The 72,089-nt window shown below is 42.7% G+C and overlaps 3 protein-coding genes across 6 annotated transcripts; 1 reads left to right on the top strand and 2 right to left on the bottom strand.

The window, feature by feature from the left end:
- The first annotated feature begins 1,909 nt into the window (after nucleotides 1–1,909).
- On the top strand, nucleotides 1,910–16,812 carry ILKAP (ILK associated serine/threonine phosphatase). 4 transcript variants are annotated; one of them, XM_073674508.1, is made up of 10 exons: nucleotides 1,910–2,058; nucleotides 7,261–7,383; nucleotides 11,572–11,686; nucleotides 12,082–12,188; nucleotides 12,260–12,353; nucleotides 12,437–12,524; nucleotides 13,206–13,327; nucleotides 15,054–15,173; nucleotides 15,838–15,919; nucleotides 16,089–16,812. In XM_073674508.1, the coding sequence occupies exons 1-10, from the start codon at nucleotides 2,016–2,018 to the stop codon at nucleotides 16,215–16,217; spliced, it is 1,023 nt and encodes a 340-aa protein (XP_073530609.1). In that variant the 5' UTR covers nucleotides 1,910–2,015; the 3' UTR covers nucleotides 16,218–16,812. The 4 variants fall into 4 exon arrangements, with proteins under 4 accessions (XP_073530609.1, XP_073530608.1, XP_073530610.1 ...); XM_073674507.1 differs by having other exon boundaries at nucleotides 1,910–2,073; XM_073674509.1 differs by lacking the exon at nucleotides 15,838–15,919 and having other exon boundaries at nucleotides 1,910–2,073.
- A 406-nt stretch (nucleotides 16,813–17,218) lies between these two features.
- ERFE (erythroferrone) lies at nucleotides 17,219–27,653 on the bottom strand. The gene is made up of 8 exons (XM_073673036.1): nucleotides 27,131–27,653; nucleotides 25,309–25,515; nucleotides 24,459–24,570; nucleotides 21,700–21,842; nucleotides 20,893–21,001; nucleotides 18,741–18,825; nucleotides 18,580–18,658; nucleotides 17,219–17,944 (listed from the first exon to the last, which is right to left on the bottom strand). Exons 1-8 carry the CDS (start codon nucleotides 27,257–27,259, stop codon nucleotides 17,846–17,848), a joined length of 963 nt encoding a protein of 320 aa, XP_073529137.1. The 5' UTR covers nucleotides 27,260–27,653; the 3' UTR covers nucleotides 17,219–17,845.
- Nucleotides 27,654–31,212: 3,559 nt separating this feature from the next.
- On the bottom strand, nucleotides 31,213–70,541 carry KLHL30 (kelch like family member 30). Its single transcript, XM_073674506.1, has 8 exons — nucleotides 70,424–70,541; nucleotides 51,061–51,878; nucleotides 46,645–46,804; nucleotides 43,289–43,375; nucleotides 40,715–40,870; nucleotides 40,430–40,618; nucleotides 37,732–37,877; nucleotides 31,213–33,638 (listed from the first exon to the last, which is right to left on the bottom strand). The coding sequence occupies exons 2-8, from the start codon at nucleotides 51,832–51,834 to the stop codon at nucleotides 33,381–33,383; spliced, it is 1,770 nt and encodes a 589-aa protein (XP_073530607.1). The 5' UTR covers nucleotides 51,835–51,878; nucleotides 70,424–70,541; the 3' UTR covers nucleotides 31,213–33,380.
- Between the last annotated feature and the right edge of the window lie 1,548 nt (nucleotides 70,542–72,089).

Raw genomic sequence — 72,089 nt, 5'->3', positions numbered from 1 at the left:
CTAGAAGTGGGTTGGCGAGAGGCCCAAATCTATAAATAGAAAAGTGAACAGCTCTTCGGAGTGTCCAAGTGAGGCATCAGTTGTCTCAGGGCACTCGGCATGCCTGCCTAACTCCTGCTATCACCGGTAATATATGCAGCTGGATTAGTCCTTAGAAGGACTGTTAGTTCAGTTGGATATACTGTATATACAGGTGCATCTCACAAAATTAGAATATCATCAAAAAGTTAATTTATTTCAGTTCTTCAATACAAAAAGTGAAACTCATATATCGAGTCATTACAAACAGAGTGATCTATTTCAATTGTTTATTTCTGTTAATGTTGATGATTATGGCTCACAGCCAATGAAAACACAAAAGTCATTATCTCAGTAAATTAAAATTATTAACAAAAAACACCTGTAAAGGCTTCCTAAGCATTTAAAAAGGTCCCTTAGTCTGTTTCAGTAGTTTCCTCAATCATTGGAAAGACTGCTGACTTGACAGATGTCCAGAAGGCAGTCATTGACACACACCACAAGGTTCCAGAGTTCCAATTTTCATTTGGAAATCAAGGTCCCAGAGTCTGGAGGAAGAGTGGAGAGGCACACAATCCAAGCTGCTTGAGGTCTGGTGTGAAGTTTCCACAATCAGTGATGGTTTGGGGAGCCATGTCATCTGCTGGTGTAGGTCCACTGTGTTTTATCAAGACCAAAGTCAGCGCAGCCGTCTACCAGGACATTTTAGAGCACTCCATGCTTCCCTCTGCCAACAAGCTTTTTGGAGATGGAAATTTCATTCTCCAGCAGGACTTGGCACCTGTCCACACTGCCAAAAGTACCAATACCTGGTTTAAAAACAACAGTATCACTGTGCTTAATTGGCCAGCAAACTCGCCTGACCTTAACCCCATAGAGAATCTATGGGGTATTGTCAAGAGGAAGATGCAAGACACCAGACCCAAGAATGCAGACGAACTGAAGGCTGCTATCAAAGCAACCTGGGCTTCCATAACACCTCAGCAGTGCCACAGGCTGATCGTCTCCATGCCACGCCGCATTGATGCAGTAATTGATGCAAAAGGAGCCCCGACCAAGTATTGAGTGCATTAACGGAACATACATTTCGGATTTTAAAAGTATTTTTCAAGCTGTTTTTATAAAGTATTCTAATTTACTGAGATAATGACTTTTGTGTTTTCATTGGCTGTAAGTCATAATCATCAACATTAACAGAAATAAACACTTGAAATACATCACTCTGTTTGTAATGACTCTATATAATATGAGTTTCACTTTTTGTATTGAAGATCTGAAATAAATTAACTTTTTGATGATATTCTAATTTAGTGAGATGCACCTGTACATGTTGTGGAATACCTATACCCAACTAATAAACCGCCAAATCTCTCCCTAGCTCAGCAGCTCTCCCTACTCTGCCTGATTGCGGAGTAGACTGACGAGCACGGTGGCACTGTGCGGCCAGCCAATCACTGTAATGCCCACAAACAACATGGCTGCGGCATTACAGTGAGTGGCAGGCAATCCCTGCATGTTCATTGGCTCTCTAAAGAGCGCCAAACATGCAGGGAGGGGACCCGAGCTTCCGCCAAGCAACCCCGGAAATACTCAAGGAGAAGCGAGCATCTTGGGCGAGTACCGAGCACAGTTGCTCATCACTACTCATAAAGTGACAGTGGTCAGATTTAAAAAATGAGGCCCGGTAATTAACCTACAAAGTTGCTCGGTCCTTAAGGGGTTAAAAAGAGAGAGAGAAAAATCTTGTGAATTAAAAAAAAATAATAAAAATCCTCTGTTCTATCTACCAGCTGTTAATAAAGTTTCATTACAAAGCGGAAGTAGTCATCTCCAGCAGTCGCACGCTGATTGGCTGGAGCTGCACTGGACTCCACGCTGATTTGCTAGTGACTCCCGTGGCTCCGCCTACCTCATTGGGTGACAAAATTGTTCCGGGATTTTTTACTCTAATCTCGCTGGAGTAATTGGCGTCAGTCCTGTGGGCCGGTAGACCCTGGATGGAGCTGTATGACGAGCTGCCCGAGCCGCCGCGGGCTCCTGGTGAGCGCACAGCCGGTACATTACTACTCACTCAGCGCAGGGACTGCAGGGCGGGGGTAATACTCCCCATAGTCACTGGTGACAGGGAGGGTCAGCAGCAACATCAGCAGTCAAGTGCAAGACCTTCCTTGTGTTGTGCGTTTAATCCCAGCAGTGTGACCGCAGTCCGGCGCTGTGTGTGCGGTTGGTCTTATGGGTTGCTGGTTCCTACACATGTTCCGTGTGTACAATATCGCAGCCCACCTTAACCCCTTTAAAAATGAAATATTAAAAATGGATCTTATATTTGGTGTGTGTGTGTGTAGACGACCCATGGTGTGTGTGTGTGTGTGGTGACGACCCATGGTGTGTGTGTGTGTGTGGTGACGACCCATGGTGTGTGTGTGTGGTGACGACCCATGGTGTGTGTGTGTGTGTGTGTGTGGTGACGACCCATGGTGTTTGGGTGTGTGTGGTGACGACCCATGGTGTGTGTGTGTGTGTGTGTGGGTGGGGTGACGACGACCCATTGTGTGTGTGTGTGTGTGTGAGGTGACGACGACCCATTGTGTGTGTGTGTGTGTGTGAGGTGACGACGACCCATGGTGTGTGTGTGTGTGTGGTGACGACCCATGGTGTGTGTGTGTGTGTGGTGACGACCCATTGTGTGTGTGTGTGTGTGTGTGGTGACGACCCATTGTGTGTGTGTGTGTGGTGACGACCCATTGTGTGTGTGTGTGTGTGTGGTGACGACCCATTGTGTGTGTGTGTGTGTGTGTGGTGACGACCCATTGTGTGTGTGTGTGTGTGTGGTGACGACGACCCATTGTGTGTGTGTGGTGACGACCCATGGTGTGTGTGTGTGTGTGCGTGGTGACGACGACGACCCATGGTGTGCACGTGTGTGTGGTGACGACGACCCATGGTGTGTGTGTGTGGTGACGACCCATGGTGTGTGTGTGTGGGTGTGGTGACGACCCATGGTGTGTGTGTGTGTGTGTGTGTGTGTGTGTGGTGATGATCCATGGTGTGTGTGTGTGTGTGTGTGTGTGGGTGTGGTGATGATCCATGTTGTGTGTGTGGGTGTGGTGATGATCCATGGTGTGGGTGTGGTGACGACCCATGGTGTGTGTGTGTGTGTTGACGACCCATGGTGTGTGTGTGTGTGTGTGGGTGTGGTGACGACCCATGGTGTGTGTGTGTGTGTGTGTGTGTGTGTGTGTGTGTGTGTGTGTGTGTGTGTGTGGTGACGACCCATGGTGTGTGTGTGTGGTGACGACTCATGGTGTGTGTGTGTGTGTGTGCGTGTGTGTGTGCGTGGTGACGACGACGACCCATGGTGTGCACGTGTGGTGACGACCCATGGTGTGTGTGTGTGTGTGGTGATGATCCATGGTGTGGGTGTGTGTGTGTGGTGATGATCCATGGTGTGGGTGTGGTGACGACCCATGGTGTGTGTGTGTGTGTGTGTGTGTGGTGATGATCCATGGTGTGGGTGTGGTGACGACCCATTGTGTGTGTGTGTGTTGACGACCCATGGTGTGTGTGTGTGGGTGGGTGTGGTGACGACCCATGGTGTGTGTGGTGACGACCCATTGTGTGTGTGTGTTGACGACCCATGGTGGGTGTGTTGACGACCCATGGTGTGTGTGTGTGTGTGTTGACGACCCATGGTGTGTGTGTGTGTGGTGACGACCCATGGTGTGTGTGTGTGTGTGGTGACGACCCATGGTGTGTGTGTGTGGTGACGACTCATGGTGTGTGTGTGTGTGTGTGTGTGTGTGTGTGTGTGTGTGTGGTGACGACTCATGGTGTGTGTGTGTGTGTGTGGTGACGACTCATGGTGTGTGTGTGTGTGTGTGGTGACGACCCATGGTGTGTGTGTGTGTGCGTGGTGACGACGACGACCCATGGTGTGCACGTGTGTGTGGTGACGACGACCCATGGTGTGTGTGTGGGTGTGGTGATGATCCATGGTGTGGGTGTGGTGACGACCCATGGTGTGTGTGTGTGGTGATGATCCATGGTGTGGGTGTGTGTGTGGTGATGATCCATGGTGTGTGTGTGTGGGTGTGGTGATGATCCATGGTGTGGGTGTGGTGACGACCCATGGTGTGTGTGTGTGTGTGTTGACGACCCATGGTGGGTGTGGTGACGACCCATGGTGTGTGTGTGTGTGTGTGTTGACGACCCATGGTGTGTGTGTGTGGTGACGACCCATGGTGTGTGTGTGTGTGTGTGTGTGTGGTGACGACCACCCATGGCGGGTGTGTGTGGCGACGACCCATGGTGTGTGTGTGTGGTGACGACTCATGGTGTGTGTGTGTGCGTGTGTGTGTGGTGACGACGACCCATGGTGTGTGCGTGTGGTGACGACGACCCATGGTGTGTGCGTGGTGACGACGACCCATGGTGTGTGCGTGGTGACGACGACCCATGGTGTGTGCGTGGTGACGACGACCCATGGTGTGTGCGTGGTGACGACGACCCATGGTGTGTGCGCGCATGTGTGACGACGACGACCCATGGTGTGTGTGTGTGTGTGGTGACGACGACCCATGGTGTGTGCGTGCGTGTGGTGACGACGACCCATGGTGTGTGCGTGTTTGTGGTGACGACGACCCATGGTGTGTGCGTGTGTGTGGTGACGACGACCCATGGTGTGTGCGCGCATGTGTGACGACGACGACGACCCATGGTGTGCGCGTGTGTGTGGTGACGACGACCCATGGTGTGCGCGTGTGTGTGGTGACGACGACCCATGGTGTGTGCGTGTGTGTGGTGACGACGACCCATGGGGGGGGGGTGTGTGTGTGTGTGTGTGTGTGTGTGTGTGTGTGTGTGTGTGTGGTGACGACGACCCATGGGGGTGTGTGTGTGTGTGGTGACGACGACGACGACCCATGGTGTGTGTGTGTGTGGTGTGACGACGACCCATGGTGTGTGTGTGTGTGTGTGTGTGGGGGGGGGCGACCCATGGGGGGTGTGTGTGTGTGGTGATGACCCATGGGGTATGTGTGTGTGGGGACGACCCATGGTGTGTGTGTGTGTGTGGTGACGACCCATGGGGGGTGTGTGTGTGTGTGGGGGGGGGGGGCGACCCATGGGGTGTGTGTGTATGTGTGTTATGTGTGTGTGTGTGTGGGGACGACCCATGGGGGGTGTGTGTGTGTGTGTGTGTGGGGACGACCCATGGTGTGTGTGTGGGGGGGGGGGGGGCGAACCATGGGGGGTGTGTGTGTGTGTGTGGGGACGACCCATGGTATGTATGTGTGTGTGTGTGTGTGTGGTGACGACCCATGGTGTGTGTGTGTGTGGTGACGACCCATGGGGGGTGTGTGTGTGTGGGGGGGGCGACCCATGAGGTGTGTGTGTGTGTGTGTGTGTGGGGACGACCCATGGTATGTATGTGTGTGTGTGTGTGTGTGTGTGTGGTGACGACCCATGGGGTGTGTGTGGGGGGGGGGCGACCCATGGTATGTATGTATGTGTGTGTGTGTGTGTGTGTGGTGACGACCCATGGTGTGTGTGTGTGGTGACGACGACCCATGGTGTGCGCGTGTGTGTGGTGACGACGACCCATGGTGTGTGCGTGTGTGTGGTGACGACGACCCATGGGGGGTGTGTGTGTGTGTGTGTGTGTGTGTGTGTGGGTGGTGACGACGACGACCCATGGTGTGTGTGTGTGTATGTGTGTGTGGTGTGACGACGACCCATGGTGTGCGCACGTGTGTGGTGACGACGACCCATGGTGTGTGTGTGTGTGTGGGGGCGACCCATGGGGGGTGTGTGTGTGTGTGTGGTGACGACCCATGGGGGGTGTGTGTGGGGGGGGGGGCGACCCATGGGGTGTGTGTGTGTGTGTGTGGGGACGACCCATGGTATGTATGTGTGTGTGTGTGGGGGCGACCCATGGGGGGGGGGGTGTGGGGACGACCCATGGTATGTATGTATGTGTGTGTGTGGTGACGACCCATGGTGTGTGTGTGTGTGTGGTGACGACCCATGGGGGGTGTGTGTGTGTGTGTGGTGACGACCCATGGGGGGTGTGTGTGTGTGTGTGGGGGGACGACCCATGGTATGTATGTGTGTGTGTGTGTGTGTGTGTGGTGATGACCCATGGGGTGTGTGTGTGTGTGGGGGGGGGGGCGACCCATGGGGTGCGTGTGTGTGGGGACGACCCATGGTGTGTGTGTGTGGTGACGACCCATGGGGTGTGTGTGTGGTGACGACCCATGGGGTGTGTGTGTGTGTGTGTGTGGTGATGACCCATGGGGTGTGTGTGTGTGTGGTGACCCATGGGGTGTGTGTGTGTGTGTGTGTGGTGACCCATTGTGTGGTGTGTGTGTGGTGACCCGTGTTATGTGTGGATGCTGAGACACAAAGTATCAGATACAATTTATAAGCCTGACTTACGGATGACCTACTGTATGGGAAGATGATGTGCCCCTCCGCTGGCCAGATCTAAGCAATGTAGGGAGATAAACTGCAGCACTCGGCAGCAGACACTACACAGTGTATAGATCTACAGTGTACACCGCTCTGCACATTGCTTACATCTAGCTAATCGGTCACTGGTTTCGGACCCCCACCCATCTGACATCGGTTACCTATCCTCGGGATAGCTCCTGTACATGTAGATCCCAGATAACCCCTTTACAAATAAACAATCATTTTCGCTGACCAGTCACAGATGACGACGGCCAGTTTACAAATCATCGTCCCGCTGTAGATCTTTCATCCTTCTATAATGAACCGGACAATACATCGGCCATGTGAAATGTGTATGGCTGTGTCTGTGTAATGAGAGTTCACCAGACAGATGTCAACCGTTGCATCACCACCTATAGGGACCTGTATGTGATTTATTGGGGCACAGGGAAAGGAACAAACACTTCAGATTAGAATCTGCAGGACAGTGGTATAAATATATAAATGTAGTAAACCTATACTGGTCAGGTCTCAAGATTGCCTCATTCTTGCATATCCTGTCTGTATGCATGCCTCATATCTATAAATCTCAAAACGTGGGCCCCAATGAGATATGTAGCTGTCACTTGCACCATCCAATCCATATTTAAAAAAATAAATTATATGGCATGAATTCTACACCTCCAGATCTCTGCTCCAGGTTTGCTTTTCTTCCCTGTTTACTTCTGTGTCACCCTTGTGTGTTCTTCTTTCTATGATGGTCCATAAGTAATCCAAGATACGCTCTTCCAGCCCCAACAGGATCCCCCCCTGACCCCGGACCTCTGAACGGTAACTCTAGGGGAAAGCGAAGATTGCAAGCGAGTGACTTGGACGGCAATGAGGGCACGCACCAGGAAAAGAAAGTTTGTAAAGGTTTTCACACAACTTAACACTGCACATGGAGTTTGTCTCTGTAAACTGTGTATCTTTCGATCACATATTGGGGGTGGTCCTGTATATGGGGGAGGGGGGTTCGTACTGTAAATGGGGGGTGGTCCTGTTGTCCTATTTTAACTTTTCCTACTTCATATGCTCAGAGACTAATAAAATAAACTGAGCTTTCACTCCCCATCCCTGGATCAAGCACTGCCTCTCCGCTGCTGCTCTGGAGATTTTGATTTTCGTTTGCAGAGGTAAAGTCATGTCTACAACACTGCAGCCAATCACTGAGCACAGCATCTCATGCCATTTACAGAACCTCTGATCCCAGTCATTAGCTGCAGTGCGGTAGACTTGACATTACTGCTGCAGCCGATGAACAAAGGCCGAAGCAGCGGTGAAGAGGCAGCGCTGGACCTGGTGGATGAAGGGAAGTAAAAGCTCAGTTTTTTTCTTTTAGCAGTCTATGAGCCAATGGAGTAAGACATCCAGACATGAGATTTATGCTACTTCAGTGTTTCAGATAAAAATGCAAATTGCCTCTTCAGAGAAAAAGAGAACTTGAACTCTATAGCGCCACCTATTGGAAGCAGCGATCCTACAAGTCACAATCAACCCTTTAAGGAGTTGTGCAATATGACTTAGGATAAAAGCCAAATCAGAATCTCAATTTGCAGACACTGTGTTAAAACACACTTTGAAAACCCGGCCGGAGCCTGTTTCTCAGTGATTAGACTGAGGCAGATCCCCAGAGATTCTTCCCCGCTCTCCAAACTATTATTATTATTATTTATTTATATAGCCCCATTGATTCCATGGTGCTGTACATGAGGAGCGGTTACATACAACATACAGATATCACTTACAGTAAACAAACTAACAATGATAGACTGGTACAGGGGGAAGAGGACCCTGCCCTCGAGGGCTTACATTCTACAGGAACGGGGAAGGAGACAGTAGGTTGGGGGGTTGCAGTAACTCCAGTGTTGTTGGGGTGGCAGCAAGCAAGGTCATGGCAGGCTGTAAGAGATGGGTTTTCAGGTTCCGTCTGAAGCATCCAAGTGTGGCGTATAATCGGACGTGTTGAGGCACAGAACTCCATAGGATGGGGGATATTTGGGAGAAATCTTGGAGGCGATTGCGTGAGGAACAAATAAGTGTGGAGGAGAGAAGGAGGTCTTGGGAGGACCGGAGGTTACGTAAGGGAATGTATCGGGAGATTAGTTCAGAGATGTACGGACGAGAGAGGTTATGGATGGCTTTGTAGGTCAGTGTTAGTAGTAGGGGGGAAGCAGAGGAATTGAAGTCGAGAGATGCACCAGTCGCACAGCAGAGTTAAGGATGGACTGGAGGGGTGCGAGAGTGTTAGCAGGCAGGCCACAGAGGAGGATGTTGCAGTAGTCGAGGCGGGAGATGATGAGGGCATGCACAAACCATTTAGTAGATTAAGGGTTGAGGAAAGGACGGATACCGGAAGTATTTTTGAGCTGCAGGTGACAGGAGATGGTGAAAGCTTGGATGTGGGGTTTGAAGGACAGGGCAGAGTCAAGGGTTACTCCGAGGCAGCGGAGGTGCCATCCTTATGTGTGTGTATAGGGAGAGGCCTCTGTCTGGTGGATCGGGGCAGGAAGAAGTCATCCGAGACACACAATTCCACCCCTGGCTGGGTTTTCATAGGCTCCTTTTAATTTATATTTTTCACAAATACACCATTTAACATATCAATTTTTCTTCATCAGATATTAGTTAACAAGTTATGGGATCCTCTACACCATCATATAAAAAGGATTATATTCTGGGGATATTATTCACAATCACATATTATTGGGGTTTTCCTGTTTGGACTGCACTGTATTTCCCTTTATATAACTTTGATACTGTACATCCCTATAAGCGTCTCTATCACTATTTCTTTGTTTGCTCATTGGGACTCACAATCTCGTTTTCTTATCAGCTGATCTGAGTTTGATTATAGTGTGATCCAATGAGGAGAAAATGGGGAAAAAAAATTCTCCATCTTCTCCATTCTGTCATTCTGGGTAAATTGGGACTGCACTCAGATCTCATCCGAGTGCAGTCCGATGTTTTCAACGGCTCATTGACTTGTATGGTCGTTATCAGATCAAACTCAGGCATGCTGCGCTTTTTATCTTTTAATTTTTTCCCGGACAGACTCTGTCCAAGGAAAAATCTGACATGCGCACGGCCCTATAGACTAACATTGGTCCAAATACGTTTAAAAAGGTTTATCCCGTACAGACTTGGTACAACCCTCCACTCAGTTGTAAAAACTGTGAATAATCCAGGGATCCAAGGCACCGGGTAGTATCCTTCAAAAAAGTTTTATTGGCACCAGTGTACACATAAACGGACGTTTCGGCCACACAAGGCCTTTTTCAAGCCAAAAACAAGGTGTACATTGGTCCAAGTACAATCTGATGTTTTGTCAGATCACACACGGATCAAAAATACAGTCCTCTGCCTCAGCCCTAAGGAATTGCTTTCAGTGTTTAATTTCTGAAAACCCCCTTAAAGGGAATGACTGTTCAAATCAAGTACAGGCGCTCAGCGCATTCTTGGCGTGACCATACTTTTAAGTCCACCTTCACACTTGCTTGTTGCTTTCTATCTCTACCCCGCTTCTTCTTTGACAGCTCTGGCTTCATAAAGCCAGAGAACTGTGGAGATAGAGTGAAAACAAGCAGATGGGAAGGTGTATATAAATGATTGGCCACACCATGAAGCTCCTGTGCTTGGTTTGCACAGTCATTCTGTGCTGACTCCCTTTATTGCTATGTTGGCTACTGAAAATGGGGATCTCATTGGCGTCAACTAGGAAACTTTGTCTGTGGGATCTAGTTGGGTAACTTAGCCCACCTAAAATGGTCAGACCACCATCAGCATCTGATAGAGAAGCAGGTGACTTTTTATTAACAAATGTTCGTTAATGGACAGTGTTGAAATCCCATTCACATTGTGCAGCAATACTGAATCTTGTTTTCAGATGAGTCTGTATCTGTGCTGTAATCATCACTTTAACGAGACAACAGAAAATGTATAGTTTTCTATATGACCGGTCAGTCTCATTCACCAGATCTTTTTCTTTGAAAAATCAATATGTGAACCATTGTTCTAGAAGTACTGAAGACACAAGGGTGAAATGAGCCTCGCTGGCAGCCGAGGCTGCAGCGCTTGTGAGCAGGAGGATACGGGTCTGTAGTAAAATAAGTGTTTGCTAATTGGTTTGTGATGCAGGAACAGCTGCAGCCACACGGGGGCAGAAGACAATACACAAATCCATAATAAGCATCAATACTAGGAGTTATGTGACGCATTGATAATAATATACAGTCTTCCCAAGATCTAGATTCAGTTCTATGGTAAGATGGCTCTTTATGAATAAAGCCCAAGAAAAGTCACCCAGGATCAGAAATGCAATGTGACCTCTGCATCTTACCTGGATTTGTTGGGTAGACCTGGCTACACCAGGAAATTCCTAATAATGATGAAATAGTTGTTCCCCTCTTCTACTGTGATGGCATTCTGCTAGGATATATCATCGCTGTGTGACAGGTGGTGGTTCCTTCCCCGAACCGTGGGGGCATAGAGGGCGGACCATCATCACTCACAAAATGATGGCAGATGAGATGGAAATAACCCTTTATCTCTGGGGTTCTGTTTTGTCTTTTGTATCATCTCAATTACACTTATATGTATGTTAGTTGTATTGTTGGTCAAAGGGTTAGATGGGCATCAGCGATCCAATATTTTATGGCATAAAATGTGTCTCAGTCATAAAGACCTGTGATCCCATGTGAAAGCTGCCAGCCCAAATAGTGATCATGGCTCCTGACTAGTTCTTCCTACGTTCTGCCCTGGCAATGTGAGGCTGCCATGTGAGACACTGACCGTAGATCATGCCAGGCCTGTGTCATCAGTACGGTCTAGTGAGTAGTGAGCGGACAATCAGTCTTCATAGATCATGTTGTACCCTGCCTCGCCACGCCTAAGCCGGTTGGCACGCTGCTGGCGAAGCCAACCTACCACACTACATGATTTGGTAGTTTCAGCCACAAGACAACCGCAACGTGTGAACACTGCCATATGTAGGAAGTACAAAGTATATGAGCACTTGCTTACCTGGAATTTTGTTCTTTGATTTTTTTGTGTTCCACAATCTAGGAATTCTGTCTTTAAAAGCTCATGTAGCAGAAAGGAGAGGAGAAAGGGAAGAATTACAGGATGCCCACACGGTGTGTGATCTCAGCGAGGAGTGTCAGCCTGTGCTGGCCAACATGTAAGTATTAGAGAAGTCATGGAAATGTAACTATAGACTGTGGCTTCAAGATCAATGATCTATATACAGTATCAGTTTGGTGATCCTCCTCCGCACATCCCCACAGTCAACTGATTTAAGGGGCTGTGGCGCTCCAGGGCCAGGTCCCACGTGCAAAAATGCTGAATTTGCTGGACCTGCAGCGGATTTTCTGCACAAAAAAAGCAGCAGAAATGCACAGTGTTTACACTAAGTGGGAACATGGCCCAAAAGTGGCTCCGCTCTGTAATGTGTGTAGTGACTGCGAATGGTACTGCAGTGCTCTCCTACTCACTTATCTGAGGGATATATGTCAAAGCTGTTAATGACAGTTGTAAAAAAAACTTGTTTGTTGCGTTTCTTTTTGTTTCTTGCAGATCACGCCTTTCATACTATGGAGTATTTGATGGCCATGGCGGGAGTCGGGCGGCCCGATATGCAGCGCACAACCTGCATCTGAATTTTGTGAAGAAGTTGCCTCGCGGTAAGTCGCGGTTGTGGCGTCATGTGCCTCAGTAATAACTGAGAACGGAGTCATGAGTCCTCTCTTTACAGGAGATGGAGGCAGCGTGGACAAGACAATAAAGAAGAGTCTGCTTGATGCTTTCAAGCATACTGATGAAGAGTTTCTGAAGCAGGCAGCCAGCCAGTTGGTGTTTTACTGATTTCTGCAGCAATAGGGTTTAACTCCTTTTTGCATTGTTGCCTTGTCATTTCTGTTTTATTCTGTAGGAAGCCAGCATGGAAAGATGGCACGACGGCCATTTGTGTACTGGTTGCAGATAATGTCCTCTATATTGCCAATCTTGGGGACAGCAAGGTGATTACTAAACTCCCTTTTTTCACCCAATCTAAAAATGACACCTGGTGCTGTGGAAATAGCCATATACCTGACTTTTCATTTATTAGTCATTACTTAGTCTTATATAGACAGCTACTGTTTAAACATGACGGTCCAGCAATGAGGTTACAGGTCAGACTTCTCCAATACCCAGTGATTAGTTGTTATTGTAATGGGCCAAGTCTGGCCAGATATTTCCTCTGTGGCAGAAAAATAACATTACATGGCAGCCATTCAAATGAATGTGCATCTAGGAAATCCAGAGTGGAATTGTAGTTGCCATTGCACTCAGACTGGTGTCCAAATTGCATGATCCGGTCTGTGGCATGAATTGTGATTATGCTGTTTATTAGATGAGTAGGAACATGGGAGATTTGATGCGCTGGAGAAGGTAAAATCCACAATTAAATCCGAATCCTAAATTGAGATGTTTGTTTCAGATCTGCAACACTGGTCCATTTGCTCTACATATATACTTTTTTTTGCAGTGTGTAGATGAAATATTGTAAAGTCTCATCCGCAATAGTGGTACTGTAAAAAAGCATCCGATATTCTTCCTATTTGTTTGCATACCCTTCTGCTTTGGCATAAATATTAGATTTTTGTTGCGCTTCTGCCTTTTTTATTCCAATCATCCTATGTATTGCTTTCCTTATTTAGGCTTTGCTCTGCAGAATGAATGAAGAAACCCAGAAACCCACCGTTTTGAGTTTGAGTAAAGAACATAATCCCACCCAGTATGAAGAGAGGATGAGAATCCAAAGAGCAGGAGGAAATGTGAGGTGGGCACCTCCACAATGCATCACATAAATGTACACCTGGCTGTTTGCAGAGCTCTGTGGCGTCCCTAATTCAGACAAAAACTTTTATTCTCAGGAAATCCTAAAACTGTCATGTACCTGTATCATCCCCATAATCATATAACCCACCTGGGAGAAACTGGCATATGCTACCTGAGATGTTCTTAAGTTTTCGTGTCTACAATTATTTCTTGACGTTGTGTCTTCAGGGTGGAGGAGCCCCTAGCTCTCGGGTGTGTACAGTATTCTGCGGAATCAGCAAATTCTGTGAAATGCCAGGCAGTTATCTGTATAAGCCACACTGCAGACGCCGCTCTGCCCGAGGGTTCAATTTGCTAAAAAAGTTTCACCAAGATATGGACTGAGCGATGCCTCCCTGCTGAAAATCTCTTACATAAGACTCCAGCTAAAGATATGCAGACTACTGTCTTAGGGAGAGGTTTTTTTTCTCTTCTTGCTGCTTCTTTCCCTGCACAAGAACATGGCTTTATAAACTGTAAAGGAAAACCACACAAATCACTACGACTTTCCACATAATTTTCCAGTGTTTTGGAAGAAATTTGTACACATTTAGACAAAAGGCACTTGTTAGCTCAGGCAATAATATTGGATGAGAAGGTTAGGCTCATAAGCGTAGATGCTTCCTAAAGGCGATGGATGGTGTTGAGGTCAGGTCTCTGCAGCCACTAGAGTTCCACCCAAACTCTTCTAACCATATTTTTCTGGACAGCTCTTTATGCACAGGTGTACTATTGTTCCCACAGGTGTACTATTGTTCCCACAGGTGTACTATTGTTCCCACAGGTGTACTATTGTTCCCACAGGTGTACTATTGTTCCCAAACTGTTTCCATAAAGTTTGAAGCTTTCAATTGTATAACATGTCCTTGTGTGCGGTGGCATTCAATATTACCCTTTATAGCCCCATATACTATCCCTCCTATCAAGTGTTCCAGTAGGCTCCAGGGTTCTGGTAGGTAGTGTGCTCACAGCAATTGCTAAACCTAGATTTGTCCAGTGTGACTTGGTATTCATGACTCCGAACAGCTTGCCGTCACTGCTCCAGAGACTTCTTGGGCTGATGTCTCTTTAGGACACAGTTTGGACCTAAATAGTCAATTTTTATGAGCTACTCGCTTAGCCCCTGTGTTCACCCTCTGTGGGTGTTCACAATGTACAGTTTCTTTGGTGAGTTTTTATTATTAGGCGCATCACAATAATACTATTACTAATACATTAGTTATAAAAGCTTTGCATGACCTTGGTCCATCAGCCCCTCGGTAATCCTTGAGACTCACCTCTTATTTATTGGGCTAGGATCCAGCATCCATGCACTACCAACAATGTGGCTGGACCAACGTCCTATAAATCTATTTCTTCACCTCAAATTACTAAATATGTACATATATCGGCTGTATTCTGATGATGAGAAGCAGTAGTAAATGTAACATCTTGTCTCCATTATCTGGTCATCCCTGCTTTTAGTTGCACATTTAAGTCTGTTAGGCGTTCTCATGACCGTAGTGTGGGGAAACAAATATAACTGTAAAGTGCCCAGAATATGATGGTGTTATAGAAGCAATAGCAATAAATAAAATAAAGGACCCTCGGATTTGGGACAAGGCAACTTTTTCCATTTTGGGTAAAACTTTGCTGTTGGTATTCTGGTAAGTTTCTTTAAGAAGTACATATGCTCTTCTGTTAAACAGAGATGGTCGAGTCCTTGGGGTGTTGGAGGTGTCACGTTCTTTAGGAGATGGGCAGTACAAGCGTTGTGGTGTTATCAGCATCCCTGATGTCAAAAGGTGTCCACTGACTGACAGTGACAGGTAAGTAAGGCCATCATTCACCGGCACTGTGGCTGCTCGTCCATTTATCTTACTGCCTTTAATATCTCCTAAGTGGCTATAATCAGTCATTGATCTCTATATACCTTCCCACTAGACAAATGGTTTTCAATTGGATATAATGGAAACCACAAGTGTGCAGCCAGCAGTGTTGGCCACAGAAAGTGGTTGTCCTACTGGAAGCTTGGAGGCCTGGAATGTTCTCCCTGGGTAGCGAACAGGTAGTAATACACCATGAGAATCCTGCTCCAGCTGTTATTGGTCTGTTTAGTAATTACTTACATTCCCCATCAAATTAAAATTCTTGAGTTTCTTTTTCTTCTAACTTTGTGCCGAGTTATAGGAGCATATCTCAAGGACAATGGTGGCTATAGCCCTCAGTTGTCAGATTATTGTACACTTCCAGGAGGAATGAGAGAGGAGCAGCACAACGCAGATGCCTCAGAATTGATATTTTAGACCACGACTAATATCACTTACTAGCATTGCTTGGGTATTTTGGTTCCTCTTATTATATCATAGATCATTGATTATAAGCCTGAATTTACTATGTGACCTGCTTACTTCTTCCTTGCTCTTGAATCCCTTGTTGATGCATCTTCTTCAAGGATCGTCTCGCATCAATGACACTTGTATTTGTTTCAAGGTTTGTTTTATTAGCCTGTGATGGACTTTTTAAAGCCTTCACAGCAGATGAAGCAGTGAACTTCATCCTAAGCCATGTACAGGTAGGTTTCTATAGCAGGAAATCTGTGTTGCTTAAGACGTTAAAGGGTCATTCCAGGAAAACTGATATTGTGACGGCTGGTGCATGGCCGGGACAGTGTCTGTTCCTCCTGGAGTGATTCTTTAAATGAGTTCAATCTAACGTGTCTGTAAAATTCTTGTCATCTACAGGATGAAGGCTCTCAATCAGAAGACATGGATGCTCGATATGAATCTGCCTGCCACCGCCTCGCAAATGAAGCCGTACGCCGGGGTGCCGCCGACAATGTCACTGTGCTTGTAGTACAGATAATGCACTGATGTGGTGGTGGGAGGGTGGCGGCGATTAAAAATAACGACACCATATTAATGCCAGGTCCATACGTGAAGGTGGTGGTGATGGAGCGAACCACATTGCTACGTTATCTAGAAATTATGGCAAAAACGTTATTGACCACAGTAGGACGGTATTTTTTTAGCCCCAACATTTCTCCCTTTGAAATCAGCCAGGGAAAGATATGCTGTTCTATATTGTGAGAGATATCCCGTTCATTTCAATGGCATTTTGTTTTTTCCTTCTTGGAGAAAGACAGTATTGTAGAAAAAAAAAACCCCCCCCAACCTGATTGTGCGGACCCCAGTGCAGCGACGGCCTTGTCTTTCATTCTGGATTATAAATAAACCTCTTAAGTTGTTTTCCATCACAGACTTTATTCAGCACCGTGCCATTATGAAAGTTTTACACTGAAATACTGAGGTATGACGTATCTCTGGATTTATGTTAAGGTAATGATATATTATTTATGTTTGGAAGCCTGTGAGGTCGGTATATATTATACCATCCCACAATACCATTATTGTTTGTGACATTGATTTTTTTGAACCTGTATATTTCAGTAAAATATTTCACATTTTATGCACTCTGTAATGTTTTATTTCACAACTTTCATTTTTTATAATTCATATATGAATCAAATTTTTTTTCTGCTGCACCAAACATTTCAGGAACCACTGTGTTTGTAGACTGCACAACAAGGCCACAAAATAATATGGACAGTTCGACATATAGATATAGATCCAAGAAATGAAGACCGCACTCCTTTTAGCAAAGATGAATGGTGATTTAATGGCCCATAGGGGCTGCTGGCGATGCTTCGGCTCAATGTGAGCCTTTTTCAGGCTCCCACGCAGTAGTAAATCTTGGAGCCCCCCATTACCAGTTAAATGACAGCCAAAGTTTCCCAATACTAAGCACTCTGAGGACATGTGCCCCCTATTCTTGTAGGCAGGATACTTACATCCAGGGGTTCCCACTTTAGCTTCAAGCACCTCCAACTGGCGGCTTACCATATTTTTGCCCCCTCCCACACCACCCAATATATGGGCATCCAGATCTGCTCCTCTGTGTGAGGCTACTCACAAAAGTCACCATGTGGACACCGGCTCTTCATAGCAGTTTGTTAGACATGGTACTAATGCACCAAGCTGGTAGACCGCCGTGAGCCGTAGCTATGGGGGGGCCCCTGCTGTAGACAATGAACATAGCTGAGGTGCACATGTGCATCCATCGCTCCATTCTATCGGATCACTTCCGAGCATGGTTCTCGGGATCTAGGGGCTCCCAGCAGTAGACCCCTGAGCAATCGGCCACTTATCCTTTGTATAGATGATAACATATTGAGTTGGGACTTTAACTTGTTCGGATCCATCAATAAGGGAACATCCGTGGGTTCCCTGCTTTGTAGCCACAGAAAACCATTTTGATTTTCACACTTTATTTAGTAGAAATACATCCTCAAATATAAACAGTGAAATATTCCAGTAGCTCTGCAGCCGTCATACATTAAGTTATAAAATTATTTGCACGTTCTTAAATTATTACATTATAAAATATAAAGGATCGTGGACATCCCCTCATAGTTTAATTAAAAATAGAAGAACATCATGAATCACTGTCCTAAGAGCACTCCGCTGAAATCTGAGTCCTTCACCAGCACAAGCCAAGACTCCATCCTGTTCTCCAAGAAAAGTGACACGTATTGGCCCGCCTGTGGGCAATAAAGCAGGGTTAGGGTAACTGATCCTGGAAAATATAGAACCATACTGCAAGATCCTTCTTAAGAGTCGTTCACACTGAGTCTTTTTGCTGAGTTTTTGGAGTGGAAATTCTCCAAAATCCTCCAAGAACTTAGCAAAAAAAATGTAATGTGAACACACCTGAATAGTATTCTTCAAGCATTGAGAAATTTTGGAGTATATTTTTCCAGCTTTTTTTGCATTTTTACACCAGTCTTGATACTTGGGGCTTAGCTTGGCACACCATGACCCAGAAATTGGTGCAAATGTATTCTAGCAGGTTTTTGAGCAAAACTGGTGTATGATAAGAGTACTACAGGCCTCGATGGTCACCTAACTTTGGCACTAGCCGCAGAAGATCCCATTGCTGTAGCCGTAGTGCAAAATTCGCTCCTACATTACACTTATCTGAATGGGGCCATTGAAACAGAATGGGGACTGTAATCAGTATAGAGAGCACTCAGTGACTGATGTATAAAAGTAAATTCACACTTTGCAGTTATACGTAGTAGTCTTTGCAAATACTGTGAAACGATGGCAACTTGTGAACACAGGCTGCAGAGTAAATGTCTGATAGATCGGTGAGATGATCTTTCCCGTTATTTACCTGGATGTACAATACTCCATTCAATGTAATTGTAACGGCAACCTCCCTGCTGGTGTAACTGCGAATTTGCTGCAAGGACCTAGAGGAAAAATACCTGTTTAGATTTCATTTACTCGTCAGGAACAAGTACTTTTATATGATCTAATTCGCTGTTAACGTACAAATTTTCCTGGCAGAGGGACAGGATACAGAGCTGCAAACGTAGAAAACCAGTCGGATCCTTGTTCTGAGCGTGGTTCTGAAAATCTGCAAATACAAAAGTTCCTGTGACACCATTTACGTAGAGGATTGTTTATATATCTTACATGGACTTTTTTTTTGGACGAAATGATTTAATTTTGCACAAAACTATTTTTCAGTTTGGGAAAATAATTGTGGCCATTAGGGTACCTTTGCATGTTGCGGAAATTTTGTGACTGTTCCATTCATCCAGTTGGGGCTTGTGGAAAAACTGTTTTTGCTACTGTAACAACCTCATTAGGATGAAAGGAACTGATATTTGAGGAGTTGAGCCCACACTATACCCGAGAGATGCCAGCTGTGTTACACAGCTGGCACCTTCCTGTAGCACCTACCGGAGCTTGTTGTGGCACCTACCGGAGCTTGTTTCAGTCACTGTTATTAAAGCGTTTAAATGCAGCTGACAGCACAATTTAAATAGCACCTGTTCACGTTGGCCCCCCACAACGCTTTGTTATGGCACTCAGGTTCTGTTTTAAGGCCCCCATGGCTGCCATCTTACTCTGTGGCTGGACTTTATATGGGAAAAAATGATTGTTCAACTCCCCTAAAGTTTTTTTTATCACCACCCCTTTAATAATAAAGAAATAAAACATTGAAAAAATACACATATTTGCTAACTCCCTGTCTGTTAAAGTCCGATTTATCAAAATACAAAATTAAGTAATTCAAGTGGTAAATGTTGTGAAAATAATGTTAATAAAAAAAGAATGAAAATGCCAAAATTGCATTTTTGGGGGGAGGGGGGTCACTCCTCACCCCTCTCCCTCCCCCCCCAAAAAATGCGATAAAAAGCGATCAAAATGTTGTATGTACTCCCAAAATGGTATCAATAAAAACCATCCGCTTACCACATAAATAACAAGCCCTTATACAGTGCTATCGATGGGGAAATGAAAAAGTTATGGCTCTTGGTAAAATAAGAGGAAAAAATATCCGGGCACAAAGGATTCATGGGAAATTATGGTTTTAACAAGGTATCACCTATCCAAGGTGTAAATGATAACTACTTTTTTGGGGGTCAAACAGCTAGGACCCAAAACAGGGATTATGCTCCCCACTAGTTTAGAGTGATGATTGAGCTGTGCCACTCGATTCTATCAAAAAGAAACTGTCAGCAGGTTTTGCTATGTAATCTGAAGACAGCAGGAGGTAGAGGCTGAAGCACAGAATTCAGAGATGTGTCACTTATTAAAGTACGTGCTGTAGTTTAGTAATTGTGAAGGATTTATCACTAAGAGATTAACATTGCTGGACTGCACTAGTCTGACAATGCCCCCTCCTATGATAAACAGCTCACTGTCTATGGACATTGTACACGGAGAGCCTGGTGTGGGCGGGGTTAGCTTTCTCAACTCTGCTTCATTTTAAATCTAAAAGATCTGATTGTGTCAGAACGGCTGCAGCCAATAATCTAAGTGATACGTCGTTGGAGTCAACTTCTCTTTTCCTACATTATGCTGCTCTCAGATGAGGTAGCAAAAACCTGCTGACAGATTCCCTTTAACTGATGGAGATGGCAAACAGCAGCGCTTCACTATTTCAAGCAGTTGTATACAGATTGAATGAGGTGGCGGTGTGATAAGTGGGGGCCTCAGCAGTTGGACCCCTACAATGCCACCATTAGACTCTGCCTTTCTAAAAATGTGAATGTTCAGAATATACATACAAAATGCAGATCATGACATTAATGGATTTTTCTCATGTAAACAAGGTACTATGCACAAATGATTGTTCTGTGGACATTGCCTGTACAATAGCACACAAGGTTCCATATTGCTGACCCATAGAGATTACGTTGGCAGCACTATGGTTTCTCCGCCAGATGCAGTGTTCTCCCATAGAAGAATGCTTCTAGAGGAGGAAACCACTATAATATGACACATGATGAAACTCGCCACTTTTTCTTTCACATGGATTCTGGATTCAGTCGGTGGCCCAGTGACGGTTCTGTATGGACGTTGTATTATGGATCTGTGTACATGAGGCCTCAGGAATGAATTATTAATCAGCTGTCTGTCACCATGGACATCATTACTCCAGCGTGATGTTCTCTCCTCTTCTGTCACTTACCAATCTGGAGACTTGCGTAGAAGGCATAGAGTCCGGTGAATGGAGCCGTATACCGACCACTGGTTAAGTTCAGGCCAGCACCTCTGTAAAATGATCCTTCTAAAAGAGGCTGCAAACAGACATGTCATTGTGTGATGGCACTGTAAAGGGATCACGAAGGACGGCTTTGTAAGAATATTTTTAGTCTAAGGTCCCATTGTGGAAAAACAAGCCCCTGGTCTACAGCCACTCTCAGTATAGTGATGGGAAAATACATGATGAGGAGGGAAGGGCTGTCCAGATAAATGCGCTACAAACGCCCCTTGCATCGTCCCATCGGAGAGAGATGGTTTCATTTTGTGGTGGGATTTCCTATGAAGGATAGATGGCTGTACTGTAATTGTGGCCACAACACCGGTCACTTGGCCAGAGATCGTTGCTTGGTGCTTCTACATCGCAGCATAGTGCAAGTGAATGGAGGTGCATTTTGATCCTATAAAGTACCTTGACTAACAATCTGCAAAATATCCAACTCGTTCTGACTCTTTGCAAATTGCCGGTCGCGGTACCTTACGGGTCACAACACAACCCCATTCACTTGCACTATGTTGTGATGTAGCAGCACCATACAGCAGTCTTTGGTTGTGTAGCCCCAGACTAAACTTGCAATCTGTATTTTTAGAAAGCTGACATTTGATAAATCGAGGCCAACATGGTAATAACTGGCAGAACTTCCAGGATAGGTTAAAAAGGCCATGGATTTGGAGTGATATGTATTGTAGAATCGGGGGGTTTTATCTTCCATCTACCCATTTGCCCGCCACTCACCCACTGGTAATTCTGGAGTTCCTTCATCTCTCCGGCATCCACGAGAATGTCACCGAATGCCCTGCAGGTAAAGGCTGCAAGCACTTTTGCAGGGAGCACAGTTGGAGGAAGGTGATCCCCATCCTTCTGTTTCACAAGAATATCTGTCAGGAAATGAAATTTAGCACAAGAACTTTATCTCTAGTGTAATTAAAAGTATAATAATTCTATAATGAAAAAATTCTAATACACTTTGGGCCCAATTCATTATTACATTTGCATCTTTTTTCGTCTAGGTTTTTACTGTTTTTCGCCTGTTTTCACTCGCACCTAATTCTTCTTTTAATTTGCGCATTTTTTTAAGTTTATTTTATGTGCGACTGTTTTTTTTTATGGGTTTCCAGCTGATTAATCAATAGCAAAAAGAACTTCGGCACTCCATACTTGAAAATATAAGAAATATTGTATCTAGACTAATGTCACTTTGAAAAATGAAGGTTTTTTGCGCATAATTTGGCCAATTTATGTGTGCCCATCAACCACGACAAGGTCACCTTCGTATGATGGGAAACTACGCTACGCTACCACTGGATATGCCACTCTTGGGCTGTAAGCCTGTATGGACAATATGTCTCTGCTTGGGCTTTTAACCTACAATGTATGGGCTGGTAGAGCTAGTTAAAACCACCTGTGACTGAATGGGAGGGACACATGGTCAGAAAAAAGGCTGTCAAACTTCTAATAGTGTGAACACGTACCTGCTGCAATGCTCCAGGAGCGGGATCCCAAAAATGATTAATAGAAAAAAGAGAGGGGTCGCTCACTGGTCTATTCGGGTGCTCTGAAGAAAAGAGTAATCTCAATTGCAAAAAGAACTTCGGCACTCCATACATGAAAATATAAGAAATATTGTATCTAGACTAATGTCACTTTGAAAAATGAAGGTTTTTTGCGCATAATTTGGCCAATTTATGTGTGCCCATCAACCACGACAAGGTCACCTTCGTATGATGGGAAACTACGCTACGCTACCACTGGATATGCCACTCTTGGGCTGTAAGCCTGTATGGACAATATGTCTCTGCTTGGGCTTTTAACCTACAATGTATGGGCTGGTAGAGCTAGTTAAAACCACCTGTGACTGAATGGGAGGGACACATGGTCAGAAAAAAGGCTGTCAAACTTCTAATAGTGTGAACACGTACCTGCTGCAATGCTCCAGGAGCGGGATCCCAAAAATGATTAATAGAAAAAAGAGAGGGGTCGCTCACTGGTCTATTCGGGTGCTCTGAAGAAAAGAGTAATCTCAATTGCAAAAAGAACTTCGGCACTCCATACATGAAAATATAAGAAATATTGTATCTAGCCCATACATTGTAGGTTAAAAGCCCAAGCAGAGACATATTGTCCATACAGGCTTACAGCCCAAGAGTGGCATATCCAGTGGTAGCGTAGCGTAGTTTCCCATCATACGAAGGTGACCTTGTCGTGGTTGATGGGCACACATAAATTGGCCAAATTATGCGCAAAAAACCTTCATTTTTCAAAGTGACATTAGTCTAGATACAATATTTCTTATATTTTCATGTATGGAGTGCCGAAGTTCTTTTTGCAATTGAGATTACTCTTTTCTTCAGAGCACCCGAATAGACCAGTGAGCGACCCCTCTCTTTTTTCGATTAATCAATAGCGACTTTAAAAAAAAAAAAAGTCATAATCTACCCCAGATTTCCCCTAAGAGTGTTTTTATATACGACAGATATTTTGGCCCAAATTTTGCCCCATTTAGCGAAACACGTGACTTTTCGTGCTTAAGAATCACAAAGCAGCTCAAAGACAAAAATAAACACCTTTTTTATTTTGCATAAAATCCATGAACTGCCTTCACCATTTTGAAGAATTTGGCTTGAAAAAACATTAACGTATCCCACAAGATAAAAAAAAGAAACGTGACGAATCGGGCCCTTGCTGTATCAAATATTCAAATATCAAAGATCTCTGCTTCTTGTCATGGGATGATCACACAGGTGCTGGATTGCACATTTAACATTAGGTTTTGGATTTAATATATAGTAACGCAGTGGATAGCTGATACTGAATTCTGTGCACAGATTGATGGTTAATATAATCTTGCTGTGTGCAGAAGATATCAGGTTGTCGACAGCACATCCACTGGACAGACGTGCTGCAGAGAACCATGATTTTTAAGCTTTGCTCATTCATCGATGATTTGATAAGTTTGATGATTATTTGTTCGTCTAATGGACCATATGCGGTGTAGGGAATGTAGATGTGAGCTACACTGGGACAAAACTGATATAAATTCTGACAATTTCTCTCCAGTGCTGCCGAATATTTTAGTGCTACATAATCATCCATAAATAATAATAAAAACCATAAATAATAAAATAAAAAAATGGAGGAATATAAATGAGTGATTTCATAGATACAATTAGAACTATTAGTATCAAAAGAGAAGCTGATGAGTTTGTGAATGAATTTTAGCAAATATTTTAGATAATAAGCAGCTGAAATTCAAATTTTTAGTTTCAAAAAAGCTTTATTAACATTTTTGGAACTTTTTTAACACAATCATAGGATCAAAATATATTCCCCACACAGGAGGTCTGTATGTAATAATAACTGGGTAATATACTTTGGGCGCTGTCACCTAATATACTGCAACCCCTATAGGTATGTTACGTAGAGTAATGAGCTGTCACTTTCTCAGCATTAGGCAGTAACAAAGTAACAGTTTTATCCATATTTTTCGTACTCACCGCTCAATAACTGCAAGAATTGGGAAAGTTTCTTCTCTCTGGAAACATGATTGATGGCTTGACTGTGATGCCGTGAGGGTGCCGGAGGGCCAATGGGGCCGGTGTGATGATTCTGAGAGCATACGAAAATTTTATTATGAAAAAGTTTAATTCAGGTCTACAATAATACAGAAATTCTAAAGCCTCGTTCCCACATTGAGTTTTTGATGTTGCACCATTTCTGCACCTAGAAGGTAACTTCTAATTTTTGTAAAATACCGTGCGTAAAAAACTCACCAATAATTGATTGTGGGAATGTAGCCTAATAATCCAGTGCTGGATCTCAGCACAAATTATACAGTGATGTAACGTGTGCTGCAGCACGAGCCCAGAACAAAAACTCTAAATGGGTCAATATTTTATTTTGTACTTTCTGCACCGAATTGACAAATATGTAATAATCCAGATTATCTAATGCTCTGATGCCTAGTAGGTCCTAATGAATTCAGTTTAAAATTAAACTGTATGTAATAAAAGGGGTCATCTACTTTTGCACTAATACTTTGAGCAAAAATCGACTATCCCACAGACAAAAATGTTCTCTAACAGTCTGAAATACCAAGACTTGAAGGTTTGACACTGGGTGAGTGCCACAAATATTTCTTGGCCATGAGACGTGTACGTACCATTCACTTTCATAGAGCAAATTTGCGCACACAACCCAAGGATAAAAATAGTGCTGTTTTTGGACTAAATATAACAAATACTTATTTCTAACCTCATGTAACCCTTACCCTCCTTCTCTTCCAGTGAAATAGCAATTGTATCACGTGAGCATCCATACAATAGTATTACAGATAATATATCTTACTCGCAAGGAGTCCTCATGCCCTCTTCTTTTGTTTTTGGCTTCACGGTCAGCGTGCTTGAGAAAGAACAGCCAGGAGTATTTGGGAGACAACTTGGGCTTTTGTGCTCCTGTCCCTTTCCGCGATATCTTCTCGGGTGTCGTGTTTGTTTGTTGTGGGGGTGTAAGCACAGGAATCTCCGGTGAGGGTAGAGCTGTGACAATGGTATCCTACATGGGAACAAAAAAAATATTCTAACATTGCTTTATCTGACACAGAATACCCATCCATTCATCCATCCATTTGTCATGTATTTTGATTTTGTAGATGTTCTTCTCTGTAGGGTATAGCATGTGTTTTGCAGATGGAACTGAATATTTCTGGCGGTCAAACCACAAAAAAAATGATGCCGTTAGCTATAGAAATGTTACTGATAGTACTGATGACTTTATGATTATGGACATATTTATTTATTTTAGCATGATCGAATTATGCAGCGCTTTACAGACATTATTGGCTCTACTGTCCCCATTGGGGCTCTCAGTCTAAATTCCCTATCAGTATGTCTTTGGAGTGTGGGAGGAAACCCACGCAAACACAGGGAGAACATACAAACTCCTTGCAGATGTTGTCCTTGGTGGGATTTGAACCCAGGACCCCAGTGAATCACTGACCCCCCATGCTGCCTTGCACTGTAATTAACGCTCACCTCTTCCTATGTATCTGATGCCCTCTCCATTAGCAGCTGGTACAGAGAACAAGGCATGGAGCCAGTGTCTGTCCAACCTCCGACTTATTCGTTAAAGCCGGATGTATCTGAACGTCTGTGTGGAGAGATTGTGGTCATCACACCTTCTCTGTCACCATACGTTGTTCACCAAAAATCTTTTTTTTACAAATTTGACAGATCTGGAAAAAATCGAATCTCAATCTTCTACTTGTGTAGAATTTACATTATATCTTTTATGTTTAGAAGCTGAGATATAAATGCATAAACAAAAAAAAAAATCTGTATCGTTATACCTCCCCAAAATTGTAACTCTGATATAAAATAGCAGAAATAATTAGTGATCAGAAAACTTGAAATAACATTATTTCCTCTTTAAACATTCCAACTTTTGTTTTACTAGCCTCTTAAATTATATGGATAGTGGTGATGGGATTTAATCATGTTGGGCGTACCACCGCTGGTAATTTATGGTACATTTACATATACTGCCCCTAGTAATACTCAGCTTAGTGAGTTATAATGTACCATTAATATATCAGTAAAGGGCTCGTGCAGACGACCTTATTTTGGTCCAAGTGAGATCTGACAAAACATCGGCTCGCACTCGGACCAATGTTATTCTATGAAGCCTTGCACATGTTCAATGTTTTCCTCGGACCGAGCCGTTCAGAGGAAAAACTCGTGGCATGCCCAAGTTTGATCCGATATTCAGATCGAACTCAGCCATGCAAGTCAATGAGTCCGTGGAAAACATCGGACTGCAGTCGGATGACATCTGAGTGCAGTGCGATTTTCATGGAAAAGATGGGAAAAAAATTTCCATTTACTACTCCTCTAAGAGAATCAGATCATACTATGATCACACTCTGATCACTATGATTCGCATAATTGGCCTGATTTTCTCGGATGAGAGAAAATCCGCTGGTGTGATCCTAGCCAGAGAATGAAAGATCATTCCTAATTATGGGCGCTGAGCACCTCAGGATGGTTATCCAGATGGTTTCCTATGGCTCACTCTGGTTCTAACCAATACACCATGGAGCTTTGCCTTCAGGGTATAGCTTACATCACATAGATTTAACTTAATACTGTATAAAATATATAAAAAGACCTACCTCAAATTTAGATCCTCTGTTCTTATGTGTACAGGCAGGACAGGCGCTGAGAAGAACCAGAAGGACCCCCATACTAATGGTCATGAGCACGCAGCGCAGGGGGACTGGCTTTCCATCTGCATTCATCATACGCACTAGTCTCTGTTGCTCGCAACTATAATCAGTTGATAACTTAGTAATATCAGGGAGCAATAGTAATAGGTCCACATATGAGTGTCCTCCACAGGATCTCACCTTGATGCTCCCTATGGACCGTATCTAGCAGTATATATCCTATGTAAAAACACTATGTTAAATACTGTTATAAAATGATTGAAAAGATACAAATACGATCTCAGTGTTCAGATATGCCATCTGGGGGTCTCCACAATAAGAAGCAGTAACCCCTGAGAATATGTGTCCCACACTCCTGCTCTCTGAGGTCTATGTTGTCCCTTGTGCTGCTGTCTCCTCTGTGGCTGTATCTCCTTCTTGTGGCTGTCTTGTCCTCTCAGTTTAGATAACAGTACCCAACGCCCCACACGCACACATATAAAGAAGCTCAGAGTGTTTTGTGTGTTTGTTCCAAGAATCAGAGTTAGAAGAAACTTGAGTGAGTGTAAAGTTGAGAGATGCCGTCAGGAGGGGTACAGGGCTCTAAATTCCATTTTGGCTCTTGGTGACCCTAAACTTTCTGCAGTCAGTATTTACTTGTGACCAATTTTCCCTGAGTTGTGTACTTTCAAGCAGAAATAGTTGTAATAATATAAGGCCCCTTTAAGGCCCCGTCACACTTAGCGACGCTGCAACGATCCCGACAACGATATGACCTGTCAGGGATCGTTGCTGCGTCGCTATGTGGTCGCTGGTGAGCTGTCAAACAGGCAGGCTCACCAACGATCAGGGGAGCAGCGACATCGTGGAAAGAATCTTTCCACGATGTCCTGCTCCTGGTTACCAGCCTGCTGAAGCTGGACAGGCTGGTAACCATGATAAACAGCACGTCACTATGGGCACACGCGCACCTAGTAACCAGTTGTTTACCATGGTTACCACTCTGCTACAGTGAGCGGGAGGTTACCGCTCACTTTAGCAGGCTGGTAACCATGATAAACAACGGGTTACTAGGGGCACACGTGCCCCTAGTAACCCGATGTTTACCATGGTTACCACTCTGCTACAGTGAGTGGCTGGTTACCGCTCACTTTAGCAGGCTCGTAACCATGATAAACAACGGGTTATTAGGTGCGCGTGTGCCCCTAGTAACCTGATGTTTATCATGGTTACCAGCCTGATCGCTGTTCCCGCTGGTCACACACAGCGATGTGTGCTGACCAGCGGGAGGGCAACGACCAAAAAATGGTCCAGGACACTTTGCAGCGATCAGCGACCTCACAGCAGGGGCCTGATCGCTGCAAAGTGTCACACAGCGACATCGCTGGTGAGGTCGCTGTTGCGTCACCAAAATCGTGACACAGCAGCGATCTCGCTAGCAATCTCGCTATGTGAGACGGGGGCTTAAGACTCATTCTGGGGAGTCCCATTAGGGAATCATCTTTTTAATATTACCCTGTACTAGGTATTGATCAGGATATTTTCTTCCACTTCGGTGTATGAGTTGAAAGACACTCAGACATTGCTATGCACAGGTTCCCATCACTCATGGTTATGATTTTTGGAAAATATGGTCCCGATTTTAAGAAAATAGCATCTCCTGTGAAGAAACTTTTTTACTGTAGAAAGGCCGAAGTGTCTACTCTGCATATATAATAAGTGATGAGCTTTCAAATATAGAACCTTCGTTGTAGGAAAATCAGGGACAAATGGTCGGGTTACTTTGTTTGGGCCAGACAAGATGTGCTAAAAAGGCAAATCCACAGGAACTTACTTTATAGTCTTCTATTAAGAAAGAAAACCAGAGAAGGATTAAATAATGAGGTGCTGTGTGTATGGATGAACTGATATGCTGTCCGAGGAAAGCTGATGAGCTGATGACGATGTCGGAGCCTTAGATGAAAATCTACTCATGAGTGGTTACAATAATTATTGTATTTCTATTTTAAACTATAATTGTAAAGTTCAAAACTTCGAAAAGCTGAGAAGAAAATTTCCTCTTGTGTTTCCTCCTGAAGTTTCTGCAAATGCTTCATCCCAATATTGCACTGTTGAGACAAAGACTTATTCCTCACTAGAGACATAGTTCTGTTCTCCTTCCCTAAAGGCAAAAATTCCACTACTTACTGTATAATGGCCTACAAGACTGGTGAATCTTAAAAAGTCAATTGAGTGTCTTCAAGATTTAGACATTTTTTTCCTAAACTATTAAAATTAAAACATAGCTGTCCTTTCACATAAAGCCTGTAGAACACCATGGCATTTCTGCCCTCCTCCTCCTTTAGGCTATGTGCCCACGATGCAGAAATGCTGCTTATTTTTTACGCTTCTCCCTGGCAGGAAAAACACATGCAGAAAAAATGTGCTTTTGTTGCACACGTAAGTCCCACAACTCTCCAAATACTTATGTTCTGCCATCCACTGTTCTGCAATGGGCAGTTAAGGCCCCATACAAATCAGACTAATGTTGGTCGAACCCATTGATATTGAGAGGTTTGGCCAACAGTCTAATGTGTGAGTGACAATGATCACCAGTGTAGATGTCGATTGGGCATGTCTGATTTCAGACTGCGATCTCATTGCTTCCCAGAGATAAGACATGTCTGGCGATGGCTTCCTTCCAGAGAACATAGGAGCAATCGGCCGAACGAGTGCCCGTGTGTATGGGAGAGCTGGCCTTTATCAATATTCTGCCAGAACTATAGGTTTTGAAGCTTTCTTTCCCTTACTTGCGCCTGCCATTGTCATATGGCTTACCTGCATTAAACTGATAGATTTTATCTCTCTTCTGGATGTATGAAGTTTGACAGAGAGGAGATCAGAGGCAGAGGTGTCTCTGCTGCTACTGATGAGTTACATTTGACAATCCAGTGGACAGCAAGTTAGATGGAAGGGATACACATAGTAGTCAGCACTTTGGAGAGATTTTCATGTGTACGATCAGCATATATCATACATTTATTATATTCATCAGAAGTGGACAAGTCCTCGATACCTGCTGATCGTGCACACGGCTAAGCAGGGGTGTGGGGTTGTAACATCATTGGCATCACTAACTTCCGATGTGGAAGTAAGGGGAGCCAGATAAAGTGTTTAATTAAAAAATCTACATGCAGGCTGCAATCGACTAAAATAAGTGAATATTATATAAAACCCATCGGGCCCTGTGCTCCAGCACCGTGTCCACCATCCTCCCTGCTGGCCTTATGCTTACTAGGCGGCAGCCGTTCTCTGTTCTGGTGTTCAGCACCACTGTCATGCTGAACTTCAGTGACCAGAGGAGGATGTTACTCTCCATTAGAGATTGCTACTTCCCATAGGTGGCACTAGAGTTCAACTACTCTTCCTCTCTGAAGAAACAATTAGCATATTTAATTTCCCAGAGGAGCATGCAAGGCATTTAAGTCTCCTCCTACTGGCATGTCAGACCTGCCATGTCACTGTCCACAAGGAGAAACCTTACCCCTTAGATCCCAGTCTTAGCCTCTCACCTAGCCTAATCAGATCTTATACTTTGTACTGACGAGGGGCAGTACCCTGAAACACTGTGTCTACAAATTGAGATTCTGATTTGGCTTTTGTCCTAAGTCATATTGCAAGCCTCTTCCTCTATGAAGAGGAAATTTGCATATTTACTCTCCGTAACATAACATCCAGTCACTTTTTTTGGAAAGTAGCCTGCAAGAATGATGTAAGATACCACAAATAGGAGAAATTTTCTACTACTCAATTAGCACTAATGGTTTTAGTGGTTACAAATATGTGTATGTACATGATATTGTTTTTGAATATACTAAATAAATGTGCAATCATTTTAACTTTCTTTTTGGGTGTTTAGCCTAAACTGTGTGGCTGGTCAACCTTTTGTACCAATCAGGCGCAATCATCAAGACTGTCCGGTTCCTCGGTTCCGTGTTTTTGTCTGACAATATAGAGATGTACCATGAGCCCTGGTCATTTTCAGGAAAAACTCACATGACTTTACACACAGATCATTATTTTTATTTTGACAGTATAATTTTTGGATTAGAGACAAAAACGTACCTAAATGTATTACCTGCTGTGGTAATCTATGGGGCATACTGTTTGTAATGACAAAACTGGAGAAATGTCCTGTGCCAAAGAATCTACCACTAAATTCTCTCCAGATGATCGAAAATTTGAGGCATCATCCATGATCATCCAATTGATTACTCAAGCAGCATTGTTCACAATGTATAGGCTCAGTATGTATGGGCTTTTCCATGCTTCTAACGTTTCCATGCAGTGACGAGCCATATTGGCTAGGGGACTTATTCTCTATAAACAGAACATATATTTAATCCCAAAACACCTCTTTACAGAACCAAACCCAAGTATATGATAAAAGTAAAACCATATAATTAAAGAGAACCTGTCATGTCCCCAAATGCTATTAATCTACATATATTGTGGTAAAGGGACTTTGTGGGCTCTCACAGAGGCAGACACAGGACACACGCCTTGAGTTAACTTCCTGCTGGTTTATTAGATGGCATAAACTCCAGCAGGGTTCCACAAAAAATAAACAAGTCCTCTCCGGGATAACGGGAAACTAAAGATAAAGTACAGCACAGTCCATAAGCTTCGCCCGCTCCTGGTAACACAGTGAAGTCCCACCAAACACAAGTCCTTCGGAAGAGACTTCCATCTCCAGACCACAACACAAGAAAAAAAATCAGTGACTGAGTATTTAACTGCTCCTAGCCACACCCTCGAGGCGGAGATATGGTGAGCAGACGTCCCACCCGTCTCTCACCTACTCACAAAAACCACACCCTTTGAATATAACGAATTAACCCCGACACATAACATGCTGGAGGAAATTGTAGGTTTCAGTTCACTAAGGCTAATAAGCATAGTGAAACATATCTCCCTCACATATAACACCAGTGACTCTGTCACAATATGTTACTGAGCGGTGACTGTGGCCATTCTGTGCATGCCTATATGACCGAAAGCCGGGGACTCCCAGTAGGATTATAGTTAATTTTCTTCTAATTGTCACACTTTCAGCAAGGCAGCCGGACGACATTATAACGCTATTAACCTGCAGATTGACCCTATATCTGCAGGTTGGTAGCGTTTGGGGACATGACAGGTTCCATTTAAAGGGATTCTCTGGGAATATATAAAAACTAAATAGGTAAAGGAAATGTCATTCTAGATAAATTCCTAAATACATTTAATTAGCAAATCACAATCGTTTTCTCTAGGGAGGTAATCACAATAGGATTAAAATGTCCGCCATCTTGTTTCACTGAGAGAAACCTTTCCCAGAATGACACTGTAGTTTGTCCTGATGAAGACATTTGTAACTTCGAAACGCATTGATAAATAAACCGCATTTTCGGATACCGCTTTTATCCTCCATCCTTGTTCTATTGGCGGCGCAGCATTAACCCTTCCATTCCATTTCAGTTGTCCCAGAATGATGGGACAGTGGCCTGTGAGGATGTGCATTCGGAAGTTCCGTAGGATGATGTGCTCCACTAATACTACCCAAGGTGCTGAAGTAAGAAAAGGCCGCTCAAACTTTGGTGTGTCCTGTCTTTATAAATAACAATATTAGTATCTCCAGGTCCCAGCAGCAGAGCCTCCTCAGGCATCTGTTCTAACATTCTACCACAGGTTCCTGTCAGTGAAATAAGGCCGCCACCATTTTTATTCTATAGTGATGACCTCTCCAGACAAAACAATTGTGATTTGCTAATTAAATGTTTTTAGGAATTTATTTATACTGACATTTCTTTTAGTTATTTATTTTTTTCTAATCATGGAAATCCCCTTTAAGGAAAAACATAAAACTTAGGACACATATCTTCTGATTTGCTTTTTTTTTTTGAATTGTAGAAAGCTTGACGTAATAAACACCACATAGTTATATATAAATCAGCCTGTGCTACATACTATACTAAAATTATAAAAGTTAAAATAGCTAAAAAATGGAATCAAACTTCAATCCGTAGAAATGGAATTCACCGGGTAATATTCACCAGAGTGTAGGACAAATTTGGGAAATACATCATGAAACAGCAAGCTTGTAAGCGAATGAAAATGGTTGAATACTGTTCTGTGTAAGAATCTTCAATTCTATAGGCATTACAACATTAAAAAAAATAATTTAAGTAACTTCCAATTAAGCTTCCATCTCTGATTGTCCTTGGAATACACTTGTCCAATTGGAGGTGTCCATAAAGATGGCGGATGTACCGTGGTACATCCAACGGTTTGGCATAGCACCTTCTCGTGTCCAAGTGTCTGAGCTGCTGTCATATGACTCCATCACCACGCTGTACTCTCGAGCCATGCCATGCCAATGACCGCCTGTCACATACATCCTAGAACCAACAGTGGTCATGCCACCATTCTCATGAAGAGTGTGTAATAGCTGTACCTGAGAGTGAAAAAAGAACATAACATTGACATTCATTTGGTTCTACATTTTATTTTTTTTCCCACATTGCCATGTCTGGAATTGAGCTTCTTCACTAATCATTATAACTCTTAATATGACCAGTTTCATACATTTGACTTTTACGGTCCACAATGTCCACAATGTTGAACTCAACAGGCTCTGAGGCATAGAATGGTGCTTGAAAGTTTGTGAACCCTTCAGAATTTTCGAGATTTTTGCATACATTTGACCTAAAACTACGTCAGATAACCAAAACATGAGTAAAAAAAAATAGTCATTTTTTCTGGAGGAAAATGATCCAATAACACATGTCTCTGAGTGGCAAAAATATGTGAACTTGTGCTTTCAGTATCTTCTGTGACTCCCTCGTGCAGCAATAACTACATGTAAACGTTTCTGATAAATGATTAGTCCTGCACTTCGGCTTGAAGGAATTTGAACCCACTCCTCCCTACAAAACTGCATCAACTCTCATGTTGATTGGTTTTCGCCCATGATCTGCTTGCTTCAAGTTCTACAGGTCTCTTTTGCAGACCAGTGGCTTTCTCCTTGCAATCCTTGCACACTAATGTTGTTCAATATTTTCCTGATTGTGAACTCATGAACTTTAATATTAGCTAATGTGACAAAGGCCTTTAGTGGCTTAGAGATTATCTTGGGTTCTTTTGTGATCTTAAGGACTATTATGAGCCTTGCTCTTGGAGTGATTTTGTTGGTCGACTAATCCTGAGGAGGGTAATAATGGGCTTGAATTTCCTCCATTTGTACAGTCATGTTACAGTAATTCCAAAAAGAAGAAATGGCATTGAGCATCAGTATAGCAGTAGGACAAGAAAAAGAAAGAAAAAAAAAGTTTGAGGGGGTATAAGAGGCAGGTGAGTGGGATGAGGGAGGTGGCACACAGAAAATAGAAATAAGGGACCTGACTTTGATATTGATATGATGTGCTTTGTTACATAATTTGCCAAAGGACAGGCTGGGATGAGGATGACAGATGTGGATGGGCAAATGTTATCCACGAGTCCCAGATTTTGATAAATTTAGCTTGACTCTCATTGAAGACACTTGTAGGTTGCTGATTGGTCATAGAATTATCTACATGGGCTAGAGATTCTGGGAATGGCATACGTGCTGTTTCCAAGCATTGGTTATCATTTGCTTCGATGCTAAATAGAGATAAGTAAGAAGTCTGTACTGAGACCAAGAGAGCGGAGATAATTTGTGATGAAATATTGCTTCCCATGGGTCCCTAGTCAGGGGAATATGAAATATAGTACGGGCTAAATTGTATATCTAGGATCAGAAACGAGAGACCCACTAAACATGCATCATATCACCAAAGGAGGAGCACCCACGAAAAAACATTGGCAGAATAACCAGGGACATTGTGTGCTATTCGCGTAGGAACCATGTTCCAGCTCATGAGAGCTTTGTATGCAGATTCCATCGCATTGGGGTATATGGTGCAGGAAGAAACCATGACCTATGCATTATTCCAGGAAGCTGTCATGTGTGCACACTAAATTTGCATCCCATCTACATACATAATTGTGCATGGTGTGAAGAGGTCCAAAAATGAATATACAATGGATAATAGATCTTTGGATTATAGAGATGATTGGCAAATAAATTGAAATGATGTAAAATTGTATAGAGGGTAAAAAACAGTCAGGCAGCTTGACAACCAATATTCTACTTGCAAATATCTGAAATGTTCTGATTAAGGGATTGAGCATTTTTCTCGGTACCTCAAAAGAGACAAGGACTGAAGAGGAAAAAATTTGTGAACTTTCTAAAAGCCATTTGCCCCCCATCAGGAGGAGTAGTCATCTGGAGGTGTAGTCATCTGCATTGGGTGGGAAGGCCCTATAATGCCATAGAGATTGAAGGGGGAGGTGAGAAGATGCAATTTGCCCAAAAATGTAAATGCATCCAAACCCTTGAGAGTGTATGCCACCAAAGCGCTCAATGTAGGAAGTCTGAATGCTGGGAGGGTCCATAAAAGAAAGTTAAATATAATGTAGAAAGCTGCACTATGATGGTTGCCAAATAATAGTGCAATAGGTTGGGAACTCTAAGGTCATCATCTCATTTAGTCGATGTCAGGGTCCGGAGGGGAATACGGGGGTGTACGATAGATCCCTATTCTTTAAATGAAACAAGGTCGTGTATTCACTCCTGATCATCTCATTGTTTGAAAACCCCATACTCTAACTTCAAATTATCTGCTAATCCTGAATGTTCACATACTTTTTGCCACTCACAGCCTTGTGATATTGGATCATTTTTCTCAATAAAAAAATGAAAGTCTAATATTTGGACTCATTTATTGGATTTGGTTCTCTTGGACTTGTGTGAAAATCTGATGTAGTTTTAGGTCAAATTTATGCAGAAATATGGAACATTCATGGATTTGCAAACTTTCAAGTACCATTAGATATGAGGCTTTGAGGTTGGGTCAGGAGACCTGCAGCTGGTCTGCACATTGCGGTCCATACTCGGACTTCTGAAACTAGCCAAACTCTCAATATACATAGCATCAGGCAAAAGTGAGGTATTCTCTGGTTTTCAACATCTTTTGCATCAAGACTCGCTTATTCCTTCCAGAAACTGTCAGCAGTGCTCAGCGTATATAGTATTAGAACAGTCCCAGTGACGGCCAAGGCGCACGTTGACTGACTGCTTCTCTGCTGATGAGGGCTCATCACTGGACGGGTAAAGAATCCCATACTAGAGCGAAATGCTTATCAGCAGAGAAGCTGTCAGTTTCTGCACTAGGAAGCAGTGGTACTTATCCCTTACAATAGATGTCACTAATACCTACCAGAAACTGTCAGCAGCTCTCAGCACATGGAGTATTGACACAGGTACAGTGCTGACCATAGCACACAGTGACTGACTGCTGTGCTGAAGATGAGCGCTCAGTGCTGGACTGGTAGAGGGATTCACTATCCGTCCAACTCTGAGTGCTCATCATCAGGGCAGTAGTCAGTCAATGTGCGCCCTGCACAGCACTGTGACTGTACTATACAGTATGTCCTGCAAACTGCTGACAGTTTTTGGAATGCAAAAAAGGCTCTCAGTAAAAGGGATAGTGAGAATTGGGGAATAACTCACTTTCCCTTGACTCTATGCATCATGGGAAGGATTGGTCAGCCGAGCAGAGGAACATGGGAGCTTTCTGGCAGCGACTTTGAGAGCAGCTGTCAGTCAATTTGCATCCTGACTGGCACTGTGCTTATATGTATGCACTAAGAGCTGATGACAGTCTCTGGAAGGGATAAGCGGCTCTTTTATTACACCTGTTTTTAAATTAAATAATACAAATTTTAGTGATAAATCCTCTTAAAGTTTGTTAATATGATAAATTTCACAATACAAACTGCATTTATTTTGCTACAATAGCAAATTATGCCCTATGTGTGGGAAAGGGGATCGCTTGCTGATTGCTGGGGGTCTGATCGCTAAGACCACCCGTGATCCTGAGAGCCAGATTTTTCAGCACCTCACCTTGAACGGAGCAGAAGTGTGCATGTTCTTCCCTCACGTCCTTCATTGTCTTTATGACAATGGTAATGTCATAGTTTTTAGGATGATGCTGGAAAAAGCCAAGTACAGCGCTCCGCTATTACCAGTAGTCCTATTGATAATGAATGGAGCAGAGGCTGAGCATGTGCACCACCTCTAGAATCAAGTTGGGGCCATTCTATAGAGAGAGTTTAACTTGTGATTTGGGGAAAAGTTCTTTAAAAAGATCTCTTTACCTTTAATTAGGCTGGTGTACTAACTATGAAAATCAATGTAATATTGTGATACAATCTTCAAATAAGAAAATTGCATTTCATACGTTAGCTGCATTCATAAAATGCTTGATTTATTATTATCAGGCATGGAAAACTTTCATACTGGATTACACAGCCATTTTGACCTGAATTTTCAAAGTAAGTACACTAGCGTCATCAGATCTGAGAGATCCATGCGTATAGTTTGCATTGTGAAACTTGGTAATGGATGTGCTTTAATCAAGTTGATTCAGTAAAATCAAAAGAATTCTTTACATGACCATACTCACCTTTTTCCACAGATTAACTTCTGGAAGATACATATAAACTTTTTTGGTGTTATCAGCAATAAGATACACAGCTCCATCCAGGGCACAACAGCAAGGAGAGGACAGGTACTTTGGGATGAATGGAGATGCAATGACACACCAGCCGTCTGTAGACCACAAGAAGCGTAATCATTACATACATATGTATAATGTGTACATTATCGTGTTTTGAAAAAATGAATTACATTTTGAATTAAATTACAGCAAACAGAAACGGTCCCTATGTCCCCATCAGGGGCGTAACAATCACGGTTGCAGAGAGTGCAACCGCGACCGAGCTCGTGCAGGAGGGGGCTGACGCTAGCTCCTACTTCCGCTGAAGTGTATTGCAGCACCGGGAGCCATTCAGAGGCCGGCAGCTGACGTTGGTTTGCTAGTCATGAGCGGTGCATGGCAGTGACACTGAAGTCAGCTACCAGCTACAGAAAAGGACACCGCATGTTGTGGGAGCAGAAGAAGGTAAGAAGAATATTTTTTGTTATGTTTCAAAAAAACAGAACGGACATTATACCAGGAAGGGGCCTCGGATGTGGGTCATTATACAAGAAAGGGGCCCAGGATGGGGGTCATTATACACGAAAGAGCCCAGGATAGGAGTCATTATACCACAAAGGGGCCCAGGAAGGGGAACATTATATAAGGAAGGGGGACATTATACCAGGAAGGAGCTCATAATGGAGGTCATTATACCAGGCAGGCGCCCAGTATGGCAGACATTATTATAGGATGGGGGTCATTATACCAGGAAGGCGCCCAGAATGATTGTCATTATACAAGGAAATAGCCCAGGATGGGGGTCATTATACCAGAATGGGGTCCAAGATGGGGGTCATTATACAGGATGGGGTTCATTATACCAGAATGGGGTTCAGGATGGGGGTCATTATACAGGATGAGGGTCATTATACTAGAATGTGGTTCAGGATGGGGGTCTTTATACCAGGAAATGGACCAGTATGGTGGACATTATTATTATTAAAAGATTGGGTCATTAACCCAGGAAGGGGCTCAGAATGGTTGTCATTATACCAGGCAGGAACCCAGAATGGGGGACATTATACAAGGAAGGGCCCAGGATGGGGGTCATTATACAAGGAAGGGGCCCAGGATGGGGGACATTATACCAGGAAGGCGCCCAGAATGATTGTCATTATACAAGGAAAGAGCCGAGGATGGGAGTCATTATACCAGAATGAGGTCCAGGATGGGGATCATTATACAGGATGGGGGTCATTATACCAGAATGGGGTCCAGGATGGGGGTCATTATACAGGATGGGGGTCATGATACCAGAATGGGGTTCAGGATGGGGGGTCTTTATACAAGGAAGGGGCATGGGATGGGGTTCATTATACCAGAACAGTGTCCAGGATGGGGATAATAATACCAGGAAATGGACCAGTATGGCGGACATTATTATTAAAAGATGGGGGTCATTAACCCAGGAAGGGGCTCAGAATGGTTGTCATTATACCAGGCAGGAACCCAGAATGGGGGACATTATACAAGGAAGGGCCCAGGATGGGGGTCATTATACAAGGAAGGGGCCCAGGATGGGGGACATTATACCAGGAAGGCACCCAGAATGATTGTCATTATACAAGGAAAGAGCCGAGGATGGGAGTCATTATACCAGAATGAGGTCCAGGATGGGGATCATTATACAGGATCGGGGTCATTATACCAGAATGGGGTCCAGGATGGGGGTCATTATACAGGATGGGGTTCATTATACCAGAACGGTGTCCAGGATGGGGATAATAATACCAGGAAATGGTCCAGTATGGTGGACATTATTATTAAAAGATGGGGGTCATTAACCCAGGAAGGGGCTCAGAATGGTTGTCATTATACCAGGAAGGGGCCCAGAATGGGGGACATTATACAAGGAAGGGCCCAGGATGGGGGTCATTATACAAGGAAGGGGCCCAGGATGAGGCTCATTATAACAGAATGAGGTCTAGGATAGGGGTCATTATACTAGGAAGGTGCCCAGGATGGTGGACTTTATTATAGAATGGGGGACATTATACCAGGAAGAGGCTCATGATTTGGGACATTATATCAGGATAGGGACATAGTTTCAGGAAAGGGCCAGGATGGGAGACATTATTACAGTAAGGGGCCCAGGGCACCGGACATTATACCATGAAAGGGCTCAGGATGGGGGAAATTAAAACAGAAAGAGGCTAGCACTGGACACAATATTACAGAAAGGGGCCAGGATGGGGGACATTATAACAGAAAGTGACTCAGAATGCTACAAAGGCCCTTACATCTTACCAACATGGAGGTGGAGACCCAGGTCCAAGTTTTGCATCGGGGACCATAGGACTCTAGATATGCCACTGGCTGGTACCCACAGTAATGATCAAAATGAGCCCCGTTTATGGTGTTCGGTTGTACCACCAAGGACAGGGGAGCCTGGTGTTTTCCTGCCTCCACTCTCTTACCATAACCCTTGGGCGAATTCCCTATCCTCTTAATTGCAAGGCACTTCTTCTGCAAGGGTTAATCCTGTGTAGGTTTCATATCAACCAGGACTGGACAACATCTTTGGAAGGGCCCCATAGCAGGTACATCATTGTGCTGGCCACTTCTATCACATGTTTCACCATCTAAAGAACAACTAGAAAAAACAGCTTTCCTGGCCTGGTACCTGTAGATGGATTGTAGCACTGAAGCGTCAGTGCATTGTACTTTATGGCACAGGATCCAACCACGTAGAGCTTTCCACCAAATCCAACTGCAGTAAAATTGCTGACATATTTCTGTGCAGGGCTCACCGATGACCATTTTCCGCTATAGGGGTCATAACACTCTACTTCTACTGCCACTTGTAAGGTTCCTATTAAAAGAAGAAGATTTGAATGTCGTTGGTAGTTAGTTAGGTTTTAACTCTTGTCCCAACAATGAATATGTCATATTTGTTGCAAGAGCCAACCTCCAATTACATATATTTCCCCATTCAGAGAAGCACTGGCATGATTCGTCCGTGGATTAATCATAGGTGATAATGGTTTCCATATCCCTTCACTCAGTACAAAGCGCCACCCTTGACGTGTGGACCAAGAATCATCTCGAGAACCACGAGAGCCACCTAGGAGAAGAGGAATTCAAAAGAAAATGATACTTAATTGTAAGGGTCCATTTAGACAGATAATCATAAATGAGCATTCCTAGGATTACCGCCCGGAACTCATCCCACAAACTAGCAAAGCACTTGAATGGTGGTGATTGAATCATTAATGGCGGCAACTGGACATCATCCCATGTAAACAGGAAATGTGCTGTAGATAATGATGATATTCTGTGTGCACAAATGATCGTATTAATGATTGTTCTGTACACATGATTGATTTCTTCCTAAAGTCAATCAGTGGTAATTTAAAGGCCGCGGTCTATATGCAGCCTTATGCAGTATCTATATTTGTTACATCCCAAGTGAATATATATTTATGCATACATAGACAAAATTGTTGGTACCCTTCTGTTAAAGTAAGGAAAACTCACAATGGTCACTAAAATAACTTGAAACTGACAAAAGTAATTTTCTTTTTAAATTTACTGATTATCATCTAATGAGAATTAGCCATTGCTTTTGAACTGTGATTCAACAGAAAATTAAAAACAAAAACAAATGAAAGCGATGATGATGGTACACCTAGAAAAGATTGAACATAATTTGACCATAGGAACATGTTAAACTGTGTCCTGTATTTAGTATCACAGGTGTCTGCAAACTTGTAGTCAGTCAGTCTGACTGGGTGAAAAGTAGTCACTGTGCTGTTTGGTATCATACCACACTGAGCATGGACCAAAGAAAGCCAAGGAGAAAGTTGTCTCAGGAGATTAGAAATAAAATTATAGACAAACATGTTAAAGGTAAAGGGTATAAAACCATCTCCAAACAGCTTGATGTTCCTGTTACTACAGTTGCACATATTACTCAGTAGTTTAAGGTCTACGGGACTGTAGCCAACCTCCCTGAATGAGGCCGCAAGAGGAAAATTGATGACAAATTGAAGACATGGATAATAGGAATGGTAACCAAGGAGCCCAGAACTACTTCCAAAGAGATTACAGGTGAACTCCAAGGTCAAGGTACATCTATGTCATATTGCACAACTGTGGCTGTCTTGTCTAAAGTGGACTTCAATGAGCAGGAAACCACTGTTGAAAGCAAATAATAAAGAAGCGAGACTGGAATTTGCTAAAATGCATATTGACAAGCCATGAAACTTCAGGGAGAATGTCCTTTGGACAGATGAAACAAAACTGAATCTTTTTGACAAGTCACATCAGCTCTACGTTCACAGACATAAAAATGAAGCATACAAATAAAAGAAGATTGAACCTACTGTGAAAGCTCGGTTATGTTTTGGGATATGTTTTGACACGGTGTCTTGCATCTGTGCAGGGCACAATGAAATCTCAAGACTATCAAGGCTTTTTAAAGCATAATGTGCTGCCCAGTGTCAGAAACCTTGGTCTGAGGTCATGGGTCCTCCAACAGGATAATGACCCAAAACACACAGCTAAAATCATGCAGGAATGGCTAAGAGCAAAGCATTGGACTATTCTGAAATGACTTATATGAGCCTTGACCTAAATCTTATTGAACATCTCGGTAATGAGCTGAAATCTGCAGTCTGGAGAAAGCCCTTTCACACCTGAGATAGCTGGAGCAGTTTGCTCACTACGAGTGGGTCAAATACCTGTGGACAGGTGCAGCATTGTCATTCAGTGTTATAGAAATCGTTTGTAATGATTGCCTCAAAAGATTAAGTAACATAATATTGAGTTAAGGGTGCCATCATTCTTGTCTAGGTCATTTTCATTAGTTTGTTTTCTTTTGTTATTTTTCTGTTGATCCAAAATTCAAAAGCAAAGTCTGATTAGTTGATATTCACTCATTTTACAATTACTTTTGTCAGTTTCAAGTTATTTCAGTGACCGTTGTGGATTTTTCTTACTTTAACAGAAAGGTAACAACAATTTTGTCCATGTGTGTGTATATATTTTTTTTTTACTAGAACCAATTTGCCGGAATGACATTTCCCGGGCGCATGCCCAGTTATGTATTATGCTCTGCTCGCAGTAGGACAGAGCAAAGTGTGCCTGTGCTAGCAGACGATGCTAATGCGCAGGCACAAGATCTCTTTCGGCTATATGGATGCCGATGGACGTGCATCCACATCAATCAAAGCTGGAGGGCGGCTTTTGTGGGCAATGAGGCAGCACAGACGAAGGGAAATAATGCCCATCGGACCCGACCAAAGGCATTTACATTGAGCGCAGGAGAAAATAAAAAGGTATTTTTGGTGGAATACAGGGGGAATTAGGGGGTGAAGGACACATTTAAGTAATGCCATACAGGTGCTCAAAAAGGTGGTGGCATTGGTTCACACACTAAACAACTGGTGACAGATTCCCTTTAAGGATATACTGTACCAGCAGTTAATAAAGTGCTAGTGGTGACTCCATTATATTGATCACTGCCATCGGTTCTACTCACCAGTGACGTAGACATCGTTATTCAGTGAAGTGACCGAGAATCCCCATTTATTATAATCTGGAAAATCCGGGAGTGACATCCACATTTCTGCCAAGAATGTAAGACAATGTCAGAAGATATTAAGTAACATTTCCCAACTCTTCAATTTTCTTTTGTCTTTTGAGATATATTAATCACCAGGACAAACCTGTGGTGTATGTAATATTACGGTATTATATAATTTTATAATTTCTTTCTACAAATACACAGCCAAGATTTCATTTTTCGTGTAGGTTCATATAGTAATGTACTGCAGCTGCACTGTGGCTTATAGGAGACATTATTTAAATCCTTTGACAAATTCACTGGATCCAAAAATGTTTCTCCCAAAACCAACTTGAGAATGTACAAGAAATATGATTGGGAACAGTCTCAAAGATGTGCTGGTGAACGAATGATAAGTAGCAGGTGATGGCGCTGGAATAAAGGTGTTGTCTCATCTTCTTAAATATGTAATATTGGAAAGTGCATTTAAAAACAAGCAACTTTGTCATTTACCTCTTACAAAAAATCCCATCTCAAAAATGGAAAGATTTTAAATTTTATTGCTTACTGCTCGTTGCTGAGGTTACTGGCCACCTGTGCATCCTAGGCAAGGAGCACAGCTATAGAACATGCAGAATCTAAGATTGCACAGTGCTGACAATGGTTTAACTATATCACTGTATCAAATCAGGAGTGCGCCACCCCATGCGGTGCACTGCAGATGAATGAAAATGTGACATACTCTAGAAAACATGAAAATAAGCAAGTTTGCAATTGACTTGCTTTTTCTATCTACTTTCATTTTCCTTCAGTCACAGCTTTTATCCTACATAGTGTACAGCTTGCTTCCATGAGCTTAGCACTGGAGCCTGGCCAAGTATGAGCAGAAGTTACATTTCATGCAAAGAGTTAACTCCTAACAGCCCAATCCAATGTCTCCAGCTCATTAATTTCTCCTGAGCAAGGTGCTCTTATCAGTCTAGTAGAATCACTTTCCGCTAGCACCAGCAGTTTCCAGAGCAGTTCTCCTACTCTTGGCTCTTAAATTCTGAGCTTTGGGTTTGTTCAAATGCACTGGTACATGTAAATATTGTAATAACAACACTGACAGCCTGTAAATGTGTTGTAGCAGGACAGAGCTTTTGACCAGAACTATCACATAAGAAGGAGCGCTCACCATCGAAGCAACAAGGAAGTAAGGATATTGCAGAACTGTGAGCTGCTCAAGAGACAACTTGAGAATACCCATTCAAGGAACAACAGCTATCATACAGATTTTAGTGAAAATTTTCAACCCAATGATTTTAGTGGGAGCATCAGCCAAATTGATTCAGGAACTGCTAATTGATCTAAGAGCCCAGGGACATACCCAGACAACATTAGCTTTATTTTCTCCTACATTCAAAATGCAGTCAGATCTGTGACCAGCATGTTATAAATCAGAAGAAGCTGAACAGATATATACAGTCATGCAATATAATTAATTGCAATGGCACATGTTTTGTTATACACATGTTTATTTCCTTTGTGTGTATTGGAACAACACAAAAAAAACAGAGGAAATAAGGCAAATTGGACATAATTTCACACAAAACCCCAAAAATGGGCAGGACAAAATTGTTGGCACCCTTAACTTAATATTTGGTTGCACATCCTTTGGAATAAATAGCTGCAGTCAATCGCTTCCTATAACCGTCAACAAGCCTCTTACACCTCTCAACTGGAATTTTGGTCCACTTTTGTTTTGCAAACTACTTCAGGTCTCATATTTGAAGGGTGGCTTCTCCCAACAGCAAGTTTAAGATCTCTCCACAGGTTCTCAATGGGATTTAGATCCGGACTCATTGCTGGTCACTTCAGAACTTTCCAGCATTTTGATTCTATCCATTTCTGGGTGCTTCTTGAAGTACGTTTTGGGTCATTGTCCAGCTGGAAGATCCATGATCTAGGATGATCTAAGATACAAACCCAGCTGTCTAATACTGGGCACTACATTGTGACCCAAAATCCTTTAGTAATCTTCATATTTCATGATTGGACACCCAGTGCCACAGGCAGCAAAACAACTCCAAAAAAATCTTTGAACCTCCACCATATTTGACTGTAGGTACTATGTTATTTTCTTTGTATGCCTCATTCCATTTCTGGTAAACAGTAGAATGATGTGCTTTACCAAAAAGCTCTATCTTAATCTCATCTGTCCACAAGATGCTTTCCCAGAAGGATTTTGACTTACATACATTTGGGCAAACAGCAGTCTAGACCCCTCCTGGGTCTCCTGCCATATTCTTTCATTTCATTCAAAAGTCGACGGATAGTTCGCGCTGACACTCATGCACCCTGAGTCTGCAGGACAGCTTGAATTTCTTTGAAACTTTAATTGGGGCTGCTTATCCACCATCCAGACTATCCTGCGTTGCAGCCTCCCATCAATTTTTCTCTGCTGTCCACTTCCAGGAAGATGAGCTACAGAACCATGGGTTGTAAATTTCTTGATTATGTTGTGCACCGTGGACAAAGGAACATCGAGATCTCTGGAGATGGACTTGTAACCTTGCGATCGTTGATATTGTTCAAAAATTTGGGTTCTCGAGTCCTCAGACTGTTCTCTTCTCCTCTTTTTGTTCTCCATGCTTAGTGTGGCACACACAGACACACAATCAAAGATTCAAGATTCAAGAGTCAACTTCTCTTTTTATCTGGTTTCAGCTATGATTTTCATATTGCCTACACCTGTTACTTGCCACGTGAGTTTGAATGAGCATCACATGCTTGAAACAAAGTTGTTTACTCACAATCTTAGAAAGGTACCAACGATTTTATTCAACCCATTTTGGGGGTTTTATGTGAATTATGTGCAATTTGTCTTTTTTTCTCTGTTTTTTTTTGTGTGCAATTGCAATAATTTTCTGAGAGAAATACTTAATTTATGGAACAATTTCAAGGGTGCCAACACTTTTGGCCAAGACTGTATATAATTTTGTGGGGAAAAAAATCAGTACAACTTCTATTTTTTTTTCTATTAAATTTCCTGTTCAAACTGCACTTAGGCATCAAGTTTGTGGTCCGGATCATTGATTATCAGCTATCTCTGTATACATGCATAACAATCACTGATAAGACCATCTACTGCACTCCTACACTGAAAACATAAGCAAAAATAAAAATGAATAAAATTACAAGTTATATTACATCTTATCCTACAAAAATGTATATATCAACTATATATCTGCTCAGTTCATCCTGCTCTACATCATGGTGACCACAAATTTAGAGACATGATCAACATGGCAGGTTCCCTTTAAAGTCTGCCTTGGAAAGATTTTACTTACTAGTTTTGGGATTGTAATAAGAAAAGTTATGAGATGTACTAGGAGATTCATCAACATCTTCATCCTCCTCGTCCTCCTCTTCCTCCAAAACCTTTCCTCCAACCACTACCAATACTTGCTGCAGAGATACTGATGACTGCTCAGTAAGGCCCTTCATCACCTGGAGGAAAAATACATGGACTGAAAATAAGCTTTCATAATGTGTTACTAAGAGGTACTTATTCAACTTGTTTATAATCCTTTCCAGCCACTGAAGGATCCAGCTATAATTACCAGTGTTAACACGAGTTACAATGGAGCCATAGATGAGAGGTAACACACACATTTGAAAGGTGACAGGTGTGGGAAATGTGACACGAGACGTAACTGATAACAGGTGGTGGTTGAGAAGAGATCTAGCTGGAGAGATTAGTCAAGTGTCTGATGATAGCCTTGACAGGTGATATGGGTCATAAAAAGTAACACAGGTAGGGCAGGTGATCCTGGTACAGCTCAGGTGTGGGAGCTGACACTGATGGGCGATGACATTTCATTACAAGACTGTACAGATGAACACACTAGTGAAAGGTGACGCTGATGTCAAAGGTTAGAACGATGGAAGAGTTACATGTTAAACCTATTTGAGAGGTAATGACTCAGGGTAGAGGTGGCAGGCAGGTCATGTCTATGATACCAAAGGTGATGTGCTGGATGGAGGCATTGGTTTACTTCAATAATGGAGAATCAAAAACAAAAGTTATTCTGTTTTTGTTTTGTTTGATTGTTTTTTTTTAAATTTTACTCTGAAACATTATTTTTTTAATATGCTCATTTTTTATTAGCATATTTTCTGAGATTTACTTGATACTACTAATACAGACATAGAAAAACTAAGGGTCCTTTATCACAAGTATTTTACATCATGTTCCAAATTATTATTCAAACTAGATTTAAGTTTCATAAAGATGTAATATTTTGTTTTTCAAATAAACTTATGGATGATATTGTGTCTCAGGGCTCTTTGGATCACTGAAATCAATCTCAAACACCTGTGATAATTAGTTTGCCAGGTGAAACCAATTATAACCAAATCTACTTAAGAAAGACGTTCCACATTATTAAGCAGGCCACAGGTTTCAAGCAATATGGGAGAGAAAAAGGATCTCTCTACTGCCGAAAAGTGTCAAATAGTGCAATGCCTTGGACAAGGTATGAAAACATTAGATATTTCACGAAAACGTAAGAGTGATAGTTGTGGTGTGAAGAGATATATGGCTGATACAGAGCACAGATGGGTCCATGTAGATAAAAGCATAATGAGGAAGGTTTCTGCCAGACAAATTAATCGTATTAAGAGAGCAGCTGCTAAAATACTATTATAAAGCAGCAAACATGTATTTAGAGCTGCTGGTGGCTCAGGAGTCCCGAGAACCTCAAGGTATAGGATCCTCCAGAGGACACTTGAAGTTGTGCATAAACCTACTATTCGGCCATCCCTAAACAGTATTCAGAAGCAGAAACAGTTGCAGTGGGCCCACACATACATGAAGACTAATTTTAAAACAGTCTTGTTTACTGATGAGTACAATGCAATCCTAGTTGGTCCAGATGGATGGAGTTGTGGATGGTTGGTGGTTGGCCACCATGTCCCAACAAGGCTGCGACGTCAGCAAGGAGGTGGTGGAGTCATGTTTTGGTCTGGAATCATTGAGAGAAAACTGGTAGGCCAATTTAGTGTCCCTGAAAGTGTGAAAATGACCTAGGCAAAATATATAGAGTTTCTGACTGAACACTTCCTTCCATAGTGCAAAATCATTTTCATGCATGACAATGCACCATGTCATGCTGCAAAGAATACCTCTAAAGCCCCCGTCTCACATAGCGAGATCGCTAGCGAGATCGCTGCTGTGTCACGGTTTTGGTGACGCAACAGCGACCTCACCAGCGATGTCGCTATGTGTGACACTTTGCAACGATCAGGCCCCTGCTGTGTGGTCGCTGATCGCTGCAAAGTGACCTGGACCATTTTTTGGTCGTTGCCCTCCCCGCTGGTCAGCACACATCGCTGTGTGTGACCAGCGGAAGCAGAGATCAGGCTGGTAACCATGATAAACATCGGGTTACTAGGGGCACACGCGCACCTAGTAACCCGATGTTTACCATGGTTACCAGCCTGCTACGGTGAGCGGGAGGTTACCGCTCACTTTAGCAGGCTCGTAACCATGATAAACAGCGGGTTACTAGGTGCGCGTGTGCCCCTAGTAACCCGATGTTTACCATAGTTACCAGCCTGCTCCTGCTTCAGCAGGCTCGTAACCAGGAGCAGGACATCGTGGAAAGATTCCACGATGTCGCTGCTCCCCTGATCGTTGGTGAGCCTGCCTGTTTGACAGCTCACCAGCGACCACATAGCGACACAGCAACGATCCCTGACAGGTCGTATCGTTGTCGGGATCGTTGCAGCGTCGCTAAGTGTGACGGGGCCTTAAGTCTTTGGCTACTATGGACAAAAAGAGAGAAACTCATGGTGTTGCCACAATCTACTGGTAAGAGTGTGACAGAGACTGTCGTGTTTCTGCCCCCAAAGACAACAATCACATAAAGAGAATAGTGTCATGCGTTTTTGTACATGTATTGTGATATGTGAAGTGTGAACTATGTCATGCGGTTTTAAGAATGTAATGTGTAGTAATGCATAGTGTTTAGGTAATGCTGCTGATGTACAAGTATTGTAAAGGTAATGCCTAATGTGAGTAATATACAGTGCAGAATAAGTATAGGTAGAACATGGAGTAAGATCTAGGACATAAGATGGTAACTGTAGTTAGATGATGGCAATGGAATAAGGTACAGTATAAGTATTGTTAGTATACTGTTAATGTAGGAAAGTAATTCAAGCTGTGTGCTAGAATGTAGGTGAAAGGTTAGATCTGCCCAGCAACAGACAGCAGGAACAGATATACATAAGTGTTTGGTCTAGCCCATGGTGGGAGGAGTTAGGGTCAGTTAAAAAAAAAAAGGAACCACTTCCTGGTTTAGTTAGTGAAAGAGTTCATTGATGCAAGTGACAATTTTAAGGTCAAGCAGCAGTGGGCCGACAGCGAGAGGAGTACATTTGGTGTTGGGAAGTATGAGACCTTACAAGACCTCCTTCGGACATTCTTGCAACGTCCAGAGCCTACGGCTCGAAACAGGTGCTATGAAGAGTACCTTAACCTCTTCCATACAGATGAAGATGGATGTGGAACCACAAGTGGGAAAGGTAGTGGATCTCAGGGCCGGACGGAAAATCCTGAAGGGACTAGTAAGCATAGGGTTAGTCCAGGCGGAACTAAAAATGAAACGGAAAATGTACTGTATTACTGAAACCAGAACCGGACGGTGCTGTGCCCGATACTGCATGTTACAATCTGACGTACTTTAACTGTCCAGTAAACTTGTGAATGTTAAAATGAACTGGGCATCCCCTGATGTGTGCGGCTGTTCCTGAGACCAGAAGGCAGTGGAGGCCTACAAGTGCCTGCAAGTGAGTGTAACGCACCCTACACGAGATCGCATGAGATCCTGTGTTATTTGCGATCAGATTTTTAATAGCAGTGTTATATTTCCTTGTGATCCTGCTTTCTGGTTATTATGGGACGAGTGATTTTCTTGCACCCAGTGCATACAGCAAACAAAAAGTGATCTCTACTACTAAAGTGTAGGCATCCTATTATAAGTTCTTAGTGGACAGTGAGAAAATGGCCATATTTTGCATTGTTTTAAAATGTAAATATATTTTTAACCATAATTGTAATTTTCTGGCCATAGGTTTCCAGTCCACTAAAATCATGCAGAAATATTCTGGATGGGGGCCAAATGACAGCACAAAAAGTCCTTGTGGCTCTGCAGTACAAAGACATAAGGGGACGTTATGTGCCGTCATACAGATGTTTTGAAACCTATAAGTTCCAGGTCCGGTTCAGTAGCTATAGTGAAAAAAAAGGGTATGTGCACACAACATCTTTTTTTCCGGTGGGTACGCTCAGCTGAAAAAAAGCTCAATAAATGCAAAAAAAAATGAACAGATACAATGTAAAAGAAAAACTCGCTGTGTAAATGTTCCGTTTTTTAGCTTGTTTTAACCACTCCATGTTTCCAATGACGTGCAGCCGTTAAAAGAAGTGACCTGGACCCTCTTCACCACCGCTTGGAAGCTGCTCATTATTCTATATATACAAGTAAAAAGAATAAAGATAAATAACTGTAAGGATGCCAAAAATGACGCTTTAGGAAAAACACTGCGGGCATTTTCCTGAAGTGTCTTCCTCCTGCAAAACTCAGTAAGTACTCTGGCATCTAGAAGACATCATGTGCACATGGCCTAAGAAAAAGACCCTGAACATCTTACATCAACCCGGAGAAATCAGGTGCTACCACTTCTAGTTTGTACAATACCTGTCCAAGGTTGCTGCTGACCAGTGCTCGGCATGTTTCTGATCCACTTATCAATGGCTCATCATCCATTAGTTTTTGCAGGAAATGGTCAGTCAAATTTGATAACCTGGCCATACTCAGCAGCTCTGGGAGATAATGAGCCCTGTTGTCCACGTCTTGCCTGACCCACAGGAGCACGGCTTTTGCCCGACTCTGCTCTTCTTTTAATTGAAGCAAAGGATCTCCTAAGTAGTGAAGCAGACGCTCAGGAGGCAAAAGTAAAAATTCTTCCTCTTGAGATACAGGTTCAAAATTTTCTTGTAGGAAAGACCAGGCCTTTGCTGTAACTTCTGGACAGCCATGGGTTTCACCAAACTCCCATATCCCTAAGCAGTTGGTGGCATCCATCTGCTGCTGCAAATACCGGACACAAACTTTCCTCACTGCAGGGAATTGAAGCTGGTTGGAGATACGAATAAGTCCTTCTACGTTGGCTTGGTTAATGGTGAGGTGACCCGTGTAAGAAAAATCAATTAAGGTCTCCAAGAATTCTGGATCTACCTCTTTGATTTCCACATGTGCAGAGATGCTTTCCTGGAAGTTCCCAGTGAACATGGCATGGAAATATTGGCTGCAAAGAGCCAGCACAGCACGATGGCAAGGAAACTCCCGCCCTTGGACTTTCAATGTAACATCAGAGAGCTGTGGATTAAATCTCAAGGACTGCAAGCCTGAAAGAATAGAGTCTGAATGGGAGGGGAGACAGAATTCTAGGTCATCGATGTTCCTCACCATGCTTCCTCAGGAGTTTTCACACTAGGATACTCATGGACCAATAGCTTTAGAAAAAGAAAATAAAACATATTGTGATTATGATGAACTCAGTTATAATATATATTACAAGGGTTAGGGTGTGTATGCAGTGGAAAAGCTCCTGATGTAAATGCTGGATGTATCCCGAAGAACTGATTTATAGAGATGATTAAATCTGCACCAAATCATGCGGATTTTACAAAGAAATTTGAATCGCATCAAAGTAATTTTCTGAGAATTGAATGTTCCTTATTATGCTCTTGGGTTTCTACAAAGCACAATAAACGTTGGATGTTAAAAAAAATTAAAATAATAATTACTACTCACCTCACCACTCACCTGTCCTACCGTCCTGTCCTCTGTACCTCTTTATTTCGCCTTCCCCAATCTTGAGCATCATCTTCAGTCGGCTTTACACTGGGCCAGGACTTGTGGCTCATCCATGTCTCTGACCTCACTGCACGCCGTGATGTCATGACGTGCATCGCCCATAGCCTAGTCAGCGCCTTTGGGGACAGCGTAATGCACAGTGATGTGAGAGACCTTATTGAGTCGAAAGCCCCAGCTCAGAGTGAGGCGATGCATGTGACCAGGAAAGCCAAAAAGAAGAGGCGGGTATGACCGAGATGCATGGGTGGCAGAACAGGTGAGCTGAGATGTTAGTGTTATTATTATTTTATTTTTTTAACCTTTTGTCGGCCTTCTACAGTTCAGCAAAATGGTGGAACAAATAGCAAAAAATCCATATTCTGGAGAATACAAACTTTTATAAAATTTTAGAAGAATTCAGTTCCACTGAAATAAATTTACTCATCTTTTCTGATTTACCCAGAAAAGTAGTGTTCATTGGGCACATAATGGGATGGTTTGTCTTGGCATACTTATTTTACAATATGAAATAACATATTATACTATGATATTTCATACAGCAGAATACAGTAAATGGACTGCGTGAAATACTTTTTTTTTTCACTTTAGGACCCCACTTTATTGGTTATATATGCATACAGTGGCATAGACTGGTTGCAGAAATTTATGAGATTGAAAATCAGTTCCATTCTTCCAAATAGAGTTGCTTTGATAGTTAGCACATAGATTTCTTAAAGTCCCATTCATATTTATTAATCCGTTGTGGAAATTTCTGCAATAAATCTGTCACATGTAAATTCACTATAAAAGGCTGGCAGCATGGAAGTGTCCAGGTTTTCATGTTTAAAGCACCACTCCAGGTTTTTTCTTATTTCAGCGCTGGAGTGGTGCTGCTAATGTAAGTTCTCTGCTCCTAGTCTGATACTCACCAGCCGCCATCTTCTGCTCTTCCAGGCGCTGCTCCGGTCCCGCGTTGCCATCTTGTGATTGCAACTCCTGAATGACTGGAAGTCAGAGGCAGGGGTGGATTAAGAGTAGCCAGGGCCCCGGGCAGTTTAGAAGGTGTGGGCCCGCCCAGGTGCCCGATGTATCACGTGACATGTCACATGATCCCCTTTGATAGATCATGTGATAGGTCATGTGAGCAACACACAGATGTTCTGATCACATCTTTAGACAGAGAATGCCGGAAAAAAATTCCATTATGTACAGCATTATACATTACATAGCGATATATATAATAGAGCAGGGGTGGGAGATTCATTTTCCCGAGGAGTCACATGAGAAACCGTGACTGTTATGGAGGTCGAATCAATAGGCTGAAATTAATTCTGCTTAATATTAATATTAACAAAATAATAAAAAAAAAATTATATTAATTGTATGACAATATTGATCAGAATTAAGTATGCTGACATCCCTCTATATACAGTATGAGCCTGCACATAGCTCCCTAGATACAGTATGAGCCCCCGCATAGCTCCCTAGAAACAGTATGAGCCCACACACAACCCCCTACATACAGTATGAGCCCACACACTAGCACCTACATACAGTATGAGCTCCTACATAGACCCTAGATACAGTATGAGCCCCCACATAGCCCCCTAGATACAATATGAGCCCCCACATAGCCTCCCAAATACAGTATGAACCCACGCATAGCCTCCCAGATACAGTATGAGCCCCTACATAGCCTCCCAGATACAGTATGAGCCCCCACATAGCCCCTCTATATACAGTATGAGCTCCCACATAACTCCCTATGCACAGTATGAGCTACCACATAGCCTCCTATATACAGAATGAGCCCCCACATAGCCTCCTATATACAGAATGGGCCCTGCATAGCTCCCTAGATACAGTATGAGCCCCAGTGTAGCACTGTACATATAGTATGCGCCCACACACAGCCCCCTGCATACAGTATGAGCCCCCGCATAGCCCTGTACATACAGTATGAGCCCAGACACTGCCACCTACATACAGTATGAGCCCCTACATAGCTACTTAGATACAATATGAGCCCGGACATAGCTTCCTATATACAGTATGAGCCCGCACATAGCTCCCTATATACAGTTTGAGCCCTCATATAGCCTATGTACAATAAGAGCCTGCACATAGCTCCCTATATACAATATGAACCTGCACATACCTCCCTATATACAGTATGAGCTCTCACATAGCTCCATTTATAATGTATGTGCCCTCACATAGCTCCCTATATACAGTATGAGCCCACACATAGCTCCTTATATACAGTATGAGCCCGCACATAGCTCCCTATTTACAGTATGAGCCCGCACATAGCTCCCTTCACTGATCGACTGTCAGTTCCACAGCAAGCTCAGAGAACGGTCGAATCCCACTCTGGGGGTGGCAAAATGCAGCTGCCTATGAGACACCTCTGACCGGTTCAGTCATTACTTTGATTATACAAAGCAACCGCTGTAATCCTGGCCTTGACTAACAGCCGGCTTCAATATAGAGCCAGTGTCAGTCAGTGCTGGGGGCTCGGTTACAGCGGACGATCTACATACTCAGAGCGGTGACCGAACCGACACTGCCACCATGTCTGAAACCGAATGCTGGCGAGGAGAATAAAGTTCATTTTCTCCTCTCTGCACTCAGCTGCTGGGAAGTATAATAACGCTTTTAACCTGCAGGTTAATAGCGTTATTTCTGATGAAAAGATCCCTTTAATTTTGTAGCACAATACTTCAATGAAATGGTGCCGGAGTCAGTGCATGCACATACCACGCTATCCGGCACCATTTTACTGAAGACTCTGTATATGAGAATTCGCAGACACAGTGTCTTAAAAAAAATGGCCAAAGAAATGTACCACTAAAAATGCTAGTGACCCAGGTGTAGAACTAGTTAAATAGCTAGTATGATATACTGTGATACAGACATTAGATGTTATATACTATACACATTGTTATATCCCATCTGATGTCTGTACCACACTAGACCATACACTAATCTGTATACTGGATGTGACATTTTGTACAGGGATATACACTGTACTGATCAGACCTGGACCTGCACACAGGACCTCACATATTATATATGGGACAGAGTAGTATGTGATGTCTTGTAGGTTCAGGGTTGATCAGTCAGTGTAGGATCCTGTATATGATGTCTGTGGTCGCTCTGCAGGGGCTCAGTTTGATTTATTGCAGGACTCTGAACTTTCCTGCAGATCTGGTGATGCTGGAGCCGATGACCCAGAGTGATCTGATCCGCAGCAAAGGTCAAAGTCCTGCGATAACTTATACTTAGCCCCAGCAGAGCGCCGCTGACCTGACACTATGGAATCTTATGCAAACTCATCAGGAGGAGAGCAGCGTCCTGCAGCCCCCTCCTCACTCCAGACATCCTCCCCAGACCTCGTATTTACCGCCATCCACTGAGGTCTGCTGCACCAGCTCCTCTCCAGCAGGAGGATGTAGCTCCAGGCGCTGCTGTGTTACATCAGTCCTGGAGACACAGCACACAGCGTGCAGGGGGCGTGTCTGCCTCCCTGTGATGTGGCCGCCCAGCCAGCGTCAGGTACAATGCGGTCCCCCTGCCAAACCTGCCTCTGCCTCCGCACAAAACATTATAATGAGGGCAATCTGGCCATGGGCCCCCCGGAGTCTCGGGCCCCGAGTGGTAGCCCAGATTGCCCTCATTACAATCCGCCTATGGTCAGAGGTAACGGTCACAAGCTCTCAATGTAAGTCTATGAGGCCTCGTTCGGCCTCTCTTAGACTTACATTGAGTTGTGACTTCCGGCTCGCCTAGCAAACACTGGAACGATCTGGCAGATCACAATCTGCAGGAGTCTGGTGCTGACAACAGAAGAAGACGGTGGCTGGTAAGTATAAGACTAGGTGCAGGGAATTTAGTTTAGTGGCACCACTCCAGCGCTGCAATAAAAAATAAACGCTGGAGTGGTGCTCTAAAGATATGTTTCCCTGATTGAGAAAACATCACCCACATCAATCAAGAAAAGATGGGTTTAGATACAGATGAAAATGCCATTATTTTTGGAATATTAAATGTACTGAAAAACATTTTTGGGCGAGTTTGAAAGTATATATATAAAAAGACAATTCTGCAATAGATTTATTGGATTTTGTTTTTACCCCGTTATTATTTGCTACAAATGACTTGTAAACTTAATTCTTCAAATCTACACTGTTATGGCAATACAAAATACATTTTTTTTATCTACAACTTTTGCACAATGAAAACACTTAACCAGTTCAAGACCAGGCCATTTACCCCCATTTTTGACCAGGCACATTTTCACTTTTTTTTTTTCATTTAAAAAGCTGTAAAAAATCTTGTTCAGAAATTAAAGTCATTTTTGCATCTATTTTTGTAATACATTGGGCTTAATTTTTATGCCATTGTCATACTTTTTTTTCCAATATCAGTAATAAAAAATATAGAAAATACATGTTTTTCACATTTAAAAAAACCCATTCATAACAATAAATGAAAGGACCACTAAAATACATTTAAAAATGTGTTCTCATTTCTGTAACAATTATTATTTTTTTTTACCAGATATTTTTTATTTATTTCATGTATATTGTTTCTTCATATAGTCATTAAAGACTTTTGAAGGGCATTTCGATATTTAAATACTGTTTTTTACCTTATGTCCCCTGTAACTAAGGCTGATATATTAGCCTCAGCTACATCACAGTGGAAATGCTGCCTCCTGGCTGCATAGCAGAGCTGATTGAGTCTCCAAGGACTCAGCAGTTTCTGCTCCATCCCTGCACCCACATGACCTCTGGGTCAGGAGCAGGCACTGCCATGTATACAGCAATCAAGAAGGCATAAACGGTTATAAGCCGTCTGAGTCTTCTCTATGGGGAGTTCGGCTGTGTCTGACAGTCAGCTCCCAGCTCCCGCAGATGCACAATCTCTTGCAACTGCTTTATTATACAATCAAGTTGTAGAACGTCACTGCAAAATAAAATGTGAACTTTTAAGTATATGGGCGCTCTGGAAATGGTTAAAAAATGCTATATTTTTGTTTTGCCATATTCAGAGAGACATAACTTTTTTTTATTTTTCCACCGAAGGAGTTGTGAAATAAAGTGTAGAACACAGCAATGGGGTGAGTTATATTCAAGAGAGAAAAACGATGGTTCCAGCTTCTGGTAGAGTGATAAAACTTCAACTTTATTCAATCATTAAAATTTCCAGAGAAATAGTGCGGGGGATAGAGAAATGTGTCACCCTGGCCTGGATGCCACAAGTGTAATTAAAGCTGTGTCTGAGAGCAAGGGGGGGGGGCTTCTCTGGTCAGGGGAACATTAGCATGCAATGCCTCCTGTCTCAGGCCAGTAGGGGGAGCAGGCTGACCCTATAAAAGCTGGTGCTGGGGGCAGGGTTGGTGAGAACTTGAAGGCCTGTCTCAGGACTGAGACTTGTCCCAGAGCAGAGCAGGGACAGACAGTTGTATTGCACCTAAGAGGAAGTGTGGCAGGAGGAGAGCCACAAGCCAGAGACAAGAGGCGAAGTGAGCCTGTCTTGGCAGATAAAAGACTTACTTTACCAGACTTTGGTGTCTGAGGCTGGGAGGATTCTATATCCCCCAGCAGAGAACCAGTCCACAAGGGACTGTATATTCCTTGGCCTAAGAAGCCTGGAGGCCCGGCCACAACCGAAGGGACCAGTAAAGCCGTACAAGGCTGGGAGCAGAAAGGAACCCACGTCGCAGGCCATACAGGCGAGAATACACGGAAAGCTCGGAAACGTGGGCTGTTACCCTATAACGAGGAGATAGCCAGAAGGAGCGCAGAAAGCACGGTAGGCCTACACCCTCACCCTGACCAGGGCCAATTTCCCCGTTGCTCTCAGACATCCAGGTCCCCTCCTAGCTGGGACTGTTTGTGGGTCAATTTACCTGTTCTAGTAAAGACCCTGGACTGCAACCTGTTGTCTGCGTGCTCCTTGCTCCTCCAGCACTATCAGCACGGGGACTCCCACTACCATCACTCCCAACATCCACTACACTGCCCTGGGGCCGCACTCTTCCCGTGGGGAGTCACACCATCCCAGCTGCATACATCATCAGCCCCAGCGGTCTGCCTTGCAGCGGCGGTTCCTAATGACCACAAATCCACGGGTGGCGTAGTCGGACATAATCATCAGCGCATAACGGACTACCACTGGCCTGACCACCCTGAGCCACGGAACCGGGTTGCCACTACTACTCCCATCGTTCCCCTACTGCCCGGATCCGAGTGCCCCACAGCCCAGGGGGCGAGTCAGAAACAAAAGGCGACACGTTTCGAACGCAATCCTGCGGTCTTTCTCAAAGCCTGATGGGATAGATATCTCATCAATCCTATATACGGTACCACCGTGAACAAATCAGACATGGGTAGAGAAATGATGTGGTATGTTAATCAGAAAAAGGAAACAAAACAAAAGGAATACTGACATAGGAAAAACAACATATCAATATATTTAAAAAATATGCAAAGAACAATAAAATATTCTATAAATATAGAAAAGATATATGAAATATTCAATAGTGGCACATGATGTCACGGCGCAGATTCAACCCGTCAGGATGCATAGTTCCAAGATTAAATATTCAAAATGCTTTCCCGTGAAGCTACACAAAGAAGCAGTGTGTTTCAGGTGTGCATTAAAATACATCCACAGGTGTGTCTCTAATTAACTCAGATGTTGCCAAAAAAACTATCAGAAGCTTCCAAACACATGACATCATCATATGGGCCGTCCAGCATTGTTTAAAGGCATAGTAATCTTAGTTTATGTAAACTTTTGACTTTGCAGTAAGTAATAAAAATGCCTTAAAACATTCTCTCTCTCTCATTATTCTGGCATTTGGCAAATATTAAACATTATGATAATCCTAATTGACCTAAAACGGGAAAGGTTTATTCTCATTTCATGTCAGATATTGAGAAAAACATGTATATGTGTCTTTTTATATAGTGTATGTAAACTTCTGGTTTCAACTGTAAATATTTTTTTCCTATGAGACATAACTAAATTTGCCAAAGAAGGTGAAAATTTAGCATCCATAGAAACACCCCTGTGTTGTAAATAATATTGTTGGTCAAATACAAAAAAAAATATGTTCCATTAAAAAAATGGGTAATTTGGATAATGTAGTACTGGAGATCTAGGGTGAATTTACTGGACAGATGGAACTGTAGTGCTTCTATTACGATAGATTGAGGACATATATAAAGAGACAACATCACAGCTAAGCCATATATACTTTAAAGACCAAGGTTTATCAGAAACCTGGGCAAGAATGTCAGTGGAATCTCTAATATACTCAGGAGTGCGTTGGACTAAAGGTTAAAGTAATGAATCAAGGATATTGTGCTGACTTTAGACTCCAGGAATGAAAAAATTCAGCTGAATAGATTTTCATATTCCTGGTTGTCCTTAGCAATAAGGGATGGTATAGACAGGGAACATTTAACAACACCCATTTACTCATGGCTGATCCTTCTGTGACCTAGCCAGTAAAGATTAGGTTGAGGATGAAGACTATGTAGCTGCTTTATAAATCTGATTCAAGGGGACTCTTGAGCTGTATTTGGCACAGGAGGAAGCTTTAGAATGTATTGTTTCAGCTTTCAAATGTAATGGGCCAAATATTTGCTTATTCTTCCCTTGGTGTCAAAGGAACAAGGTCTAAGTCCTTAAGGCCTTGTACCTATCCAGGTTAGTAGTCCTGGCTCTTTTTACAACCAGCAACTTATCTTGTTCAGCTCCCAAATGCTCAGATGTTAAGACAGGGATAATAATCTCCTGATTGATATTAGAGCATAACAGCGAACTCTTAGGAATTGTTTTCATGGAGATTTGAGAGCATGTTGCAGAATTTCTTTTTACATAAGCACATCCTTTTTCACGGACCATTTTTACAGGCCACATCCATTTACATGAAGTCCGAAACATTAGGATTGTTCGAAGGTGGGATCCAGTTCAGGCTGAACACAAATTGTGGCTATAGGGAACACAATGGAGGGGCTTCTATTGAATCCAGCACATGTGGCAGGGGGCTTCAGTGCAGACCCCCCATCCTACAATATGATAATTGTGTGTAACACAGATCCAATTATACCGGGGGAGGGAGCACAGTATGTTAGGTGAAGTTTCTTGATGGGGTTGAGGGCGGCAATTTACTAAGGCCCTGTTTCACTTTATGATCCTAATAGTAGTGATAACCTCATTTTCCACCATACTGAATATTCGATGAATATCAGACCACAGCGAACATTTCCTATCTGAGCTGAGTCTTCTTTTATACCTTTTGATTTTAATAGAACAAGCAGAAGAAGCAAAATTGCTCATTTCTGCCTCCATTCAGCCAGGTGCAATTTAGAGGGATTAGGATGGTAGAGATGTCATGAGAGTCTCCAATATTCTACCTTCGAAGGTGTCAACAAGACATGAACCCAAGACCTCTTAGACCAGAGTGGGATAATCACCATCACCATTGTTCTCTCTCAGTATTAGTGAGGACTCAAGAGATGAGGGGAATAGACAGTAAAACATGAACAAACTTGTATGTCTATCTGATTTACAAACTATCAACAGCAAGTGAACAATATAGGAAATTCAGGTTAATTCATTGGCTATTTTTTTTCTCTTCATCATGACATCCAAATCTGGCATTCTCATCATATCAAAATTTTGTGGATTGAAGTTTGATTGCCCTGGTTTAATATAATTTCTGCATAGTTTTCTTGGGATTCAGGGATCCATTAATGAGCACTGCTGAAAAAGAATTCACATTGTCCTTGACCCAGTCCATAATAGATTGTAATGCCACAAGATACATGATTCATGTTCCTCCTTGATTTGCTTAGCTAAAACATGTTGACCATATTGTCCTATTGAATCACGAGCTTGATTGGACAGGATGAATTAAAAAAGCCCTAGAGTCCTCCTAACAGCACAAAACTCTTTCATGTTGGAAAAAAGGGGGCATTTCTTGGTGGAACAACAGCCATTGTACACAATCAAAAGTGAACATGGGCAAACCAGATGGCAAACCAGATGGAGCTTAAGGCATCCATGGTGAGAACTTTATGAGAAGCAATATGGCTTGATTGCCAATTGCGGATTTAGTATGGTAGTTGAAAGAATCATCATCCTGTATTGGATCTATGGAGAACAATCCAAAAAGGAAGTTTTGTTCTGCTAAATTACTTCTATGTGGGCATGGCACCATGTCAAGGGACGGTCATGAGGCCCAGAGCTTTCATAGCAACTGTAAGTGATGTGACTAGTTGGCAAACAACATGAAAAATATTGAAACAAAACTTCAAAACTCAAGTAAGCTTGAAGGACATGGAAAGTGGATATATGATGAAGCTTAGCTATTTCGCTTACATAGAGGGGCAGCGTTGAGACCATTCTTCATTGATCAAGAACCCGTGGTGCTGCAGCATCCTGATGGTAAAGTGTAGATCATACTGAAAAAATATATTGAACTTAGCAATAGCAAACCAATCTTCCAAGCAAATGATCATGAATACCACCTGAGTAAGAGGGCTGCAGTAATGCTCCATGCTACTTTGGTGAAAATAACAGGGGCCGATGAGAGGTTAAACAGAAAAAAATAAAATGAAGGTAAAGAAATCTTTGGCGGCTCTGACTGCTACACAAAGAAACCCCTTGTGAGTCTGCAAGAGTGGGACATAAAATGTATGCATCTTGAAAATCCAATGTAAGTAACAATTTTGTGCATCCTAGTGATGATTAATTTTATGGCCATCATCCTGATTTCCTTCTTCAGCATAATTTTATTTAAGAGTGTGAAGCCTATCACTAATTCCCCCACTCTCACCCACTTGAATGGGGACTGTGAAGACCAGATAGTAAACTTTTTAGAAACTGACGCAGTTTTTTGATAAATTCCTAAAGCAGCAGAAGAACCTAATTGATTGTCTCTGGAATTGATGGTGAAGCATTCTGGAAGGACGTACTTCAAATCTAGAATCATTTAATTGATCAAGGCATCTAAAGATGCAGTCAACCTTAAAGAAAGGTGGAAATAGTGTCACGCTAGGTATGGGGAGAACCCAGCGTATACGACAGGAAAAGGGTAGGAAGCCCTACAACTAGGGAAAGGGAGAGTGGAGTCTCCTAAAAAGATCTGATGACAAACCACGACTCCCCTATAGACCCTAAATAGGTTCTGCACCTATCGCCGAGCAGGAAACCTGGCCCTAGCTGACCCTAAGGCTAGGCCCTGGGTAGGGAGCGGGAGGGGTGAGCGCTAAGTCAGTCCCACTATGACTAAAGTACACACAAGGGAAATAAACAGGGGAATACACTTAGCTCCAAGATGACACTGGAGGAAGCACGACAACAATCCATGAAGGAACTCCAAGGTAATTCTAGCTGACTACTAGAATCCCAGGCCTGAATAGGAATAACACGCTATCACCAGCAACTCTCTGAGGGTCTGAGTGTATTTAAGGACACAGGAAGGAAGTGCTGATTAACAGCAGAAAGGTGAGGATAACTCAGGGTCCTAAAGGGAAAGGTATAATCCCCAAGCAAGGTGAGGATCACCGCTGGGTCCTAAAGAGATAGGAATAAAGAAAAGCTCAGGGAGATGTTTGTAAGGCCAAATGCAGCGACCTTCTACAGCCAGACACCATATGACTATCTGTCAACCCTCAGACACCCATGAAAGATAAGGATCATTAGTTTATTGGGATATTGCTAATTAATTTAATCTTTGTCTAATCAGCGGCAAAAATAACGGACGTATCATCATAACACAAAGGGTGTGTTTACTCCTGCAGAAGATCACCCGACGAACAGGCAAAACACATGTTTGTTAAGTGAGAATTATTTTTAAAGTGAACCTGTCAGCTGATACATGCTGCCCAATTCCTAGGCAGCATGTACCAGGCACTTGCTGTATGATCTCAGCCGGGTATGTTTGACTAAGAAATGCCATGAACGTTATTATTTCATCAAAGCGGACGTCCGCCCTAATGGAATAATTTTGAGCTGCAGCTGATAAACGGTCACTCATTGGCTGCAGCTGGTAGTTAATACAACAAAGTCACGTCACTGCTGGGAACGACGCCAACATCGCTAGAACGGCGCCACTATGGGAAGTGAGTATCCACTGTATTTATTTTACATGGGGTCCTAAATTTAATAAATCAAAGTGCCAGGGAGAGATTACAACCGCACTGACTGTATAACGAGCGGTGACTATTACAACTCTCAGTACCACCCAGATGACTGGAAATGAGCAGCGCAGGAAGAAGAAAACTTCCTTTTCTCCCTGTAGCCTCCCTTCCAGTAAGTAAGGAATTACATATAGTATACATAGGATTTATTAAACTCTATTTACTTGTAGACTAACCCTATATTTGGAGATAAATAGTGTTCTCGAGGTGACAGTCTACCATTCTTTATATTTTTTAAAGAATTTTGGATGATTTTATTTTCAATTTTCCTTGTCACTTTGTACTTAAAAAATCCCAAAATCTCGTACTATTCACTCTAGCCACTGACCCAGATATACTTCACTTTTTATTTATAACAAAGAGAAAAATGGAGCCTTTAATAGCTTAGAACGATTATTCAAATTTTATTGCATATAAAGATTAAAATCAGTAACAAAACACACCCATATAACATTTATGCACAAAAATGTGATCAACACAAACCTCAAGCTGTGAGTAGCCAGTGGCGCCAATTACAATGTGGTATCATGAATAGTGACTATGCCACAAGGGCATTCCTATACGTAGTACATACTGATAGTATCTAATGAGTCCATAAGTTAAACCCTGAGCCAAAGGGAAGGTATAGTACCTAGTACATCTTGGTAGTTATCAAAAGGCTCAAGGGAGAATACATATTAAATAATTGGACTCATGAACATACCCAGCAGTTGGAGATGGACGCCCATGATGAAGCGGTCATTTATACAAGCAAAAAATGCGTAGGGGACGTCGGGAATCTTCTCACCAGGCTGACGGTCCCATTGGCGTCCATCTCCAACTGCTGGGTATGTTCATGAGTCCAATTATTTAATATGTATTCTCCCTTGAGCCTATTGATAACTACCAAGATGTACTAGGTACTATACCTTCCCTTTGGCTCGGGGTTTAACTTATGGACTCATTAGATACTATCAGTATGTACTACGTATAGGAATGCCCTTGTGGCATAGTCACTATTCATGATACCACATTGTAATTGGCGCCACTGGCTACTCACAGCTTGAGGTCTGTGTTGATCACATTTTTGTGCATAAATGTTATATGGGTGTTTTTTGTTGCTGATTTTAATCTTTATATGCAATAAAATTTGAATAATCGTTCTAAGCTATTGAAGGCTTCATTTTTCTCTTGGTTATAAATTATGGCATGTATATGGAGTTGTTTTTGGGGGACAAAAGGGGCACTGTTCCCACTTTTGAACCTCTAATCATGATGTTTGTGATTCAAATGGGTTGTTGTATAATATATACTTCGCTTTTTAGCAGTAATCTCATTATCATGTTAGACAGGATTAGAGTATATGAATAAGATGGCATGGCATTACTGTCAAGAGGTGATGGCCATAGCTAACGTTCCTGCATAATGACATATTCACAGGTGACAGAACATGGTCCACACACTCTCCCATAGAAGTCAAGGAATCATTTCCAAGTCCTTTGTTTTCTGTGGTCTACTGTATATACAGTAGCTGCAGTAAAGCATATATCTAACTGCCATTAACAGCAGCACAGGCAAGATGACCGTCCCAATAATTATGTATAAAAGTTATAATCAAAAAAGAAAATCTAATGTTTTATGAAAATAAAAACATTGCTAAAAAGATTGTTTAACTATCTGATTTTGAATAGTAAAAAACATATAGATGATACTTTCCCTTTGATTTTGGTAAGTTAACAACACATTATTACAGAAATGTATGCTGCTTTGCCAAATTCCTATTTCACATAGGTTTGGTGTAGAGGAGTTTGCAAATATGAAGAGATGCAAGAACCAAGTGCAGAACAAGATCCCATTCTTTTCATAAACTCTTCTAATATCACGAGAAACTGTCCCCTAAACAAAAACAAACAGGGTATCCTTGAATGCCCCAAAAAGAGTTGTTAAAATTGTGGTCCAGGAATCAGCAGATATTGCAAACTGAAGCTACACATAGAAAATATAGTATTACCCAGTGCCCAGTCAGATTCATGGGCACCCATAATACATGGTCATGCCGGGTCTGCTAGAATGTGGCCACTCTTTCCAGGGCTCTAAATTCTGGCTCTTTGAGGGGGCCCCTCGTCTATGATGTCTATATGCTGTATCAAAAAGGGGTGGATCAGATAGGACACCATTATTTCCAGGGATTAGTTTTGCTATCAGCTTCGAAAAGGTCCTGTAAAAAAATCAAAAACATACAGGGTGATTGGTATTAATTTATAATATTGACCCAGTGATCTGTCCAGTTCCCCATAGGGAAAGGAAGGAATTATTTAACCTGTATGGAAAATTGTTCTCTGCTGTTCAAGGATAGTTTGTTTGTATTACGCTAGCGTGTTTTAGTAATGATAAAAAGTCGAACTTGATGGACTATGCCTGGCTATTCACACTAGATAACCGTCGGCCCATTCATTGCTTCGACCATCAGCTATCTCTCCCAACTCCCCATATAGATAGATCCATTGCCAGACTCCTCAGGCAGTGACTTATCTCCCCACCGGACTAAAGGATCAGCCAATGCAATCCCCCTAGCTGGTGCCCTTTTCTCCCCTAAAATCATCTGTCTGGGGAGAGTTGGGAGGCTCCTATACATATTAGCTGGTCAGTCGATACTGCAAACATTTGTGGATTCATCCGAATTTTATCCAATATGCATGGGGACTATACGTCTTTTTTTTAACAATGAACCATATAACAACTTTCTCTTCCCATAAAAGTAGACTATTATTATTATTTATTATTATTATAGCGCCATTTATTCCACGGCGCTTTACATGTGATAACAATTCACCCAGCTTAAGGCTATTTCAATGATAGCATTATGCTGCAGAATTGCATTGAACCCCGTTACGACCTTGCACGTATAGGTACGTCCAAGGCCGCCTCGCCCTGTTTGATGTGGGCTCCAGCAATGAGCCCGCATGTATTCTGGCACATGACAGCTCATCTTATCAGCTGTCATGTGCCCCTAACAGCTGGCAGCGATCCACCAGCGGTGGTTAACATGTTAAATGCCACTATTAAACTCCGACAGTGACATTTAACATAGCCTAGCCGGAAGCGCGTCATAAGACCCGCCCATCGGTGCGCCTGTCACATGATCACTGGTTGCCTATGGGTTGGCATGACAACCCGGGGTCTGCAGGAAACCCTTGTGGTTGTCATAGCTGATCTGCTATGAGCGCCGCCCAGCGGTCGGTGTTCATAGCAGATGAGCATTTTTGTTACACATAGCAGAGCTTCAGCCCTGCTATGTGTTGCACAGGCAATCAGAAGATCGCAGCTTCTACTCTCCCATGGAGACTATTGAAGCAAGTGAAAAAAAAGTTTTTACAAATATTAAAAAAATATAAAAGTTCAATTCACCCCCCTTTCACCCCATTCAAAATACAACCATTAAAAAATATTTAAAAAAAACACATATTTGGTATTGCTGCGTTCAGAATCACCCAACCTATTAATATATAAAAACTATTAATCTAATCTGTAAACGGTGTAACGAGAAAGGAAATAAAAATGCCAAAATTAAGTTTTTTTGGTAGCCGCAACATTGAAATAAAATGTAATAACGGGGAATCAAAACATTGTATCTACACCAAAATAGTATCAATAAAAACGTCAGCTCGACGTGCAAAAAATAAGCCCTCATCCGGCCCCAGATCCCGAAAAATGGAGACACTTCGAGTCTCAGAAAATATATATATATTTTTTTACAAACTTTGCATTTTTTTTTCACCACTTAAATAAAAAGGAACCTATAATGACCTGGGTAATCATAAAGGCAGGTCAGGTTTAGCATTCAGTGAACATGGTACACGATATGGTAAAACCAATGGTGTCGTTCAAAAGTACAACTTGTTCTGCAAAAAGTAAGCTCTCACATGGCCATATTGACAGAAAAATGAAAAAGTTATGGCTCTGGGAAGAAGAGGAGCAAAAAACAAAAACGCAAAAAACGGAAAAACACAAGGTGGTGAAGGGGTTAAGCAATCGAAATACACTTTTTAGAGTAGGCTGTTTCCTTTTAAAAATTCAAGTGAATGGGCAATAATATGACAGTACTTGGCAGTGTCCAGTAAACAATGTACAGGGGCTGCTGTATTCAGCTCAATACATTTCTTACATCTGCCAGGGTATGTATCATCTGAGCGATGGAGGTGCGGGGGTCCGACCCTTCCTATCTCATACTGATGAACTACCCTACGGATAGGTCATAAATACAGTATGTTAGTGCTGGACAATCTCTTTAAAGCACCACTCCAGTGTTTTTTTTGTTGCAGCGCTGGAGTGGTGTCACTAATGTAAGTTGCCTGCCCCTAGTCTTATACTCACCAGCCACTGTCTTCATCTGTTATCGGCATCGCTCCGCTCGTCTTCTGCCGGTTGTGACCTGCCAGATCTCTCCTGTGTTTGATAGGCGAGTCAGAAGTCACTACTCAATGTAAGTCTATGAGAGCCAGAACGAGACAAAAACAAGACTCTCATAGACTTACACTGAGAACTTGTGACCGTTACCTCTGACTTCCGGCCAGTCAGAAGTTGCAGTCTCAAGATAGCGGCGCATGACCAGAGCGGCACTGGGAAGAGCTGAAGACAGCAGCTGATAAGTATAAGACTAGGGTCAGGGACCTTACGTTATTGGCACCACTCCAGCAATGAAATAAAAAACCGCTGGAGTGGTGCTTTATGCTGAAGAACAAAAATCTCCTCAGCCTCATCCTCATTTGTGGTCAGTTACTATCTTGTGTATTAACCCACAATGCACTACGTTTTTTACTGTCCATGCTTCTTAAAGACATCAGATTAATTACTAATGAGAAAGCCAGAGCCTTTCTGTTACTCTGTGCTGCGAATCTCTCGATGCATAACTTCTTCTAACAGTTCCCTGCACTTTGTCTGTATAGTTTTATGTGGAGCTAATACCTCCTCAGTTAATGGGTAGAAGTTTCTAATTAAAATTTCATGTCTCCTATTCAGCACGTCTCCATTTTTGGAGCTGTGTGTAATTAGTTTATGGTATTGCATTTATTGTATAGCCCCCCACACATTAGACTAGTGTCTGCCGCAGCCGCCTATATCGACAGGTTTGGCGTACAGCTAACGTGTATGGTGGTGCAGGACAACTGATGGTCGGGAAAGAGGTCGATCAGGCAAGGTCAATTCCAGACTGCTGATCACCTTCTCTCCCAGAGATAAGTTGCCGGCCGGTGTGTCTGTCGGTGGCTTTCTCATCCATAACACAGCCGAATAAGCACTCTTGTGTATGGGAGTGACAGCCAAGAGGGTTGTAGGCTGAACGTTCTTCCTTATAATTGGTAAGCCAGATCTGAAAAAAAAAAATCAACGTAGTGCATGCTGTGATTTTTACAGAGTGTTAAAATGGTCATGTGAGCAACCACATTGACTTTGCTTTTGCATATGGACAGAACATGTTGTTTTTTACGCTAATCTGAATTAGGCTGGTTTCAGACATCTGTGTGCAAAAACGGGTTAGTCGTGTGCATGAGTTACAGATGAGACTGGCTCCATGTGCAGCTCCATACGCTCATCCATATTGCAGACGGATTCCAGAGCTGCCTTTACATTGCATGAACTATTGTGGTCCGTAAAAAGGGCCAAAGTAGTGCATGCTGCGATTGTCCAATGGAAAATCAGCTATGTGCACTGGCACACGGGTTATAATGGGTCTGTGTACTCTCCATTTGTAGTTGCCACCTGACCCGAACTTGACTTGAGTCTCATAGACATATAAGATCGGGTCGACAGATCCGCAGACAGTCTCGGAATGAGACACATGGTGGTGTGAATGCGGTATAAACAAGATGCACCAAATAACATCAATCAGTGATGATTAATCATTCATGCTGGGGATGGAGACAAGCTGGTAATCTAATACAACAGTTTCATGACATATTTAGTCATTTTTGTATTATGAACGGGAATGGAGCTTGCCACAGACATCCATCCTGCAGAGTGACTCCTGCTCCCAGTCATTTACATTGTGTTGGGCTTAATCCGTCTTGATGCCAGAGTGTTAACAGATGTTTCAGAATCAGACGGATGTTTCCTGCTCACTCGAAAAGTGAACTCGTATCTTTGAGTATTATCTGATTCTGTACCATCCTACAATAAGCACTAACTAGTGGGGACGTTCTTCAGCACTTCTGAATATGTAACTTATCTGAGCAGAAGGCATCTGCTGTACTGCGCCCTACGGGTACAAGGGACAATTAGTAAATCCCATAGGAGCAAGTCTGCAATGAGAAGATCAATAACAAGCCGGCCTCAGGGCATATTTACAAGGCGGTATTTCCAGTCGGGGTCATTTTCAAATTTTAGTACATTAATATTTTCTGTGCATGAAGACTGGAACCTCCATATAGTCACATCCAGGGTGACAAAGCAACTTTTACCCTGTGACATTGTGCCCATTAGGTCCGACCTTTGCAGTAATTTTATGCACTGTAATGATTGCACTTTGCAATTCCAGTAAATTATCAAGCAATACTACCACTGATAATAGCCCAAGGGGGCACATGCAGCACCAGTCAGACATACCGTATATAGCAATTGTTTTTTATCTGCTGGTGTATTTACAATGCGGCATCTAAAATCTCTGCAGAGCCCAATCCTTATAAAGAATATTGTTACAAACGGGATGTTCCAAAAAAAGAAGAGAAACCTTAGGATTTGCTGCAAATCTCATGACTAATATGAAGTAAATAAGGAGATACAAGTGGCAAGAGAAGCAAACTGTCCCTAACTATGTTATATCTCTGCAGAAAAACACGAGAAATGGTAACTGTATCTGTGATGAAGCAATACCACCTTTCAAAATAACCTGGGACATGAAAACAAGCATGACACGACCTCAAATACTGCATTAATGTGCGTTATAGAAAATACCCAAGAACTCCTTCACATTACCTTTACATTATTTATCACCCATAACTCACCAGATCTGGAAGCACAGAATGGCCGTGAGTCTGTCCGGCTCCTTTGGCAAAATGTATACAGTATGTCTAGTGTCTCTGAGCTCACAGCTCGGGGGGATTATTAATAGATCACCCACTCGATGGCAGTCCTTCTGGCACATTCCTCATCCGTCTCAGCTGCCCCTTCCCAAGATTTTTAAAGTTGAACACACACATACTTCCAAGGATCAGGATAGTCCAGGGGTTATATGTCAGGGGTGGATATAAAGCAAAAGTTTATTCTAAGCATAATTTAATTATTCTCATTTTTATCTTCCAATAGATCATAACAAAGGAGATGGTATTGTATGCCAGTTTTTTATGATTTTCAGTGCACAATCATTTCATGAAGTTTTCATTTTTTTTAGCAAATAGCCTCTTTACGGAGAAAGAGGACTTAGACTATTGGAAGTAGAAATTCGTAAAGTCAATATCGACCTTTTAACGAGCCATGCCACACCAGAAGAAGCCAAACCAGACACTTCATTGGCAGACACGTGTTTTGGGGATGTCTGCACCTCATCAGTGCAAAGCATGTGAGAGGCATCTGACTGGGAATCTAAGGCCACGGCCCCACTATCAGTATTTGGTCAGTATTTTTTCTCAGGAGTGGGAGCCAAAACCAGGAGTGGGTGATAAATGCAGAATTGGTGACTTGTTTCTATTATACCTTATCTCTGATTGTTCCTCATCTGGTTTTGGCTCCCACTCCTGAGAAAAAATACTGACTGAATACTGACCAAATACTGATAGTGGGTCTGTGGCTTTAAGGGAAGAGTCAGACGGCTGTATATCTCAGAAGAGGATAGCAACGCAATGCTCGGACTGGTCATTGGGTTTCCAGAGCCGAGCGCGACAGCATGTATTTCTATGCAGATGTCACGCTTGGGTCGGGAGAGCCACTGGCCAGTCCGAGCACTGAGTTGTGATCCCCGTCCAAATTATACGGCCGTCTGACTCTTCCCTTTGGGAGAACGGTTCTATTTTGGAGAGGGGCAAGTTGGTCACAGATTCTTTGGTATTAGGATGTCTTTGCTTCAATATATTAAAATGGTTAAACAATTGCAATTTATTCAGGAAGATGCCACAAAGAAATATAAAATTAGCATGAGATATATTATATAATTTATGATATTTTTACAACATATAGATAATTACTATGAATTGTAATTGACTTGTCACATGTCATAGAGACATGTCAACTCGGATCCCCCATCTACAATTAAAGGGGCTGTCCGAGCATATAACATTGATAACCAGTCATCAATATCAGATTGGTGATCAGCTGTTATTAGTTCTGGATGTGGTCAGATTTACACATTGAATGGAGCTAAACAGCACATATCCCAGCAATGTGTTGCACCGGCTGCTGGGCACTGCAGATTAGCTCTTGTCTAAGAGAATAGAAGCTGATCTGAAGTTCAATGTGTTCTTCGGGCCCCTATGGTAATTAGTAGCATATGTTGGGGCTTTACATGTGGCACATGTACTGGGAAATTTCCCTCCAATGTGCCGAATAGAGCACCATGACAATGTAAACAGAGACTAAAACATGTATTTGAACACTATTTAAGGGTAAAGGGGCTGTCCAATTTACCAAAATTATGTTCCAATGTGTATAAAATATGACTTTATTACACCTCCTAAT

Source organism: Phyllobates terribilis, unplaced genomic scaffold (genome assembly GCF_046119375.1).
Source record: "Phyllobates terribilis strain yellow unplaced genomic scaffold, ASM4611937v1 Scaffold_3__8_contigs__length_932513732, whole genome shotgun sequence".
NCBI classification, from domain to species: Eukaryota; Metazoa; Chordata; class Amphibia; order Anura; family Dendrobatidae; genus Phyllobates; species Phyllobates terribilis.
The sequence above is the reverse complement of the archived record's forward strand: the minus strand, read 5'-3'. Positions and strand labels throughout refer to the sequence as shown.

What these genes read in the sequence shown, in the direction of transcription:
- ILKAP (XM_073674507.1), top strand. Translation starts at nt 2,016, where the DNA reads ATGGAGCTGTATGACGAGCTGCCCGAGCCGCCGCGGGCTCCTGGTGAG. An exon ending in CCAATCTTGGGGACAGCAAG is followed by an intron (nt 12,525 to 13,205) that starts GTGATTACTAAA and finishes TTCCTTATTTAG; the next exon opens with GCTTTGCTCTGCAGAATGAA. An exon ending in AGAGCAGGAGGAAATGTGAG is followed by an intron (nt 13,328 to 15,053) that starts GTGGGCACCTCC and finishes TCTGTTAAACAG; the next exon opens with AGATGGTCGAGTCCTTGGGG.
- KLHL30 (XM_073674506.1), bottom strand. Translation starts at nt 51,834, where the DNA reads ATGGTGAGGAACATCGATGACCTAGAATTCTGTCTCCCCTCCCATTCA. An exon ending in GGAAATATATGTAATTGGAG is followed by an intron (nt 40,619 to 40,714) that starts GTTGGCTCTTGC and finishes TTCTTTTAATAG; the next exon opens with GAACCTTACAAGTGGCAGTA. An exon ending in GTGCTACAATCCATCTACAG is followed by an intron (nt 37,878 to 40,429) that starts GTACCAGGCCAG and finishes TGTGGTCTACAG; the next exon opens with ACGGCTGGTGTGTCATTGCA.
- ERFE (XM_073673036.1), bottom strand. Translation starts at nt 27,259, where the DNA reads ATGATGAATGCAGATGGAAAGCCAGTCCCCCTGCGCTGCGTGCTCATG. An exon ending in GGCATGAGGACTCCTTGCGA is followed by an intron (nt 24,571 to 25,308) that starts GTAAGATATATT and finishes GTATGCTCTCAG; the next exon opens with AATCATCACACCGGCCCCAT. An exon ending in CTACGCAAGTCTCCAGATTG is followed by an intron (nt 18,826 to 20,892) that starts GTAAGTGACAGA and finishes TTGTATTTGCAG; the next exon opens with ATTTTCAGAACCACGCTCAG.